This window comes from Erpetoichthys calabaricus, chromosome 12, assembly GCF_900747795.2.
Source record: "Erpetoichthys calabaricus chromosome 12, fErpCal1.3, whole genome shotgun sequence".
NCBI classification, from domain to species: Eukaryota; Metazoa; Chordata; class Cladistia; order Polypteriformes; family Polypteridae; genus Erpetoichthys; species Erpetoichthys calabaricus.
In genome coordinates, this window is record NC_041405.2 from 84,118,279 (window position 1) to 84,190,367 (window position 72,089).

At 37.9% G+C, this 72,089-nt stretch overlaps 1 protein-coding gene and 1 long non-coding RNA gene across 3 annotated transcripts in view; one reads left to right on the forward strand and one right to left on the reverse strand.

Annotated features, from left to right (window-relative positions):
* Nucleotides 1–10,646, forward strand: part of hprt1 (hypoxanthine phosphoribosyltransferase 1) — a 41,865-nt gene extending 31,219 nt beyond the window's left edge. Inside the window, exons 6-9 of the mRNA XM_028815773.2 lie at nucleotides 1,897–1,979; nucleotides 3,859–3,905; nucleotides 9,174–9,250; nucleotides 9,838–10,646. Coding sequence (XP_028671606.1) covers nucleotides 1,897–1,979; nucleotides 3,859–3,905; nucleotides 9,174–9,250; nucleotides 9,838–9,900 — 270 coding nt within the window. The 3' untranslated portion in view covers nucleotides 9,901–10,646. The remainder of the gene's footprint in view (nucleotides 1–1,896; nucleotides 1,980–3,858; nucleotides 3,906–9,173; nucleotides 9,251–9,837) is intronic.
* Nucleotides 10,647–28,598: 17,952 nt separating this feature from the next.
* Nucleotides 28,599–54,307, reverse strand: LOC114662364 (uncharacterized). 2 transcript variants are annotated; one of them, XR_003717984.2, is made up of 4 exons: nucleotides 54,120–54,307; nucleotides 43,902–44,014; nucleotides 36,283–36,329; nucleotides 28,599–34,343 (listed from the first exon to the last, which is right to left on the reverse strand). It is a non-coding gene; the product is annotated as an uncharacterized LOC114662364 (long non-coding RNA). The 2 variants fall into 2 exon arrangements; XR_003717985.2 differs by having other exon boundaries at nucleotides 53,402–54,307.
* Between the last annotated feature and the right edge of the window lie 17,782 nt (nucleotides 54,308–72,089).

Below are 72,089 nucleotides of genomic sequence, written 5' to 3' on the forward strand. Positions count from 1 at the left end.
TGTTTTTATTTATTTATTTATTTATTTATTAAATCTACTACGGCAGCTTTGTTTGTGATGATACATCAACAAGAAGTTTTTTGTTTTAATTTTTTTCTGACTTTTCGCAATGAAAAAAAATAGCTTTTTTTTTTTTTAAATCATTTTAACTTGGCTGAAGAGCTAAACAATTTTAGAGAGACTGTCTGATGCCATCTACAGGAGGGATGTGCTTCAAGCCACAGCTGCAGGCAAATTCAGGAAAGGGAGCACCACAGCCATGTACTGGGTCAGACTGGTTCAAATAATTGACCACTATTTGTAAGGGATTCAAAATCCTTCAGTGAAATGAACAATGGATATGGCACCTACTTGAAATGGGTGTTTTGGAAAGGTTGCACAAGATGTTGTGGTGATCAGCCCTATGATCATGAATTGGATTAATCAGAAAATGTTCTGTTTACAACTTGTTACATTACTGCTCAAGTCTATGCATAAAATACTGAATATTAGCATTATCCCAATATGAACTGCTCATGTGACACTTGCAGACACATTTGCTGTGGATTTAAAGATGCTATGAGTCCGAAATCTGATGCTAAAGTTATAATCGGTGCCCAGCTACTCTGTGGATGCAAGGCTGAGACGTCAACAATTGGCATAGGTGCGATCTAACCAAAAGCTGAAACAGGAGCATGCTGCCAGTGACAGACATTTGGCCATCTCTTGCTTTCTCTTGGAAAGAAATTGGCAAGGACTACAAATGCATGCTGTACATCTTTAGAATGACTTAGACCTCAAGTTTGACTTGCAGTAAAGTAAGATTTTACATATTGTATAATAATTCTGAACATATTCACACATTTGTCATGTGCTGATCCAGGAAAAATAAACTCAAAATTTGTTCACAATTGAAATAATCTTTCTTAGCATACAAAATTTACAAGAGAAGTGTTTTTTCATGGCATAAGTAGAACAGCAAGGTCACTACTATATTAAGATATTTATTTAAAACATTTAAAGCATGTAGAAAGATGTTCACACTAATGAAGGTAAATAAATCACTGATATGGAAATAGGTAACTGCTTTATGCTGTTTAAGTGTCACTTTCTGGCTTCCTTTAGATTTACTGTGTATTTGTGTATCCAGAGATGGCTTGCCATTCTATTCAGAACTGGATGCTGGATTGGCTGCATATCTCCACAACCCATCCATCCATCCATTTTCCAACCCGCTGAATCCAAACACAGGATCACGGGGGTCTGCTGGAGCCAATCCCAGCCAACACAGGGTGCAAGGCAGGAACCAATCCCGGGCAGGGTGCCAACCCACCACAGGACACACACAAACACACCCACACACCAAGCACACACTAGGGCCAATTTAGAATCGCCAATCCACCTAACCTGCATGTCTTTGGACTGTGGGAGGAAACCGGAGCGCCCGGAGGAAACCCACGCAGACACGGGGAGAACATGCAAACTCCATGCAGGGAGGACCCGGGAAGCGAACCCAGGTCTCCTAACTGCAAGGCAGCAGCGCTACCACTGCGCCACCGTGCCGCCATTATCTCCACAACCCTGAACATGAAACATGTTAATGCAGTTTTCAAAATAATTGATAAAAAGAATATTCATTGTTATCAAGATCAATCTTAATTTTGGTTGATTTTTTTTTTTTTTTTTCCCCAGAAGATTATAGAAAAATTTATTTATTGACATTTATGTGTTGCAGCATTAGAAATGTGAATATATTAATTTAAACATCCAATAAGACACACCATGTGAGCAATATAAACTGTTGATTGTTGTCTGAATTTGCAAGTACCAAGTATAACAGAATTTCATAATTTTAAAACCAATGTCTATTGTTTTGATTATTTTTGTAATTTTTTTCCCTTGTTTCAATTTATTTAGGACATCATTGACACAGGAAAAACAATGAAGACATTGCTTGAACTTTTAAAGCAGTACAATCCCAAAATGGTGAAAGTTGCAAGGTAGCCTTTTTTTTCCTGCAAAATAGTACTGTGTACTATTATGAATTCCATATATTTTTGATATGTTGTTTTATCAAATCTGACAAAACTTTAAATACCACCTTAAATGCTGTTTTTAGTTGAATAGTGCTTCACATCCTTGTCTGTAGTCCCACCATTGTCAGAACTGTGTTGCTTCGATTTGGCTGCAAAAGTCCAGATATTACTAAGCAGTACTTTCTCTTGCAGTGCTTTAGAGATACTGTATATTTAACATACTTTATATACTAAAATAGAAAGTAAATTAGTATAATAAAGCACCCTTTGAAATAAGCTATGTAGACTAGATATAGACCTGTGGCATTGGATTTTAAAATATCCAGAGATGATGTATTATTGTGTCTAATGCAGAAATAAACTAAACAAACTTGATATTTTTAGAATAGGGTATACTCCCCATAATTAACAGTATAATTGCCAGTGTTGAATATTAAAGAAAACATTGGTTTGAAAACAATATTTTGTATGCAAATAAGTTGTGGCATGGATTGGTGTTCGTACATGTGATTGAATGCCCATAAGGTATAATAGATAATAGTATTAATGATGCATTTTATTTATTTAGTGCGTTTCCCATGCTCAAGGTGCTTCACAGTCTCTGAAAGAACAACGGGGTATATGTAACATTGGATATGTAATGGGCTAGAAATTGGTGTTTTAGAGAAAGAGACATTTCTCTGTGTTGCTTTTAGAAAAAAAAAATACACATGTCAATAATAAATGGAAAAGCCAATAAATGAAGAGACGATAGGCACCTTTTTTGTTTGAGACGTGCCTTTTCATTTATCCCTATTTCCTGAGTGATTCTATTACAGGTTATTTTTGGTAGCCATCTACAGGACATACAGTAGATATTTACTTGTCTCACAGGAGTCGCCTGCTTTGAAAAATCAGACTGCTTTAATTGGTATCATCAACATACTGTACTGTATTGTCATAATAGAACTGCCTGCTTTCTTAGAAAATGTTTGTAATTATTTCCTTTGAAAATTAACGAGTTCTGGGGACATTGACCCCGGATCTGCATATAGTGGTCTATGTACATCTTGATATTTAGTAACAATATCATTGGTTAACAAGAGGAAATTTGTATGTGCCGCCGTTTTAACCAATCGTCATGCTGACATTCAAACAGTTACATTCCTCTGGGTAAATGAGAATGAAAAAGAATGAAGTATGGTCAGAGACTCTGGACTGCTGCCTGCTTCTTTTATGGTTTTGGCACCATATTGCTGTGGCTACACCCTGTAGCAACAGTGGCTTGAACCTGCTCCATGTTCCCCTAGGCGTGAGGCCGGTAACAGATGCAAATATTTTCTGTATCGAACACTAAAACAGATAAATGCAGGATATACAAAGCATTAAATAGACTATAAACCAGAGTAAAATATTAAATTCAATACAGTACTAGGAAAAAAAGGCCTGAACAAATAATTTATGATAGAACATATTACACAAAATTACCCTGAGCATCTGGACAGAGAGGTAAACTGCAAGAAGGGGCAGAATGTTAGGTTAAGTTAAATGTCTTCCTGAACAGATGAGTTTTAAGTTGATTTTTAAAACAATGAATTGAATCCGCTGATCTGATTAATTTCCAAAGTCTGGGTACTGTATGGCTGAAGGCCCTGTCACCAGTCCAGTGCAGGTTAGTGTGACACACAGGATTACCAGAATCTGAAGACCTTAGTTAAGACAAATCTCTTGAATAAACCCTCTTTTCTGAATTGGTGGTGGTAACCTCTAGGATGCCCACTTGTTTTTTTTTTTTAAATAAAAGTGAAGTTCTTCATGTACACATTTGGATGGATGCTTTTTTTTTTTCCCTTTGTCTCTGCAGCTTGCTTGTAAAGCGAACACCTAGGAGTGTTGGTTACAGACCTGATTGTGAGTTTTTTTTTTTATGTTGCTGTAATGTAATTTCTCTTGATATTTAAAATGCATTAAGTAGAAATATATTCAATATTTTTTTTTTTTTAGAATTGCTATCACGTTTTTGCTAAGTGAAATTTATTATCTAGCTCTTAAGTGATTCATTGGACAGAAATAAAAAACATGAGGCACCACACAAGGACAATAATAGATGTACAAGTCTTGTTCTTGAGAAATATTTAGGATGCCTATGTGTTATCTTTAAAATAAATTAGCCTGCTGTCCATTTTGACCTTGGTTTCTGTGTCACCAAAGAGGATTAGGGAAAGCTGCACATTGTAACTGAGGCTACTAAAGTGTGGTGCCTTAGACTGCTCCATACCAGGCTAAAGATGAAGCTTAGCAGAGTGTTATGGATTAAGAGTTCCTGAAATTCCCTTTTAAATGAGAAACAAAACCTCAGAGCAAGGTTCCTTTTTTTTTCTTCCAATGTGGCTGAATTCTTATTTAAATTTATATTGCATGTTTATTACAAAGTGGTAAACCACTATATACAGTGGGGCAAAAAAGTATTTAGTCAGCCACCAATTGTGCAAGTTCTCCCACTTAAAAAGATGAGAGAGGCCTGTAATTTTCATCATAGGTATACCTCAACTATGAGAGACAAAATGAGAAATAAAATCCAGAAAATCACAATGTCTGATTTTTAAAGAATTTATTTGCAAATTATGGTGGAAAATAAGTATTTGGTCACCTACAAACAAGCAAGATTTCTGGCTCACACAGACCTGTAACTTCTTCTGTAAGAGGCTCCTCTGTCCTCCACTCATTACCTGTATTAATGGCACCTGTTTGAACTCGTTATCAATATAAAAGACACCTGTCCACAACCTCAAACAGTCACACTTCAAACTCCACTATGGCCAAGACCAAAGAGCTGTCAAAGGACACCAGAAACAAAATTGTAGACCTGCACCAGGCTGGGAAGACTGAATCTGCAATAGGTAAGCAGCTTGGTGTGAAGAAATCAACTGTGGGAGCAATTATTAGAAAATGGAAGACATACAAGACCACTGATAATCTCCCTCGATCTGGGGCTACACGCAAAATCTCACCCCATGGGGTCAAAATGATCACAAGAACGGTGAGCAAAAATCCCAGAACCACACGGGGGGACCTAGTGAATGACCTGCAGAGAGCTGGGACCAAAGTAACAAAGGCTGCCATCAGTAACACACTACGCCGCCAGGGACTCAAATCCTGCAGTGCCAATCGTGTCCCCCTGCTTAAGCCAGTACATGTGCAGGCCCGTCTGAAGTTTGCTAAAGAGTATTTGGATGATCCAGAAGAGGATTGGGAGAGTGTCATATGAAAAAAACTACTCATCGTGTTTGGAGGAGAAAGAATGCTGAGTTGCATCCAAAGAACACCATACCTACTGTAAAGCATGGGGGTGGAAACATCATGCTTTGGGGCTGTTTTTCTGCAAAGGGAGCAGGACGAATGATCCGTGTAAAGGAAAGAATGAATGGGGCCATGTATCGTCAGATTTTGAGTGAAAACCTCCTTCCATCAGCAAGGGCATTGAAGATGAAACGTGGCTGGGTCTTTCAGCATGACAATGATCCCAAACACACCGCCCGGGTAACGAAGGAGTGGCTTCGTAAGAAGCATTTCATGGTCATGGAGTGGCCTAGCCAGTCTCCAGATCTCAACCCCATAGAAAATCTTTGTGAAGACTTACAGAAAACGTTTGACCTCTGTCATTGCCAACAAAGGGTATATAACAAAGTATTGAGATGAACTTTTGTTATTGACCAAATACTTTTTTTCCACCATAATTTGCAAATACATTCTTCAAAAATCAGACAATGTGATTTTCTGGATTTTTTTTTCTCATTTTGTCTCTCATAGTTGAGGTATACCTATGATGAAAATTACAGGCTTCTCTCATCTTTATAAGTGGGAGAACTTGCACAATTGGTGGCTGACTAAATACTTTTTTGCCCCACTGTAACCTAAACTATCTTTTGGAAATGAGTTACAATTAAGTAATTTCATGTTACTGTCTTTTGTCAGAGATTTTTATATACAAGTTACTGGTGCCGTGTAATCCATGTGTCAAGTCATCCAGTAGTATGCTCGCAACATCCTGAACGTGTGTTCTTACTGAATTGTACACCTGCCTCCTGTTGTTGCATTTATATTCATACCGTCTGCTATTTTGCATAGTCTGAAACTGCATGATTGAACTTACCTTCTGTGTGTTGAAGCATCTTGGATTCCACAAGTTTAAGGCATTCTCTTCCTGATAATGTGTTCACTTTTTCATGTAACTTTTAACCTTTAGTTGTACACATCTCTCAGTGAACTTTGCACTGTTGATATCACATGATGCACAATGTTAGCCAATGAAAAAGATGTTACTGGACTGACCAATGAATGACTAGTGTAGCTGATCATCGCTCGGTGTTACTGCATCCAAGACACTGCCACTACACTGTATTTTGAAAAGAAAACTGAAAGGACCACATGGAAGTCACTGTTTGGCTTTTATTGAGAAGGAGGTCTGAATAGGATGATACAGAAAAATAAACACATCATCACCCTCCCATCTTTTTTTATTCCTGCACTCTCCAGCCAGGCTTAGAAGAAGAAGTTATATAAAATTAAATTTTACAAATATAGTGCTTAAAATGTCTGTTACTATGAATAAGTCAAGTGAGCTGAAGATGAAATGATCACTAAAAAGCATAAAGTTAAAGGTGACACATCTCTTTACATTTTTATTTCCATCATTCAGCGGTAAAATAAAAATACCAAAAATTTAAAAGTGTCTTACACAAAAGTTTGGGCACCCAAAATGGTCAGTACTTAGTAAGACCCCCTTTGGCAAGTGTCACAGCTTATAAACACTTTTTGTAGCCAGCTAAGAGTTTTTCATTTGTTATCTTGGGGTATTTTCACCCATTCATCCTTGCAAGGATCTCTTTTGAGATCTATCCAAATTTTCAATGATGTTTAGGTAAGCAGACTGTGAGGACCATGGCAAGACCATCAGCTTGCAGCTCTTGAGGTATTCCATTGCAGATTTTGAGGTGTGCTGTGGATCATATACTTGTTGTAGGACCCATACTCTTTTTCTTTTTTTTTTTTTTTTTTTTATAACTTCAACTTTGTTACAGATAGTGTGATGTTTGCTTTCAGAATTTCATCCATCCATTTTCCAACCCGCTGAATCCGAACACAGGGTCACAGGGGTCTGCTGGAGCCAATCCCAGCCAACACAGGGCACAAGGCAGGGAACCAATCCCGGGCAGGGTGCCAACCCACCGCAGGACACACACAAACACACCCACACACCAAGCACACACTAGGGCCAATTTAGAATCGCCAATCCACCTAACCTGCATGTCTTTGGACTGTGGGAGGAAACCAGAGCGCCCGGAGGAAACCCACGCAGACACGGGGAGAACATGCAAACTCCACGCAGGGAGGACCCAGGAAGTGAACCCGGGCCCCCAGATCTCCCAACTGCGAGGCAGCAGCGCTACCCACTGCGCCACCGTGCCGCCCCCAGAATTTGCTTATATTCATTTGAATCCATTCTTCCTTCTACCAATGACGTGTTTCCTGTGCCCCTGGCTGCAATGTAAGCCCAAAGCTGATCGATCCACCCACATGTGTTTAATAGTTGGAGAGGTGTTCTTTTCCTGGAATTCAGCACCCTTTTTTCTCTAAACATACCTTTGCACATTGTGGCCAAAAAGTTCTGTTTTGACTTCATCAGTCCACAGGACTTGTTTCCAAAATGCATCAGGTTTGTTTAGGTGTTCTTTTGCCAACTTCAAGCACTGAATTTTGTGGCTGAGATGCAGGAAAGGTTTTCTTCTGCCGACTGTATCATGAAAGTCATATTTGTTCAGGTGTCACTGCATAGTAGACCAGTGCACCACCACCCCAAAGTCTGCTAACTCTTCCTGAAAGTCTTTTGCAGTCAAACCAGGAGTTTTCATTTGCCATTCTAGCAATCCAATGAGCAGTTCTTTCAGAATGTTTTCTTGGTCTTTCAGACCTCAAATTGACCTCCACCGTTTTTGTTAACTGCCATTTCTTATTAACATTACGAACTAAGGAAACCGCTACTTGAAAACTTTGCTATCTTCTTGTAGCCTTCTCCTACTTTGTAACCATCAATTATTTTATTTTTCAGAGTGCTAGGCAGCTGCTTAGAGGAGCCCATGGCTACTGACTGTTGGGACAAGGGTTGAGGAATCTGAGAACTTATACTGCGTTGCAATCTGCATCACCTGGGGTTTTCTAACGATGACTGTGAACAAGCCATAGCCCTGACGAGCTAATGAAGGTCTGAGGCTTTGGTAAAAGTTATCTGAGACCTCAAATGTTTTGGGGTGGCCCAAACATTTGCATGGTGCTCCTTTCCTTTTTCCTTCTACAAAACAAAAACACACTAAGATTGCATAAAATGTTGAAATGTGTCATCTTTAACTTTTAAGCCTTTTGACAATAAGTTAAATCTTCTCATGTAACTATTCACAGTAACAGACATTTTAAACAAGAGTGGGCAAACGTTTGCATGCCACTATAAAACATATTTACATCAAATGTAATCTATGTATATATTATCGAAGAAGCCAACCTAAATAGTATAATAAAGAACAATTAAAACACATCCTCAGCATCCCGTCATATATATCCCTGCTGCACTCACAGGTCATAGTAAAGAAAAAGAGGGAACAAATTACATGTCATAAAGAATAATAATTATAATAAATAAAGGCAGGTTTTCAGTTGAAATGTATGGTCGCCTTATGAGTGTGTTCTGCTCAGACTTACTTAGGTGGCATGTCTCCTGCATCCAAACACCCTTTCTGTTCCACAGTTGCTTTTAAACCTACATTTAACTTTTTATGGTTAAAAAAATTCTAGATTTACTTAATGTTTTTGGAGTATATGTTAAAGCAGGGCAATCTTTCACAGGGCCATCTGATCTGTCTTGTTTTTTTTAATAAGTTCAAGTCAAATTTAGGGCAGGATTATTGGGCTCTTGATTCCGCTTAAGTAAGGTATATTTAAAAATGTGTGTATCACTGATAACTCTGTTTCTGGCAGCCTAATAAAAATTACTTCAAAGTTGGTCATTACTCAAAAGGTAACACCTTATTTTCTGTTGGTATGCAGTAATGATGTGGATTAAAGTTTTAAATAAATGTCCCTTTTAAATGGTTTCAAAATATGCCAACTGGTTTCTTTTCATTTCAGTTGTAGGATTTGAAATACCAGATAAATTTGTTGTAGGATACGCTTTGGATTACAATGAGTATTTCCGAGATCTCAATGTGAGTAGTGTGTTTGTTTTTTTTTCTCCCCCCATCTCCATATATGCACATCTTAAAATGTTTTTGGAAGAAGTAAACTTGAATGGCCTCCGTGATATTCACAGGTGAAAATAAACTATTGAGAGGTCATGATAAATTCAAATTTTGCTTTGGAAGCACGTTGGTCATCTAATATCTTAGAAAGAATATATTGTGTGTCAAGACATTAAGCATTTATTTTTAATAACTGGCAATATTTGAAAAAATTCCTGAAACCAAACAACCATGCTTTGTTTTGGGACATTGTACTTTCAACAAACCCTGATGATGGTCCTCAAATAATTACACTGTGAGGATAATTATTATTGGAAAAAAAAAAACTTCTGTAGCTAAATGTAATCTTAACTTTCCAAATGCATGTTTAATTAGTCACTAAACTGGAAGCATGTTTACATCTCTATACTGTATTTATAGTATAATTTTATGGGTTATAAATATTCATTTGTTAAACACTTTGATGTGGATAAGTGGTATCACCTTCTGTTTAAAATCCGTGCATGGGTGAAAAAATGTAATTTTTATGTATTTTTTTTTTTTGTCTTTTGCAGCATATCTGTGTAATTAGTGAAAAAGGAAAGGACAAATACAAAGTGTCAAAATCTGAAGATTGACCAAAATCAGTCTGCAATTAATTTAAACTTTTATATATGTGACCCACTTAAACTGTTAGTTTTCAATTATGTTTTCGCATGGGATAGACACCCAAACACTGCTGCATTTATATATGCAGTACATTCAGCTTTTAAAAAGATATCATGCATATTGGAATGCATGCTTGTGGCACATTTCAGGGAGTGGGAGGGTGAAAATGGAGGCTTAAAGTTGTCATTTTTTAAATCTAGTAAAGAGTTTTAGAGGTTTGAAAATATCATTCCTTCTGTCCTGAAATTGCTAGTAGTATGAATTGGACATTGTATGATATATATAGTGATTGTAAAATATTTACCTGTATAAATTGCCTTGTTGGGCTGTTTTTTTCAGCCTAGCTAAAGCCAAATATACACACAATTACAAAGATTGGAAGGAAACAATACTGATGGTCTAGTTTAAAAAAAGATTACTGCAACATATAGCCACTGTGTGGTACTAATGTTATGGGCAATTGGAATATGCAGTGAAATGGCTATCTCTGTGGTGTTAACAGTCGAGGCATAGTGAGAAAAATACAGCTGGTCTTTACCATCTCCATTTATTAGGGCCTTAATTTGTTTTAAATTGCTTATATATGTATTTATTTTTTATGACATTAGTTGTTTAAAAAAGTCACTGGGGGTCCAGGACTTTTGTTTTTGAGAATGTTCTTCTGGGCTAAACTATTTAAAAATACAATAAAATATTTTATTTGTAAGAAAATTAATTCCTTTTCTCGCACATTCCTTGAAATGAGGGAATGAGTCTGTGTGTGTGTGTGTGTGTGTGTGTGTGTGTGTGTCTGTGTGTTATGTGATTTGCTTAAAATACCTAAACAGTGAAGCTCACGCTTCTTAATCATCGCTACTGGTCCATCTAACACACCTTCACATGAGACAGAAAGTGTTACAAGTCTCTAGAAATGGCCAGTGATGAACTTCCTTGTAACATGAGAAGTGAAACCATTAAAATGGGCTCAGTCTGTCTTTAAACGGACTCTTTTATGCTTCCAAGAAGAGTGTTTGTCTGTAGATTAGACTTCACACCAAGGGAGAGCTAAGCAAGCACAGACTTCTTTAATCTGAGAATGAAGAACTATATTTGTTGAGAATGTTTGGGCCTGAGAGAGTGCAATTCTGAGGTCTGTTGAATGACTTTTGAGTACTTTCCTTAAAATGCGAAATAAATGGAGAGAAAGTAGCACACATAAGAAAATACTGTTTAAAGCAAAATGTTCCTAATTTTGTTAAATTTTATCATGGCACCAGTATATTATTGACTTATTTATTTGATTTCATGGATGTTTGGGTTTTTTTTTGTCAAAATGGTTCCTTGTTCAGTTTTAAAATTCTGTTGTCTTAGTATGTCGCCCGTTACTTTAGCACAAGGCCTTAGCCAATAAACAGGTGAGGCAGTGTGTGATTTCTTTCTAGGTAATGTCTGAAGTGACTCTCCATCTGTTTAATTGTTTGGAGTTCAGCCAGCTCATATGGACTTGCTGTGTCTGTGTGGATATAATAAGTTGTATATACACAGATGGACAACCTAAAATCAGAAGCTGATAAACTTGGAATTAAAAGGAAAAGTTCATAGTTTGCTCTTAACATTATGTAATCAACATACAGTATATGGTAATATACTAATGAATGTTTTCATACTTTTATAAAGAGAATGTTTTCATGATAGTATGAAAATTATCAGAGAATTATAATAGTTAAAACTGCTGCTATCCAAACAGAGTAGAAAGTTTGGTTTCTAGTTCATGATGTAAATTAGTTTTTATTCTTATTTTGTGGAATAGGATGTACTGAGCTTTATTGTTTAGCCTTTAACATCTTGGCAGCACATGTGGACTTAAACTTTAATTTATGTAAAAAGCTCAGAATTATATAGTTGCAGTGTAAATTTTTTTATTTTTTTTTGTGCTACATTTTTGAAGGCAACTTTACAATTTGTTTTTTGCTTTCTTAATGATTAAATGCTGATTAAAGAGTGCCCATTTGATGTGAGTAGCTCAAAGTGGTGGGTTTGATTTTTTTAAATAAAATATTATGACTAGCTGTGTAAGCCCATGCTGTAAAAACCCAGCAGTCTTAGAAACTACTGAAATCGTCAGAAAAAAAATTGAAATGTAGAGACGTCTGGTAACTGAAAGGAACTACTCTGGGCATCTCTCTCTGAGGAGGATTTGTTTTGGAGACGCGCTCACCTCACATGTGTATTAGCAGCAGGAGGAAAAGTAAAAGGGATATCGTTTTGCCGATATGCTCGCCTCTCTTGCTTATCGCCCTTACCTCGACTCCACCACTCACTTCTGGGTTGGACAGACACATTCCCACACGTAGACTTTTATATATAAGATAAGCACTTATATTTACCCAGAGAGGAGTAATTTGTAAAATACATTTGAAAGGTTGTAATGTTTTACTTTCACAGATTTTCTTTCTGGTGCGCCCTTGACATCTCTTCATGCCAGGACACATAGTAGGATCTACCTAAGAGATTGGACTCAAATCACCTGAGGGTAGTCCCAGTGATGCCAAGGTCAGAAGAGGGTAACAAGGAGCATCTGGTGGCTGACCATGTCAAAGGCAGAGGACAGATTTAGCAGGATGAGCACAAATGACATATTGGTAACTCTGGCTTGCTGTATCATGGCGAAAACGGCGAGTAAAGTTGTCTTGATATAGTGGCCTTTTTTTTGAATCCTGGCTGATGAGGATCAAGCAGTCTGTTCTCTAGAAGAAAGGAAGAGATTTGGTTAGAGACCGAATGTTACAATGTTTTGGAATAGAACAGGGAGGAGAGACAGTTTGTCTGTAATTACCTACTTTAAGATGGGTCGAAAGTTGACGTTAGGAGAGAAGTTATAAGGACCTGTGGGCCAAGTTTGAGACCACTTCTGAAAAAGGTGTCCATTAGATATATTCTATTTTTGAACCATCGGCTAAACAAATTGATGGGAATAAGCAGTGTATTTTAACATTATGTTGAATTCAGAGATGCAAATAAACAAACATGGTATGGAGAATTAAAGGAATTATCCAAATACAAAACCAAAAGTTAAGAAGAGGTATGTCTCAGCTAAGTAAACTAACCAGTGTGTACATGCTTGTTAGAAGATGTGAAATGGAAGCTTTTGGGGACTTTGTTATTTAACTTGTACCTTACTATTGGCCTAAAATAACTTCAGGCTGACAGAAGTGCAAGTCGGCCAAAGGAAAAAGACAGTTCTCTGATTATTATTATTTATTTTTTTATTAATGTCACTTACTTAAAAAAAGGAAAATGGTGGTGGTGGGGGGGGGGGGGTTTTGGGGGGGGGACCTTAAGAACTCACAGATCCATACAAATTCAAATTCCAAAAACTTCTTAGTGTACAAGGGGGTATTTGAAAACACTGCTGCAGGGATTGTAACTACAGAACTATGAAATATGACCACCCAACTGCAGCATTTGGATCTCTACATTTGCATTTAACTTCTGTATGTTGAGTGCCATTTTTTGAGTGTACATTTATGAATAACTTTACCTGTATATTTTGCAGAAGCCATACTCCAGGGCTTGCTTTTCAATATTAAGATGTAGCTCTCGGGCAGAGCTTTTAGCTGTAGAGTCCCCAGACTTTGGCAGGACCTACCAGTCAATCCAGGAATGTCTTGACCTCCACACAAAGAGCCCTGATCTGCTGTTGGTGACAGTGATAGTTTATGTCCCTTCTACTGTGACTGCTTGTTGTTAAGTCTTCTCCATTTTCTTTTCATAAGTGCTGTGGAGGCCTATGGTGCTGTCGTTGTCGGTCTTTTGATTAGACGGTCAGTTCTTCATATTCTATTAGAATTGTAACCGCCACTTACTGCATGAGGTTACGGTCTCCTTATTCTAGTTATAGTGAATTGAAGATGCTCTACATAATGATGAAATAGCATCTCTTAGAATTTAACCATGATTAGTGGATTTACACAAATTATAAAAATTGTACAGCTTTTTTTTTTAAACTTGTTAATGCATTTTGTTAACAATATTAACTACCATTACGTGAAAATGCACGTCTACAGCTATTGCACCGCTCCAAGCATTTAAGCCCTTTCTAATTTTTCAGATGTCGCCGGCTGTTCCACTTTATATTTTATAACACAACCACACACTCAAAAAGATTTGTCAGTACATAATTAAAATCCACCATTTGCAAAAGTATTCAGCCGCCATGCATTAATACTTGGGGTCATCCATTTGTCTCAGTAACCTATTGGGGGTGCTTGGAACGTAATAAGAATGGAAATAAAAGTGGAATGAATGGGTATGGAAAGCAAAGTAATGAATTCAATATTGGTGGAGCGTAAATCTTCCTTTTGAGCATCTTGTTTGTTTTCCACAGCTGGTGTTTTTATTTTTAACGTCAATATTGGCACAAGCCATGTCTTGTATTCTGCGTGGTCCCGAAACTCAGTCATCTGGAATTGTCGTTAAACGCCGTCTCTCTGCGTGGTGCTACTTCACCATAACACCAAGGATTACGAATATCAAAAATAAAAATGTACTGTTCTGTATCCAGTTTCCTCTGTTCCAGTGACATCAGGTGATTAAAGGGTTCAATGTGCTTATTTAAACTTGAGTGCTTTCCCAGGCCATGGAAAGCAGACGATCATTCAGAAGTAAACCCGAGGCTACAGCTGAGGATGGCGGTTGTGTTTTTGGCGCAGTGGTCAGTGCTGGATGCTGTCTGTGGGGGTCTGCTTGTTCTCTCCATGTCTCTCGGTTTTCTTCCCACGTAGTAATTGCTCTGGCATGAATGAGTGTGACCTGCTATGGAGGGGCACCTCTGCCGCAGCTGGTCTCCACCTCACACCCAGTGCTATTGGGGTAGGCATCAGGACACTGCTGTTAACAAGTAGATCCGTGTTTTTTTTGATGTCTCACCAAAGCTCAGGTTTTATGAAGTTAAAAGAATTAACCTGCTATTCTGAAATTGGGAAAGAACATGAAGTATGCTATTTATTAAAACCTTGCTAGCAAGCCTCAAGTTTAAAGTTGGTTTTAAATTGCTAATTTCTTTTAATAACATCGCCATCGTTTGCATACACATCTTGCAGGACAATGCTGGCTTTGCCGTTTTTCTTTCTTCGTTACAGCACATTTAGTGTTCCTTGGATGCCAGTTCCTTGGCGTGGTTCAGCCACTCAGGTCCTCAACAATGAGGATCTTACCAGCTGGATCACCCTGGGGTAATCCCACCACATTCATGACTCCATGAGCTACCATGCATTCGACACAAAGTCAAACCAGCGGTATGCTCTTGCAGGACAATGCTGGCTTTGCCGTTTTTCTTTCTTTGTTACAGCACATTTAGTGTTCCTTGGATGCCAGTTCCTTGGCGTGGTTCAGCCACTCAGGTCCTCAACAATGAGGATCTTACCAGCTGGATCACCCTGGGGGAATCCCACCACATTCATGACTCCATGAGCTACCACGCATTCGACACAAAGTCAAACCAGCGGTATGCAAGGATTCTCCAAAGAGACAGTACCGAAGTACTCCAGTCTTTGTCTCAAGTAACTGGATAGCGGCCATGTCTCGCAACCATATAGCAAGACAGGAAGCACCAGGACTCTAAAAGACTTGGACCGTCGTCCTTTTGCATAGATATCGGGAGCGCCACACACCCCTTTCCAGTGACCTCATGACCCCCCAAGCTCTCAAAATCAGTCTACTGACTTAATAGGAAGAGTCACCAGAGACATGAATGTCACTGCCAAGGTAAGGACACCTCTCGACAAGGTCGACGCTCTCTCCACAGACAGACACACTGCTGACGGCTGTGCCCAAGAGGTCATTACAGACCTGGATTTTGTTTTTAATCCAGCTACTGACCTTTTGCAAAGTCAAGGAACATGGATCCACTTTCAGCACAGTTACCAGACCCATGGGGACGGAGACAATCGTCATAGCCAGCCTTGTCAGTGCCAGTGGTTGCGTTGAGTCATCCATGACCAGAGGAGTGTCACCTTGTGGGCATCCATCAACCACCAAGCAAAGTCGTGAATAAAATGTCTCCCTCACCAAGACATCACTCACACCGAGACAACAGACAAGGCACCCATCCACTGGTTACATTGCTTTGCGCATTCGCCCTGCTCCCTCGGTAGATATCGATGCCATTTTTGCTCTGTGCTACTCATGCACACGCAGGGATTGGACATCGACTCAACATGTCTTACCATCCCTCCTAACAAAGAGAGTCTACCCATAACGTAAGGGAGAGATTTGTCGACGTTTACAGCGGATTCTCGCCCTCTACCTCTGGATGTCACTGCGCTCAGGGCTCTGTGCTGGCAAACGTCGATATCTGCCCTAAGAGTTGATGTGTCCAATTATTTCTGCTTTCTTAAAATCGGGAGGACTGCGTATGACAAGTGCTGCACTTTCTATTCCATTCACCCCTCGATTTAATGGCACAAGTTCTCAATGGAAGCTGCCAGCCTTTGTTATTAGCATGCTTGGGTAATAACAATCGTCTCGCTGTCCGATTCCCTCCGGACTACCCTGCTTTCTGCATTTGAGCACACCATGCATTTAGGGCAGCTTCAAATAATGAAAGATGGTGAGCTCCAGCTTGTAGAAAGATTAGCACTATGTGCAGCTGATTTAAAAACAAGTTTGTTTTATTTTTAGAACAATAATAGGGTCGATCGGCAGGTCGCCAACTGCAATTCTGTTACAAAATAGGAAAGATCCAGAGAATGTTCCAGAACAACAAACCACCAGCAAGATGTATGCTGATCTGACCAAATCCATACGTTCATGGCAGTCAAGCCTTTGGGTTTAGGTAGATTTTATTATCCCAGAGAGAAATCAACAATAGGCTCCTTTTTAGGGTTCGCCTTATTTTTCATAGACTTTTTACCATCTAATTCTTAAATAACAACCAGTACACACAGCACAACCACTGGGTGAAAAATGAAAATGGGGGAATGTGACCGAGAGAGCTAACTTATCAAACCCATGGAGCTCCTTCAGCGCCACACACTTTACTCAGGACCGGATGTCATTTTGAAACTCACAACATCATAATGGTCTTCCTAAGCTGGTGGCCAGCACTTCAAGACCCCAGCTGTCACTGTCTGTCTCAGCAGTGCTGGACGCTAGACAGGAACCTACATTGGGTTGAATGCCAGTTCAGCATGTGCCTTACTGGAACTCCCTCATACAGGGCCATTATGGGAGGAGGACCCACACAGACAACAGTGAGAAGTTCACAGCCCAACGTTGACACCTGAGGCTGAAAGAAGTATGCCATCATGTCACCCAGTCCATCTTCTGTTGCTTCTAAATAAGTTGGTCAACAACCAAGGGAACAAAGGCAAGTGTCGTCTTCAGTTTTTGGATTTCCTCAATGTTGGTCCTTAAACGGTGTGCCATTTTGGATGTGTCCACAGCTTTGGAGGGCTTGTATTAGGATGTGTGAACTGTAAATTGTGTGTTTGATGAGGTGTGAGCCTTGAATTAACAATGTCTACGCTAATCCATCTTCCATATAAATATATACAGCATTTACCAGGGGGAGTCGAGCTAAAGTTAGGAAATGGGATTTATCAGAAAATAGAATGAACCGTAACAAAACTGATCATGTCATTTCTCAATGGTGTCTCCACCCTTCTCAATGCACCCACCCTACTTCAAAATTGTCTTGTCCTCATAACCACTTGTGCACCGCTTTCTTCATGTCATCATCTGTCTTGAATCGACGACCATCCAGATGTTTCTTTAGTGGTCCAAAAAGGTGGAAATCACACGGTGTCAAATCTGGCGAATAAGGAGGATGTGGCAATACCTCAAACCTCGGTTTCTCCAGACAACACTTGGTGTTCTTAGCAGTGTGTGGACGGGCAGGTGGGCATTGTCTTGCAGCATAAGGACTCCTTGAGACGGCAGTCCCTGCCGCTTGGATCGAAGAGCAGGCTTCACATTGGTCTCCAAAAAGTCACAATAACTTGCACTAGTGACTGCAGTACCCCTCAACAATAACTTGGGTGCACCAGTGGTTGCAAGGACAAAACAAAACCTTTTATTCTGCTGGACTCCCGGCACTTCCAGGCAGGTGGCGCAAGTGCATTGAGAAGGATGGAGACAACATTGAGAAATGACATTATCAGTTTTGTTTGTTCCATTTTCTAACTTTAGCTTGACTCCCCCTCGTAAAATTCGCAGGGCTGTGTCTGTCTTTCTGTCGTACGATTAGGGCGGAATGGTGGCCCTGAGGCTAAAGGGCTGCACTGGCATCTCGAAGGTTGCCGGTTCGAATCCCCGTCACTGCCAAAAGAGATCCTACTCTGCAAGACCCTTAACCTTCAATAGCTGACCCTGCGCTCTGACCCCAAGGGGTATGCGAAAACATACAATTTCTTGTATTAGGAATTTGTTAAAGGCAAAATAAAGAACAAAAAAAAACCCCACTGGGGCTAGAGCCTTAATCTTGGTTTTAATTGAAAGCTTATGATGTGATACACGCTGGTGAAGGTACCATGGAAAACTGCAGAGATAAATGGATGTGGCAGAAAGAACAGCAGCGACATCTCCCGAGTGTGAGACAATTTGCTGAAGCCGATTACGTGATAGGAAGAAGAATGACAGCCTCGGCCACGGACTGCAGTGTTATCAGGGTTTGGCTTTCTTATGAGAAACTGATTGAGAAGGTGAAATGTCAGAAAGAAGGAGAAGTAAAAAAAGAAGAATAGCAGCAACATCTGCAAATTGCAGAATCCGATTTACAAGACAGGAAGAAGAATGACACTCCCGGCCACTGCAATGTTATCGGGGTTTGCATCTTCCTTGTCGCAATTTGATCGAGAAGGTGACATGACTGCTGACACAGTTAGGCAATTCGCAGAAGCCAGTTATGTAAAAGAAGGAAGAAGAATGAGAGCCTCGGCCTGTCAAGGTTTGTGTCTTTTGTTACGGCAAACTGATTGAGGCGAGTACACGATAACAATAACAGCTCCAGGAACCGCTGCCCATCAAGCATATGTGGCACTGCAACTGGCTGGCACTCGTGCCCTACTGGGCCTGGAACCTCAGCCTTTGTGTGGACCAGAGATCTGAGTAAATAAAATGTAGAAAAAGAGAAAAGTTATCAAAATGAACAATACAAGCAGGCCGTTGTGGTGGACCAGAGCCATACGAGGGTTTAGACGCCACTAGTGACCCCTCATTGTTGACTGAGAAGGAAAGGATGAGTCCCAGCTGGGCCCAAAGCAGCCTGGAGGATCAGCCCACCACGTCGAGAATGGCCTTCTTGTTCAACAGCAGTCCCTAAAGCGTTTGGACTTCTTTATTATTTGGCAATCCGTGTACAACTCCCAACAGTTCGACATCACATTTCAAAAGGCGGCAACTAGATTTGTATCACAGCTTAACGTGTCGACTAAGAAGTAAACTGCAATGGTCATACAGGACACCGGACATGCCGGAATTGCCACCTTGCTTCTGCCTTCACCTGAGATGGTTGTGAATGTGTGCTCTTACTTATGGACTTTTCAGAATAGTTTTTGCCAATTTCAGTTTAATTTTGCTTGCGTACATGCATACACAAAACAAAATTAAGTACCTTCTACATTTCTCTCACACTTTGAAGTTCCATTTGAATTTTTCATGTTTAACGTTCTCCCATCTCATCAACTGTGAAGACCGAGCCTTAACACCTCACAATTTTTAGATTTCATTGGTCATTGTCTGCTGTCAGTCATGTTTTTTTTTTAGTATTCGCAGCCAATAGCGAAGCCTCGTCGTGTTTCAACGACTAACCGTGTGGCTGTCAGTCACTGATGTGCCACACACAGCGAGTCAAAGCTTCAGCCAAACTTTAAGGAGAAGGCGCTCCAAATGTACGACGCATTCTCCTGTTAGACCCAGCCGAGTGATTAGGAAAGTGGAGGAGTTACCAAGTGGCTTCAGTCAGTCCATCAAATTAAAAATGACCCTTAGGGCACCTGACTGTTTGTGCTTTACTTCACTTTCCACCTTGGCCCTCACCAGCAGAACTAAAGGCTGGTAGGTGTAGCTCTTTGAAGACGTGCCTCAGACAGTCTGAGGTGTATTTCCTCCTCTTTGGTTTTCTTGTCCAATAATCCCTCAGCAATTACCTGTTGACGGTTTGCTTTTCTGTCGAGTACCCCTCTCTCTGTTGTCCGCCCATTCTTGATCTAATCATACTGGTAAGCTTCTGTCTGGGATTCTGGTGCAAGGCCAAAGTAGTTACTGAGTAGGGGAGGAGCCATAGGGAGGTGGGCGGAGCCTACCCCACAGCTGATGTCCATAACCAACGTCTGCTGTTGTAAGCAATAAATACCCAGCAGTTTTGGCCGCTGGTTGTTCCACTTGCATGTAAAAAATAGGAGTTTGCTTTTTGTTTTCAAATGGAAACTTGTTCAATAATTCATGGACGGCTGCCAGCCGGTAATTTGTTAAGAGAATGGCAGGATAAATTGGAGGAGAAAGTGTGTGTCATCAGGGTGCTGTGGAGGAGTGATTGCTGCAGGCGGGGTGGGGGTGACGAGAGGGGCAAAAACAGAAAATGGCCACACGTGTGGGTCGGACTTCTCCAGCGTGAAGACGCTTTGTAAGCTTCAGAGCCCCGTCTAGCCTGAAATGAAGGTACATTTGCCATAAAATATCATTTTAAGAACTCATGGCAGCAAAGTTTTTGGTTTGTATCTTGTTAGAACTATCAGGCGTCTGCTTTTAATTCATTATCCAAACTGTCTCTTGTTATCTGCCTTATTCTGACCAGGGCTTTCCCTTCAAATACCCGAGTTTATAAAACCGGACAGAGCTTTCCTCAGACTTCCTGTGTCGACAGTCGCCATCCACAGTTACCCATCCGTCACTGAACCGCGAATGAGGCCTGCATGGGGTGCCAGTCCACCATTGGGCACACTTACCCACACCTGCCAGTTAGCTGAACATCGCTGGATCCTGGGAGGACGGGGAACGCTCTGCACTCACACAACTCACCCAAGGACTTGAGCGAAAGACTCTGAGGCAGCAGCAGTGGACATTGAGAAAGACGACTGATATGTGAGCACTCGGGCTAGAATGCTGAATTACTGCCGGCTGGGAGTCGATTAAACACAAATGAACTTCTTAATCTCGTAAATGTATGGAATTAATCGCCATTAACCACATTAAAACATATTTATAAAATGAATACAAAAATCATCAGAAATTGAATGTACGATCAACACAAAGTTATGTAAAAAACAATTAATGGCATAACTTAAAATTAAACAACGACCTGAACTTTCAACAAAAGACTACTTGAGCAAGAACAGCCCGACTCTGAATGCCATCCTAAAAGGCAAGTTGAAAAGAAGGCAAAAAGAAAATGAAGCCAATGCATTAATTCTCAAATTGGCATAGCATATGAGACACAGACGTGTCAAAGTAAAAATTAAATTATTGAAATGGCTGTTGACTTGGGATGCACTGCTGAAGACGGACTTAACTGAAAGAATACGCATCTCTTAAATGGGTACACACTAAAACTTGTGTTAAAACTCTGCAAAATATTGTCCTCCATTGTTCATCACCATCAAACGACTTGAGAATTATACTCTACACAAGTGCACCATGGAAATAACGGTGTAGAGCCCGTGGGTCCTGACCTGAGAGACACGCAGCTCGGGTGGTCAAGACCTGTCTGAGGAGGAGGAGGACTACCTGAAGAAGATGACATAATCACCAGTTTGCAGACACAGCACTAGAGACGACTTTAGCAGCCAGGTGACATGTCGGGGGTCCACCTGCCTGGGTGTGTATTTGCCAACAACTCTCGCAGCGCAGAGGGTCAGTGGAGTGAGACAGAGAGAGGACCGATTGTATGAGCTGCAAAGTGCTCACTAAGTGCTGTGTCTGCGAATGTCAGGCTCTGAGATGCCCCCTTTAACGCCGTGCGACGTGTGCACTTGAGGACTCTGCAGCCTACTGACTACACTTGAGTGTGTACTTTAAGTAAATCTGGAACATTCCACCAGGTGGCAGTGCAAGAAATCATCACAGTGAGAACACGATGTCCATTTTCGCTGTGTTGTGAGTTGAGGGAACAAAGCTGTTTGGATTCAGATACTATTCCAAAGGCACAAATAAATGAATAAAATGGCAACAGCGATACAGAAGATGGTATGTGAGACTTTAATGTATCGCGTCATTCCGATGTGGAATATGCAACACTTGTATTGCCAATGCGAGAAATGAATGAGGAAAAGCACCATTTAGATGTCAGCATTTAGGTTTGAAGATTTGTTTCATTGCATCGAACCATTCATCAAACATTGAAGCACGCAGACTTGTTCTGTTGGAGCTGCATTGCGACTTGCAGTCACGTTGGTAGTAAGCAATGATGCTGATGTGACGTACCAAAACCTGAACACACACGCCACCCATATTTTTACTGCACCTTGTACACTCTTTGCCTTAATTTCTGACGTGTTCAGAAGACGCATCAGAAGAACGGCGGGAGAGCCTGGCAGCCATGATGTGTGCGGGTAAGCGTTCTGAGCATGGAGTATAAACCAGACCTAAGAGAGTTAAAGCTTTTGTTCTTGGTAAAATCCTGGTGTGCCTGGGGAATTTTTGGGATATAAAAAGTGTGCCACCATAGAAAAAATGGTTGGAAAACCCTGGTCTACCTGGCATGCTAAAAAAACCTGCCATCTCGACAGCACACATTACCTGGATGGTTATGTCGAGTTCTTTGCATAAATTACCGAAGATACTGCAAACTGGCATGAGTCGAGATACTTTATGATAGATTATGATAGCATAATGAGTCGAGATAATCATTACATTTCTATTTCGTAGAGTTTTGTCACTAGGGCAGCCAGCTCTGTAGGCTCCCTGGCGAGTTAAATACAGGGGTACTAGAGACTTAGCTTGGTTTTAGTGCCACTCAAAGATAAATTATTTAGCGCTTATGTGACATGACATTGAATCAATCTTTTCACAGAAACATGAAATGGAAAGAAAAAGGGAGAGAAAGAAAGGGAGTACATCTTTACCTTTGCAACTGTTCTCTAGCTTCGCACCAGGACTGCGGTAAACCCCCCTTTCCTCGCACCCCCCCATCTGTGTCAATATGTATAAATGAAGAAGTGCTATGCATCGACATGTGGCGTACCGTTGTGAACAGCATAATACAAAATTTTAAACCTTTAAATGAAAATTTATGAAATGTTTAAAGGTAGTACATAAATGCAGTACTGGATGTGAGGTTAGGGTTATTTGTACTGTGACAGCCGGTCGTGGAGGAACACCAGTACACATTTGAGGAGTTTGAAAGTGAGGAGCTTTTATCAATTTCTTCCCTTTTAGCCACGGCACACGCAATCCGACTCGTTTGACTCTTCTACACCACCCAGTGTTACGGCCCCCCATGCACGCCGCTCTTTGTCTCTCGTTCCCCTCTACTCAGCTCCCACACACCGTGCTGCTCCTTCTCATCCCCACATGGGCCGCCGCTGCACACTGTGCTCCCCTTCTCTCCGTCGACAGCACTAACCCAACAAGCGCACCTTCCAGCCTTTCCTCCAGGACCATCTCCTCCCACTGAGGTGTTTCATGATGTTGTGCACCTCCTACAAGCTTGGTGCTCAGTAGCTGTCCAGCCCCATGGCCCTTTGAGTCCCCAGCCAGACCATTACAGTATGAAAATGCCACCCTGACCAAAGCACTACCTGAGGCGTTTGCCTCATTGCCGGTCCTGGATGTGGCAATATTTTTTTCAACGTGGTAAAAACAGGCCACATTAATCAAAGAAATGAACGGGTTAACTTTCCCAGGCCAAGTTTTAACCAAACAAACTAGATAAACTAAAACGTCTGTGTATGTTCCGAACCCGCGTTTTCAAGCGTCGTTGGCAGCCAGAACATCAAGCAGGTGAGAACAAACGCGTCCATTGCAGGCCTCACAGTGTAGACAGCTGCCACGTGACTCAACACTTTGGGGATCAGACAGCAAACCAGCAGAACGGGGGGGAAAAGCAACCCAGGCAGTGCCCAGGTCAGGATCTGAACCCTTGCGATGTGATGGACTGGCACCCCGTTAGGTGTGGCTGGGTTAGACGGTGGCTCCAGTGACCTTCATCTGGATTAGGTGGTCCAATGAAGGACACAGACAGTCAACACCCCCTTTAATGGAATGAGTCACTTCTGGCATCTAAAGAAATATTTATCTTGTTTTACTAACACAGTCCCCTAAACTCTACGTACAGAATAAGTAATAAACATGCACTGTGTAATTTAGAATATGAAGGATAATTCTGCAGAACAACATTTTGCACAAAAGCACACCTTAGCATTGTTGGCCTTGATTCTTGTTTATGTTTAAATTGAAGCCACATTTTTGGTTGCATTAGAAGGAATATTATAAATAATAAGCAATAAAAATATTCTAAGACACATTTACATGAATGGCTACCACTTTACTTTAGGTAATGAAAAAATGCACCTCTTAGTCGTGAAGTGTTATGAAACAAAGGCGCCTTTTGGACTTACTAACACAAAGCACCGCTCCAGGGATTGCTGCTCTGTCTTAATGTGTGTTTGTGTAGTTTGGATTACTGGGTGTCACATTTCTATGGATTTTCCATTCTGTGTACTAGTATGGACAGTCTTGGTGGGTACAGCCCCAGGAGGCGGGGCCGCCCTGATGTCACCACTCCTCAGCCCTCCCTCTGGCTATTCAAATCTGATGAGAAGGCTCAGGAGTTGGGGATCATTTATGTCATTGTGGAGTCTTGTAAATATTATTTTGTACTTGAATTGCCTTTTTGTAATTATACTCCTGCTGGATCATTCCTCTGGACAGTGTATTGGGACTTGTTTTGCTGCTGAATTGCCATTTAGTCAAGTCCTTTAGTCTTTTTTTGCTGTGTTGTGTATTTTTCAATTTTGTTTGTAAAAAAATCTTGATAAATCAAAGATCCTCAACTACAACTTCATTTTTCATTTACAAGCCAGGGGTTGACGATTATTCTCTCTGCTGTGGGGCTTTTTGACTAAATTGTGGACGTTTTGTTTTGCCAACTCCCTTATTTTGGGGCCTGCTCTGGCTGAAGCCACTAGGTCGTATTTAGGGCCTTGCTGAGTTAAGGTGAGCCTCTTCTGGACAGGTTAGTTAATTTCCTGGCTAGCTTCTTAGCTTAATTTTGGAGGCCTAACACCCACTCTACCTATGTGATGACCCCATTTCAAGTCAGTTACTCATCTCTGTGCAGTGTACCATATTAATAGCCTTTGATCTTAGACGGTAGTGAGACCAGCTATGTCATATGGGTTGGTGACGGTGGCACTGGTCAGAAAGCAGGAGACAGAGCTGGAGGTAGCAGAGTTAAAGATGCTAAGATTTGCACTGGGTGTGACGAGGATGGATAGGATTAGAAATGAGTACATTAGAGGGTCAGTTCAAGTTGAACGGTTGGGAGACAAAGTCAGAGAGGCGAGATTGTGTTGATTTGGACACGTGCAGAGGAGAGATGCTGAGTATATTGGGAGAAGGATGCTAAGGATAGAGCTGCCAGCGAAGAGGAAAAGAGGAAGGCCTAAGCGAAGGTTTATGGATGTGGTGAGAGAGGACATGCAGGTGATGGGTGTAAAAGAGCAAGATGCAGAGGACAGGAAGATATGGAAGAAGATGATCCACTGTGGCAACCCCTAATGGGAGCAGCCAAAAGAAGAAGATTCTGGTAAAATTATTTGTGAATATGAAGGAGTCACAGGACCTATAATGAAGTGTGTAATATTGAGGGAAATGTATCACTTAAGCTGCCTCTGATCATTCCAAAGTGAAGTTATTTTAGTAGGCCACACAACCCAGAGGTGAATACGCACTTTACTGATGATTAGTTAGCTTAACAAAAACCAAAAGAAGCCTTTAAGGTCAAATTACATAGAGATGCATAAGACGCATGCTGGCGGTGCCCGTGAATGATCTTCTGCAGGTCTTTTTTCACACTAAACTGCAAAATCTTGGATTTGATGTGAGACATTTTGTTAAGATTTCAGCTATTTTTTGCCTAAACGTTTTAAAATGGATTTTAAAAATGGGTCCATCTATTTACCAACTTGCTTAAGCAGTTTGGAGCCATCCCACTAGCACTGGGCATCAGAAGATGTTAGAGCCCACTCATATCCTCTCCCATTATCACTCATAGGAAGGCTGAGCAGACGTCTCGTTTTGTTTCTGGGACAGTCCTATTTTTTATGGATTGTATCTCTGAATTTAAGACAGTTTCACATTTTTAATCGACTGGGCCTTTAATGTACATATAAATAAGAGGGTTGACACTCCGACCAAGAACCCCAAACAACCTGGGATCTTCATTAAATCTATATCCCTCATAATAGCGAGTATTGTCACATTTCAATTTAGAGACAGCAATTATCATCTTCTCATTCCACTTCAGTTTTATTTTTAAAAGCTAACTTCGACTGACAATCTCAGAAAATGTCTTTTTATTATTCCTGTATACAGTACTAATTCAAAACTCATGGCAGCATGCACATCTGTTAAATATACAAATTTATAGCAAAACAAGCTGTGTAAAGAAGTTGGTACCACATTTAAAAGTAACTCGTACTGTCAAAATGAACATCCTCCCTAAGCGGTTCTGTCTACTCAAGAGTATGTCTGTATACGTCAAAAAATCTTTAAGAAATTGAGACTCCTTTATAACATCATTTTAACTATTGCTTGAAATGGCCGTGCTTTCAAAAGGTGACTCTACGATGATCTAAAGCAGCATGTAGGAGTGCTTTGGACAAAATCCACCTTCATAAAAGGATTAAGTGACCGCCAGCCAGTTGCTACGTCTCTGTCACTCCAAAGGATGAAAATCACAAACATTGAGTAATAAAATGCATTACATTTGTCATTCCAACAGATGACGCATTACAAACATTATCAAATGGCGTATAACAGAGACATATGCATTACATGGTGTACTGAAAACATTAATGCCGAGATATACGTCAATTACTTAGGTTTCAACCAGTTTTAGACCGGTAACACAGTGAGTTAAATAAATAGACAGAGACGCAAATTTTAAAAAGTACTGTGAAATGCGACAATAAACAAAGAGAAAGATCATTATCTATGAACATAAATATGTCCTCGAATATTTTTATTGCTTATTATTTATAATATTCCTCCAAATACCACCAAAAGTGCAGCTTGAATTTAAAACTGCCACTTCCACTTGTCAAAGCAGAGAGGGCAGGCTCTAGCATGTGCTGTGTTTTAATTGGTGCCTCGTCAGTACACCAGCCTTCAACCTTATGCAATCAAATGCCACATTTACAGCCAACACTAAAGATTTGTAGTTTATGGAGATACAGTGGCCACTTCACACAGGAATTCTGGGCAACTGTTTCTTGCACTCATAGTGCTCTGAGCATGCATATGAGCCACAGGATTCCCAAGCTATGCAAAGCACATGTGGCATTTCTGTGGACGATTCAGCAATTGAAGAACAGCACTCGCTAGTTCTATATACTGTATGCACCAAGCATTCCATACACCTAAAGATCTCTCAGCAATCATTTATCTTGTTTAAATTGGTCAGGCAAGACCAACCAGTGAGCACTGCCATCTACCTCCAGCATCATTACACCACATGACTTGGAAATACTGTACACCAATTTTGGACAAAAATCTTTACCTACTCCTGACACAGCTTTGATGCGTCAGTCACTCCAAATGCATTAACAGCAGTATCTGGTGTACACACGCAAGGCATTAACGTGCATAACGGATAGTGACGATCCATACCACCCTACTTACACACAGACCCTTTGTGCGCAACAGGAAGAATCCCAGCCCACCACCTTCTATAACTCAGTGGGTAAGTGATGTTCTATAGGATTTCAAATTGGAAAAAAAGTCATCTCTTAGAAAAACAGGGTAAGATTTCACTGATATTATTTTATACTCATGATATAAATCAATTCATCATATTTAAAAAAAGTTCTGTTTGTGTCTTCTTTTTCCTCTTTGTCTTTGTTCAGACAGTTGAATTTTGGTCAGTTCAGGTTTTTTTCTCTCCTTTAAGTTCAGTTTGAAGTAAATGGGTGTATCTGGTGGGCTCTGCATGTTCTCTCCCTGTTCACATGGTTTCTTCCCCCAGTCCAAAGACATGCAGGTGAAGTGGACTGCTGATGGTAAATTGGCCCATGTGTGTCTACCCAGTGATGGACTGGCATTCTCGCCCGAGTTTGTTCCTACCCTGCGCCTTATGCCATCTGGGACAGGATCCAAGAACCCAATCATACCCCAGTGACCCTGGCCTGGATTAAGTGGTTTAGAAAGTGACATGACAAAGACTTTTTTCCATTGAGTTTTCATGGGTGTGTGCTCCAAACAGGAGAGGGCTATCACTTCAAATGCTCCAAATGACCAAGACCTTCCTCCCTACTGTGCACCCGAGCAGAGCTCTGACCAAGTTCAGCGACTCTTTCCCAAGAGACATGCAGTTAGAACAGATCAAGCTGTGTTTTACGGTGGTAAATGCTTTGCACTCTCCCACCATAATTAATCCAGTTTTATTCATTTTGCTTGACATCTGACAGCTTTTTCATGTTTATCCATACAGAAGACTATGGAGACTTGAACAAAAAAAGCCCATTAGGGTTATAAATATCAGATTTACTCTATCAACAAAATACCCAAATATTAAAGTCAAGATTTTAAACAATGAGGACAACATATCAGAAAACAGTAAACCGCAGCACATGAACAAGAATGAAAGTTCACACCTCATATGCGAGTTTGCTTGTTCTCTCCATGCCTTCCTGGGTCCTCCATCCATATCCCAGAGACACTCTGGTCAGCCTAACTGGTGACTCTTAATTGGCCTGTGACCAGCTGCTGCCCCCTGCAGGGCTCTTCTCTGCTTTGCACACAATAATGCTGGAACTAACTCTGGTGTCTGCAGTACTGAATTGGATTAAGCAGGTTTGAGACAAAGTGTTAGCTTTAATAAGACAAGATAATGGCTCATTTTTGTGAAAAAGAAAAGTTTTATTGTTGTTGTCAGGACAAAACTGTACAGCAGGATCACAGTTTTTAATTTGATAATGATGCACCTTTTATTGCCACAAGACTTGTTTATTATTGGTGGTCCGAGACTTTAAAAACTCAAACTGAAAATAAAGCAGATGGCACATCTAAACAAAACTATGGGATTCTGCAAGGTGACTGTAAAGCAAGCGACTGAACAGTCCATGTGGGAGTCGGCCAGCAGTGCCCACTTGTGCCTGCCCATTACTGAGGGTACTATACTGGTTTTTACTTGGAAATACATAAACATACATTCAGATGTTGGGAACACTCGCCATTATTCATGCAAATATTCTTTCAATTACTGCATCAGTTGACTGTTTTACCAAGATGAAATGGCAAACAAATGAAATTATTTTTTCTTTTCATGGGTGGTAATTTTGCAAACGGTAAGGCAATGCTTAATTCAAATAATGTGATCTTTAGTCTGCAAAATCAGCCCATTACCTTTTAACACTGATTTAACTTTTGGGCAGAACATATCCACAATTCCAAACACCTGCACTTCCACTGTTGTTACATTTCGAATGATCCACCTGTCAGCAGATGGCGAGGCATTGTCCATGTCGAGTCTACATGGCTTTCTGCCAAAACATGCTGGTTAACTGGCAACTTCAAGCTGGTCCCTGCCTTGCACCAAGTGCTCCTGGGATAGGCTTTGTCCCCACTCCCGTGCCCCTGAACTGAATTAAGCAGTTTGCAATTGAGGGTTCCAACTAACCTCAGCATTTACCAGTACGTCAAGGCTAGAGCACCACTATTATAGCATGGCCTACTCTTCATCAAGACTGCTGTGAAGGTTGCTTGTATTGCTTTATTTTTTTTAATTATTATAGAAATTGTTTTCATCAAGAGTTGCTAAGGTTTTTTTCCCCCAGTTCTCTTTCTCTTCTCAGTATCCTGTTTAAATGTTGCATATAAGTGTCCCTAATGAACTTGGGGTCAGACCATGTAACGAATATGTCAGTGACAACAGTGAAGCCAGTGCTCACCCTTCATCCTATTCGGACATCATGAGGGTTCACCTGTTCTGGTCACTTGTGTTACAAGGCACCTGCACTCCTAAAGTTCAGTTCTGGGCTCAAAAATGGCCAAATTGAATCTATTGTTGTTTTGTGGAATGAAGATTATTTCATTTCACATTGGCAAGAAACAAGATTTCATAAAAAGATGTCCATTACTGTCTTCAGAACAGTGGACAAATTGGTTCCCACTAGGATAGAAAAAGAAGGGGAGGCCCAGATAGACAAGAGCAAAAGAGGAGAAGAATAGAGGATGTAGTTTGAGAAACAGCTTACAGGTCCTCCATTGACTTCTTCATTAAATAGACATCAAGCACCAGTATCATCTGCAACAGGGAGAAGGAGGCTCCAGGATGGTGGCTTTAAAGAAAGCATTTCAAAGAAAAAGCCATATCTGAAACTAACAAAAAAAAAAAAAAAAAAGGGTTAAAATGGGCAAAAGTTTGGAATCACCCAGAAATCCACCATCTGTGTTCTTTTACGCATTTTAAGCTTTTCTTCTCACTGTTGCAGATGACACTATGAGTAAATAAGGATGAGGAAAGGTGAGTTTACCATTAGGGCACTGAAGGAATGACTGCTGAAAGTGGAACTCTGCAGTCCTATGTGAATATGACCATTAGTAACATTAGCAATGCCTTGGCTTAATGTTTAAATCGGTTTAATGGTACCTTAATGAAAAGAGCATCAACTGTTTCTTTAAAAAACAGGAACATTTCTGGGTGATTACAAATTTTTGAACACTAGTTACACTATGCCTGCCTATAATGCACATACATGTGTGGTTTTGTTCTCTGGAATTTTGTGTTCAACTGTATTGGACTTCTCAACATTAGCACAAAATGTAAGAATAAACTGAACCTGAAATATTGTATGTTTTTCATTAAATATCAATTGCATACCAATTTCCCAGCACTGAATGGCATTAATATTGCATCCAGGTCCTTATTGTCAGTAATCTTCCATCGACTAATCTGCCAAATCCACCTAATACGGTCATCACTGCTTGTGAAATGTATCATTCGCCACCACAAACTTTCTGCTTTGTTTTTCACACGTTTGCATTTTCACCATCACTGAAGTTTTCAGCTCAAAATTTCATATCCAAACAGCAGTCACCATAACCAACTTGCATTTAACAATGAATATCTATCAAAACTAGGCTTGAACGAGAACCTCGATAATATACATATGTATTACCAAAAGTAGTTTTTGATGTGATAAAGTTGCAACTTGAGTCCACTGTTAACATTACTGTGATTTCCCACTTAAAAGAAGCAGCAGCAGCTGCATCACCATTTAGTTGTTGTTCAAACTGTGCTACCATGATATGTTTAAGACAGTCAAGGATTCTGGAAATAACAGCTTTTTTAATTTTGTGAATGAGGTTTAAATTATAGATGTTTGCACTGAAAAGTTATATCACATGAAAGTGAAAATGAGCATTAATGCTAGTAAGTTAGAGAAAATATCTTCTGGACAAAGTCAATTTTACACAGCTGCACTGAAATAAGTGCTCTTTTGCGGAGGCAGATGCCTTGCAAACTATTTACACTACTAGTTCTGTTCTCTTGAACGGTGTCAAACTGCAAAGCATAAGGAGATCTTTAAGACCCCAAGAGTTGCGTGTTTGACAGTTACCTTAGCTCTCTACTTTTTAAAGCTTTTTTTTGTGTTGAAGGGAAGGACAGATGATCACTCGGTAAAATGAATATCAAAAAATGGGTAACAGTTTAAGTGATATAATGGTAAAGTACAGGTGGGATAAAAATGGCAAAAGCAGTGTTGTATAGCTTTTACTTGTGATTGTTTATTAAACTAAGAATTTTTAAACAATTTAAGGTATTCAAGTTTTCTTCTTTCTTCATATAAAATGCACAATTGTTTTGTAATTTAAAATTGCCTCTATCAGACAGTATTTTAAATACTTCTCATCTCAATAAAGGATGTTGAAATTGATATCACTGTTACTTTTGATGAACAGGACTATTTTCAGATCCTTATTTTTATATTTAGACTAAATTCAATGCAACAATATGTTAATAACTGTGTTGCTACAGGAGGACTGAAAAATTGTGTTAAAACCTGTTTTACACTCTAATGTGTTGGTGCTATTCCAGAAACTGGACATGATGGTATAAATGCCTTTTATTCAATCTGAATTTTGGGTTTGCAGCTACTGTCTGCACAGTAATTGTATAAGGATATATTCTGAATGATGCCAGGGCTATATGCCATTTCAAACAATGTCTGCTGTCAGAGTATTAATATATACTCCTTAATACACACCCATTTCACATTTGCTTGTTCATTTAGGATCAGATCTACTAATATGTTTAGCCTATAAGAGCCAATCTCTCTGTAACTTCTTTAGTACTGCGGTGTATGTGTGGAAAGGATTTTAACCTTCCATTATTCAGGTGCCACAGTATCTGAATATTCAGGCACAATTCAGAAATAGGTTAATGTCAGCCTTATCAGAGCAGAAACGTAACACTGGAGAGATGACAGAGTGAGACTCCAGTATATACGTGCTGCTTCAACACTGCTGACTAATGTTCGATACTTGCATGTGCTCACACTTTCTGGCATGCTGTACAATCACCATATTCACTATGTTATGTATTTTTGGGTTCTACATGGACACGGACCACAATCTTACTTTACGCTTCCAGGCCCAATTTTCATAAAAGGATACAAACGTTATGTCATCTTTAGCTGACAGTGTAGCATTAATGGGGCAGCTCAATATGGTCTGCATCTCCAAATCACTGCAAACCATGATGTGCTGCTAAATTAACACATGAATTATACTGATTGCAAGTTTTAAGAAAGAATAAGGAAAATAAAGGTTTACAAATGCTGTGGAAAGAGATCATTTGGGTCATAATGGAATTGACCTAAGCCAGAAGTCTCAGTCTGGAGAGCTTGTGCTTTTCAAGTCCTTTTTCTGAAAGCTCTCCAGAGAGTCACATTTTGTAATACCCAATTTAAACACTTAAATATGACCCAACAGTTAGCTTAAGGAAAAAAAAAATCCTTTTCTTTTTGTTTCTACTTATCGACAGTCTCCAACTTAATCATATCTGCAAAGACAAAGGCATTATTACATGGCCTGCTGAAATACTGTAAGTTATCTGGACACGTTTATACAGTATGTGGACTAAAACCTACCTCTGTAAATTAATGCATATAGAAGGAAGTAAAACTAAAATACATGCTGACCTTCTAAGATGATATTTGAAAAGTGGCTATAATAAATGAAAATCACTCACAAATTGTTAAAACATACACAGGATGCAAGCTTCAAACATTCTGTTTATGACATTATTAATCTGTAAAGTCTGTTCATCTTGCCTTTTTGGTAACTTTGTCAGCCATACACCACACAAAATCACTGTTCAATATATTTTACAAAGGTTGATTTAAAAAATAAGATCAATCAAGTTTTCAGGATGTCCTATTAAGAGAAACAATAGTAAAAAAAGAACGTTTTATTTTTCCAAAACAAAAAATGTATTAGTGTTCACAGGGATTATTAACATTTGCAAAGCATTTCAATGCATCTCGTATTAAACATTTTGTCTTGCTTGTACAACCAGTCTTCTGTAGCTGACTTGACATTTTTTATCATTGCCAGAGGAATGAAAAAAGGTAGAGCTTCAGATTTGGGAGATACGCACTTGTTACTTAGAGCCAGGTGTGGAAAACAGTGAGAGTATGGGGTGTCTTTGAACACACAATTTCAAACAGCAGCCTTTGCTGCAGTGTGAGTGGAGCATTGTCATGAAACACAAGGGGGATGGATGATCACAAGGTCTTCTAGCTGCTTTTCAATGACCGATTATTGCAAACACCAAAGAAAATTACTGTAATGCTGACCACTTATGTGGGCATTCTAAAACATGTAGTCAGTCTAGACTGCACTCTCAAAATCAGAAAAAATTGAGCACATCTTGCCCAGCTGTGGATTGAACCTTGAATTTATTCGGTGTTGGAGTAACCTCATTCTTCCATCGTTTCAATTATTGTTTGGACTTTGGGTTAAAAATGATAAATCCAAATTTCATCCCCAGTTATGAAAGGCTTCTGAAATTTCTCCCAGAGGAAATTCATTACACATTTTCCTTGGAACACTAGACATGCTGATACTTCTGATAATTCACTTCAGGATTCCAAGCCTCCAGTGTCCACAGACCTCACTCATGTTTAAATACTCACAAAGAATGGATTCAGGCGACTCCTTACTAATTCCTTTTGTGTGGGCTGTATCACACAGTTGGATAATTCTAGCCCTGCAGTTAGCAACAAGATTGCACAGGAAAGAAGCAAACAAAATATTACACATCTCATGTACAATACATTTCAAACAATATTTTTCAGTGCTATATAGATGACTGATAAAAATTCTAAGCTACCCCATAAGAGAATGGGTTTTCAAAAGGCATTTTAAGCCTACAAGAATGGAATTTTTGATGTTGATGTCTTGGGGAAAAAAAACAGACTCAACTAACTAATCCTTTTTTCATTCTGTCCATAAAGGAAACACAGTTAGAAAAGACACTTAGGCCAACTTCTTTACATGAACACTTTAATGGAGTTTATTCATATCTGTGGGTGAGGACAAGTTACTTTTATATACTGTATGTAAACCTATGGGACCAGGCAGAGCGACAGCTATAGCCTTAACTACAATGTTAAGATAAAAGAACACCTATACATGTAGCTCAGAAGAAAACTGCTGGTGTCTTTTTTACATAGCAGGTTACTCTGCTATTATTACTAGCATTTTTAGAATGTTTTAATTTTTTTTTATAGTAGTATATTCAATATTTCTTTTGAGTACCTCACAACAAGAGGTGATCCAGAATCTGGTGCACTTCACATATAATTTACACCTCCAATGGTGAACTTTTACCATATCCTAAATAAAGCTGGTACCAGTACAAAAAGGGCATCACTGCAGCCATGAGCCAAATGAAGGGACAATGCTGAGTGGAAGAAATTCCTGTACAGTGTCGAGTAGGAGGGATTTATCCCAAATGCTCTGTTAACACCTGATAAGTTTTTTTATCCTGTTGCTGAAATGCCTACGTGATGGGAACGAAGTATTGTGTAATATAGTTTAAACAACTACATTAACAGCACAATATTTTGAGTTCAAGTGACTTTAATGTCATACCACCCATACACAGTACTACAGTGGCACAAAATAACATTCCCCAGAACCTCAGTGCAACATATACACAATCAAGCTGAACACATACAGTATAACATTAAGAACAGGGTTAAGTCCAGGACAAGTAAGAAACTGTACTATAATAAAGCTATACCACACTATACTTGATTAATTAAATCATGAATAGATTGAATGATTTGAAATAATTATAGATTAATGATAAAAACTGACACTATGACAATAGTAACGGATGTACGACTATAGTATGTCATTTGCGTCAACTACTAGAAGCAAATCAAGGGGAGGTGGACAGCACAGAATTCAGGGTTCAGGCAGCCAAGGGGTAAAAGCTGTTGCAGAAATGATTTGAATGCTATGATACCTTCTGCCAGATGGAAGCAGAACAAAGACTGTGGGAAGGGTGGGGTGATCCTGTCAATTCTGTTTAACTTGTATATTTAAATTGTATTTTTACCCTAGTATATGTAACCTAAGCTGTGAAAACTTCAGAGTATTCAGGACACGCTCTTATTTTGAAAACTTCATCCTACCTGTCAAATATGTCTGCTCCCACTTGACATTTGGTTCCTGGCTGCAAAGATACATACTTGACCAGTACAAGGCCAGTTCATCATTTCAGATGCTTTGACACCACTGAGCCATGGAAAGGTACAAGAGTTTGCTCATGTAAAATTAGCTAAGCTTAGTCCTGCATGTCTGGTTTAGGAGCAGTCTAATTGCATTTTAGGAATATAAACAGAAAATTCAAATATTTAAAGTGATGTGCACTGCCTCCTGTTCCGCATGCAAAATATGACTACTGTATTGGAAATTCTGAAAACACAAAGAAATACTGCACATACTCATAAAAAATTTTCACTGGCTTCCTTGTCTTACAATAAGGAAAAAAAGACTAGCTTCCATGTAGTAAAACAAACATAACTGTAGTACATGTTCATTTTCAATACTCTTAATAAAACACTGCATCCAAAAATATTACTGGCTTTGAGATATAGAAAAATGCAGTTTTACTTTGGCTGCTATAAATCCCTTACCTTAACTTGCTTTCAGACTTTATCCCCTAAGCTGCCTCTCCTTTTATCTGCAAGGGAAGAAAACAAATGTAATAATACTATATGAAATACAGTCAATTCCAGGAAATGCCATGGTACGGGCTTGAAACCATACTTAAAATGTCATATCATGAGAAAAGGAAGGGAGACAAACTTTTTTCTTTTACTGTGCTTGAAAGTATTAACCATTTGAACAAGTGGATATTAATATTCTAGCACTCACCTTAAAGTCTCTATGATACCTGCTTTGCATTTTAAGTTTATAAATGTCAACATTAAATTGCCAGTCCAAAGGGTTGCATGGTATGACCACATACCTGTATTTATTCCTTCTTTCTCTTTCCTTTTTTGTCTTTCATTTCACACACATATACCCCAAAAGCACAATTAACCTGCACCCACCTGTGATGGTGTTTAAAATTTTGTTCAAGTCTTTTTAAAACATTTAAAAAAAAATTCTCCTAAAACAGCTTTGAAGATTTGACAAATAAACAATTTTACAAATTCAAATTAAAAGAAGGAATACTCAATTTATTAATGTTCCTCGTTATATGAAAAATGTTTTTAGCGCTCAAAAAAAACAAACAAAAAAAAAAAAACTACCATAAAAGCTCTAATGGTAACTTTAACAGAAGTACAAAAACATCAATTCAAAATGGCATTTAGTTTGCTAGAATTAAAACCTAAGGTACTATACATCAAAAGAAAACTTGGTAACATCTCAAAGCAGAAAACATTTATTTCCATCCCCATCACTGAAGTTAGGTAAGATATCAACTTCATCCTAGCCAGAAGGATCTGGATCTTACTTTATTTGAATAAAGCTGTAAGTAAATGTACCTTTTCAGTTTAGAGTTTATTATTGACTAACAAAAGACCAGCACAGTATGTCTTCAGTACGACTAGCTTTGTCAGAGCTGTGGTGCTAGGGCTCTGATAAAGCCCTATAATGGTGTCTGAAGAGACATAGATTCCTACAATGGACAGATCTGGAGGAGTTAATGCAGCAGGGCATGATTAACTTTCAAATTATGATATAAGACATACACTTATTATAAAAACAATCAAAGCTTATTCAGACATATTAATGAGTAAAAGTAATAACCTGAAAACAGTTACAAATTTGTGCCATACAGTTGAAGACAAAATGAGTCATTAATACAGTGGAACCTCGAGATACGATCACCTCTGTATACGAGAAATTCAAAATACGAGGAAAGTATGAGCGAAAAATTCAGATCTAAATACGAGCATTGGCTCGCGTAACGAGCCACGAGCCAGGCTGTGGGTATAGCTCGCGGCTTAGCAAGGGGGCGTGGTAGCAGTTGCGAGCCGCGATCTGCGGTGTCTGCGTTTCTCACTTAAGTGCACAGGTGGGAAACTGCCCACATCCATGATTGTTCCTGTGGCTGATGGGCTGCAGCTGCCATGTCCTCCCCGCATATATAGAGAAGCGCGAGCCGGTTAAGGGGGAGAAAAAGTAAAAGAGAGAGAGAGAGAGAGAGAGAGAGAAGGCAGGCAGACAGACAGACAGACAGGCAGGCAGGCGGGCGGGCGAGTGCAGGCTCGCGTGTAGCTGAACAGGCGAGCCAAACAGCTGAAGCAGGACGGTGTAGAGAAGGTCAGCTGCATTAAGAGTGTCTCGCCTGTTGCAGAGCCCGCAGGTGAGACGCTAACAGAGAAGAAGCACCGGCGATTGTCATCTGTTTTTTAAAGACAGCATCCTTTTGACGTTTTAACCTCGTGTTAAAGGATTGTTATTCTTGTGTATTTTAAACCTCCATTTCACAACTGTTTTAAGGATTATTTATTTAAAGATTTATTGAATGCTCTACTGCACTTTGGACACCTGTTTTGATTCTTTTAATAATCAGTTATATTATTTACCAGTGTTATTTATTAAAGGTAGACTACAGTATATATAATTTATCAGTGTTATTTGTTAGGAAAATTGATTTTTATGTTAATATATTTGGGGTGCAGAACGGATTAACTGGATTTCCATTATTTTCAGTGGGGAAGTTTGTTCTAGATACAAGAAATTCGCTATACAAGCTCAGTTCTGGAATGAATTAAACTCGTATCTAGAGGTTCCACTGTATATATATGATAAAACATGATCTGCAAAAATTGTACATAAATAGCCATACATTCAGACCAAATTTTCTGGTTACATTTTTGTACTTTATACGCACAAGGAAAAAAAATATAAAATGCATTTCTATTCTGGGTATGTTCATGTTTTGTATTCAGTAAGCAGTAGCCTCCTCAGTTACCTAGAATTGCATTAAATAAGTTCGAAACTATGGTAATTAATGTAAATCAATCCATAATTCACAAAATATTCTTAAGATTGTCACTAACATTCTATCAACATTTTGAGATTACTTATTCAAAATACTGAATAACACTAAATTTAATAGAATATTTACAAACCCACCTAATCCAGTTTATCATCACAGGTGGCCAGAACTTTGCAGGATGGAGGCCAAACTTGGACAGGCGATGGTCAGTTGTGAGTGTGTGGGCTCAATGATAGACTAATTTAGAACTGACAGTTAACCTAATAAGCACAACCCTTTGGGATGTGGGAATTAATCAAAAGAAAAACCGGCAGACACACATACATATATCGAGAAATGTGCAAACTCTATTCAGACAGCAACTAGTCATTCAATTTGAATCAGGGTCACCATGAAGAAATAGTACTAACCACAGTGCCATCCTAGATTTAACACAGAAAAATAATTAATGACAAATGCAGGTAAGTGCAAATAATTTCTAATAAACATGGTAATGTTTGTTTGCCTAGACTATGCTTACATAATGAAATCCATATTTAAATACTGTGCAGTGTTAGATAATAACTGTTTTCATTTTGCCAGTTCCATTTATGTAAAATAATTTGTGAAACACAAATATGATCGGTACTTGTGTGTTTTAACCCCGCCACTCAACCCAGATAGTGCTTCTCCATTCACTCGTGATGACCCTTTTGATGTTATTATAAGCAATGTTTCAAAAGTAATTAAAAATCTAATTTTACAAATTCTTGTTTTTGCTTTGTAAACAAACAAAATGTAAAAAATAATGGAAGTTTTTCTCTTGCTCATGCCTGTTGGCAGGGTTATAACACACAACTACCAAATGATCTTATATCACAGGTTAATCAGAATAAAGTTAAAACTGTACAGTCACCTCTCCTAGATTGCTCAACTCTGTGTGCTTTTGCAGGCAGGAACAGGGACCAGCTATGTCTGTGATTACTCTATGTTGTCTCTCCTGGTGTCATTGCAAGCTATCTTAAAAATGCAATAGCATAAATCCTGTTGATGACGTAGAAACTCAGAACAGCACTGACACACATTATTCACAGTATTGAAGTTTCTCTCAACAGCTGAAAGAAAATCAGACACACCATACAAGGAGTCAGATCACCAAAATGAATGAGGTCAGTGATTACCAAATGTTAAGAGATTTACACTATAAAACTTGATTTCTATTATTTGAAAGGCCAACAAAAATCCCAGAATTTAAAACTAATACATAGCCAACAAATGAAAAAAGCATTCTGAACACTAACCCTGCTCCATACGTAAAAACTTTTTTCCCCATAACCAATAAGTAAAGAATTTCACAACAATCCAAGGTGTTCTCCACCACAACCAAGAAAGATAAATTTCAAGATTTTTACATAGATTATAAGCAAGAAATACACAAAAATGATTAAGACTCACAAGAACAAATCCACATTTAAGCTAAATGTAGGCATGTTTAGCACTATAAATGATATAAGCCACCTCAAAACAGTGCTCAGAAGTCCAACTACATTATTTAAACATTATTTATAACCCAAGTTAATATTTTTTTTGTCCCAGGGCAACACTTAGAGGGAAACTGCTCATACTTCAATCTGTTTTAATCCACAACCTACCTAATGTGATCTACTATTTAATGATGGAATGGTCACTTAATAAATAACCCTAATTCACATCAGACTGACATAGGTCTTATGTATAATTTAATTAAAGGCATATCACAAATCAGCTGATTTTGTTTTTAAAGAAAGAAATGGTAAAATCAACAGTATTTACCTAATGTGCTCTCTGACATTGAGCATAAGAATGCAGCTGCTGGCTAGAGATCTCACGCAGACCTACAAGTGAGTGGGGGGATTGTTACCTTTATATGAGAAACTCAGACATATGTTGTCATAACAAATTTGGTCAGTTGACCAGCACATGTTCTGTAGTTGGGATACTTGCCTTCTGTACATAAGCTCCAAAATTTCTACAAACTACCTTCTTTAATATGGATTTCAGCTCTGTACCATTCTGCAGGGTCAGAATTTGACTTTCACTTGCTATTGTCTCCAAGTAACAAAGAGGTGCAATTTTGCAGACATGTCATCCACAGTAATTTCTGCGCCAAATGGGAAGCCCATAAATGCCAAAACAGATTCAAACATTGTGAGGTCATTGCAAAGTCTGTCAAATTAGCCTACAATGCTTTCCATTTGCTCTAACTATCGAGTACATTTTTTAGCACTCATGATTTAACCCAGATACTCAATTTCTGTGTGCATATTATCAAAATTCTTCAAATTACTGTGTCAGAAATCAGAGGATAGACTTTGTAACTTTTCCCTTAGAAAAACTGAGCTAATCTTGCCCATAGTATTTTTGTCTTTACTTTATGGCTTGGGATTAAGCTTATTTAGTACATTTGCCAAGTCATTTAAAAATGCCAAATTTAGGAGCCATTGGTCACCTTCAAGCTCCTTGTATTTAGACCCTTAATGAAATCAGAAACTCTTATTTCAAGCAACAGTTACTGCAAAAATGTAACACTACTTGGCAGCAAAAGGTACACACATTCTACATTCCTTTTTTCTAAGCAAGCACAGAAAATCCACCTTGGAAGACTTCTATCATAGATTGTCCTTCTGATGAGATACAAAACGGAGGTCCTGACTCTCTGTGGATATAAAAGATCCCTAGGCATCTTTTGAAAACAGTAGAGTGTTTCCCATTGTCCTGCCTAAACTGCTCACCATGGCCTCATCATTCTGGCCCTTTATAATCATTCCATGTCCCTTACTGGCTCTCTCTTTCACCTCCTCACCAGCTAGTAGCTAATGTGTGTAGACTGTGCTGAAACAAAAATGGCTGCTGTCCCAACATTAAAGTGGATGCCACACATTGGTGGTGGCTCAAGTGGTTCCCCACTGTGTATGCGCTTCGAGTAGGTTAGAAAAGCGGTATATAAATATAAATTATCTTTCGCGCTCTTATATATATATATATATATATATATATATATATATATATATATATATATATATATATATATATACACACACACACACACACTGCATATATATTATATAAAATCCAATGTTTGTCTGTCTGTACGTTTGTCTGCTTTTCACAAGAGAACTACTTAACAGATTCAGATTGGGTTTTTTTCTATAACTGGCTTGAACATTCCGGTTGATTTTGCAACTTCTCTCATCACGCCAAGTATCATAGTTCGGTTGTGGAACCGATTTATTCGCACAAATCCAAGAGACAGGCTATGGACCGAGGGGATGGGGAGCCGGGCGGGGCCATCCTCGCTCACGCGCCAGCCTCCGTTCAAGTCACTCTACCTCTCTCATGTGTTGGAGCGTACCTTGCCTCCGCTTAGCTAGTGATACCTGTTTGTTCAGCAGACATTATCATCTACAGGTTGTTAAAGAGTAACGTTTGATGTTTTTGAGATAGAGAGATCACAGCTATGTGTGTTTTAGAGGGCACCTGCTTATTCACAGAGAGATATCACAGCCACGTGCTCTTCTCTCCATGTGGGGGACCCGTCAGAGCTGAACACGATCAGATAGATACAGTGGCAACATTTGACATTGGAGCATACCTACTTTCTGCTTGGCCAGAGATATATCACCAATTTTTTACATTTTTGGCAAGGAGATCACAGCTACATTCTTGCCCCTGATAGAAAAACCAAAAATATTATATATCAAGAGGCCCTCGGATACGAAAGCTATCAATATAAATTCTTCTCAATACAAATTATTACATTTAAAAAAAATTTTTTTTTCTTCTGATTTTTAAAGTGTTTCCCGTTTCACTACTATGCGGGCGGATCCACGGGTAACAGCTAATAAGTTATAATTGAGAACATTCTTTTCATTGAAACATCCATAACCTGTCCTGTTTTTAAAGTTTTTTTCACAGAAAAACACAACACATGGTTGTGGAGTTTCCTAGTTTACCAAATGAGTGGCAATATTGTTAGCAGTTCATCTCATGAACTAATGCTGAAAAAAATTGTTCTGTGTCTGCCACATACATGAATTTGTTAAACTGAAGGAAGAAAATAATTCCACCGCCGATCAATGGATCTACTATCAGTCTTTCAGATTTGTGGCTATTTGCCCACTTCTATGTGTTACTGTATTTCTGGATAACTGCTTGTCCTGATATTGTCTCTGATTTGCTTTTGAAGCCTTCAAACAATGAGTCTGGTGCTTTTACAAATACATCTTTTATAATTTCTCCATCACTATTTATTTATAATTTTGTAAGCAGATGGCTCACCCACTTTGGTTTTGTGGTAGGTCTCCAAAAAATGTCCATTTGAACTCACAAATTAGATTTAAGCTTACCACCCTTTCTCCTTTAATGAAGCTCACTTCTAGTTGAATTATTCCTTTTAAACATAAAACCAAAGTGTCATTTGATATTGCCTCATTTTGGCATTGAAATGGGTGCCTTACATATCAGACATACATATTTGCAATTAATCATGATGAAAAGGTAGGTTTTTGCTTTTAACTGAACTTGTTCCTGCACTCATTCTGATTGTCTGCAACAGTCTTTGCAAGTTTAACAGCTTATGCGTTCTTAGTTTCTGTGGGAATAACCTGTGAACAGTGCAGGCTTTCACGTTGCTATGATAATATGTGAAGTTCAAAATATACCAGTGTACCTTGTCACCAAGCATTTCAAGTCAAAATAGAGAAAAGTGTCCAGGGGAAAAAAAAAAATTATAATACAACTTGTTTGTTTTAACCTTTAAATAGTTATTAATCTTAACAAGCTCTTAGTCACCATCATTTACACTGTTGCTCTATAAACTCTAGTACTCACTTTGATGAATTCAGCCGATTTTTTGCATTATACTAGAAGTAAAATTATTTTCGTTAATTGTTGCCCTCTCACAATTACTTAGCATGTCACAATTAAATTGCTTAACTGCTGCTTTACCACAGGCACTAGGTGCATTTACATTACTGATTTAGTTTTGGATCAAGTGTTACAAATAGAATGATAAAGACAGAATCATAGTGTAAATATTTGTGTGTCAGATTAAAATATTCACCCTCATGAGAGTGTATGAATCCAGCTCAGTCTGATGTCACAGATAACAGTGTAGCAGTATCAAATACTCATGCTTTAGCATGTTATGCAATATCCTCCAGACAAGTTCCAATTTTTCCTCTTTGTGAAAATATACGCATCTATTTACATTATCAATGTTTGTTGTAACTTTTCACTTAAGAACATCCTATTTTTATATTTATAAATTTGTTCACTCACATATCTATCCAATGCATCACTCACATATGTTGCAGTCTACATACTGAATATTCCTGCTTCCACTTTAGGCTGCATTTCTTGCGTGCAGCTGGAGTCAAATACCTGAAAAGACACTGGAATGAAAAAAAAAAAAAAAAAAAGTTTGTTTAGTTCCAATGAATAACAGCTTATTTTTTTTTGTGCCCCACAGAGTAGTTAGGACCTATGTTCAAATAATGGTGGGATTACAGTTAGCTGCATATCCTAATACGTACACACATGCACATATACTCAAAAAGAAAGTCAGGTACAGCTTTTATTTGTTTATTTTTTGGGCTGCCAGAAGTCATATGGTTCTATGGGTTTGGTCAGACTTTGCATAGGTGAGGTTTGGTGCTTTATTTTTAGGCTCTCTGGAAAAGTAAAGTTCTATAGTTCTTTGCAACAGTGAGCACAAGTCTTCCTGTAGCCACTGAAAGCATGTATAACACACACCACTACAGAACTGCCCATACTTTACAAAATAATGTGTTTAACCTATCAACTTCTTCAGCAATGTGCATTTTATAAGTGTTACTAAGTTACAGAAAGGAAAAAGTCTTAATTTTTACTTTGTAAATTCATCTTGTGTAGAACGTGAATATCTTAAGGCACCATGGTATTACTAATATTTCTGATTTATTTGTGTTTTATAAATTAAATGTTTGGAGACATAATGGGCAAATGATTTTGCTTCAGTGATACAAAAAAATTACCATATAGGCATACTTAAAGTAATCTGAAACTTTTCAATACCACCCTATCTAGTGCTGGCTCCTGCCTTGCACTGAAAGCTGCTGGGACTGGCTAACACCGAATTGTATTTGGCAGGTTTGAGAATATTTTATTAAATTTCATTAACTATGGACTGAGATCCTCAAATCTTAAGAAACAATATGTCTAATTCATTTTTACAACATTTGTGTATTATATATACATAACACTCACCTCACCTCACCCGAGTGTATATTTGAAGAACGGATAGCAAAAGTCTAACCAGCTTTCATTAAATTTTACTGTTTGCTGATGGAAAAAAAAAATCTTCAATTACTGTACTTGTGTCTCATAATCCACATGTCTGTTATCCAGTCACTAACTCAAAATGTGGAAAAAAGGTGCTTTTTTAGCTAACATACTGTTAGTTGATTCCTGAATTATCAGTGCATACATAAACAACAGTATAAATCCCACAGACTGACGAGATTGCCTTTTTGACTTGAAGACCCACCTCTCCCATTTATTCCTTTGTCAACAGCCCCATCTCAATTCAAAACATCTCTCCCATGAGTCTTTGGCTTTCCCGTTTATGTATGAGCCGAGAATTCCAAGCAACTATTCTAACAGTATTTTAACAAAAAGTAATGTTTTTTGCATGTTCTGAAGTAGTGACGTGATAAAAGACATGCGGATAATGCGTGTAACGGGATATTTTGGTTCTTTTTTTTCCATTAACACTTTTCCACATTGTTTGCGGTTACAAAGAACTGGTAACCATTGAATCTGGTTATATCATAAACTCCCCTCTCTCTATTTTGCATTAAAACATGAGATTAAAAATTTCTAGCCAACTCTACAAAGCTCATGGTGTAAATAATATATAAAAAATTATTTTTGGGTGGAGTATTCCTTTAACCAAACCATTATACTTATATTAAACAGAACAAAATATTTAAAAATATACAATGGTACATAGCATGGGATATAATTTTGTGGCAGACATATAAAGCACAAAATGCAATATAAAGGATGCACTTAATCTAAATTCAAAGTAATACACCATAACAGTGGAAACTATTTCCACGGGATGCCATTTAATTCAGGGTAATCTTTTTTTGGCAATATTTTACTCTTTTTAATTTCTTTTCAGAATTCATCTATCCATTAATCGCTTGAATGGGCTATAGCCACAAACTTGAAGGGAGCAGAATCCTATTTTGGTAATAATGAGCACAAAGTAGTAAAAATGAAGGACAGGATTCCAGTCCAAACCATAGAAATCTATTAAGAAACCATACTTCCAGTGCTACTAAAATGGGATGCTATATTAAAATAATGTGTTCAAAAATAAAATTTGTACAAAGGGGATGGGTTTAAAACAATGTGTTCTTCTGTTTACAGTCAAGTAAACACATATGAGATGAAAAAGAAGTTCTGTATTTATTTGACATCATATTTATTTTTGGACTGTAGCCGGAGTACTCATTTTCACAACTTGAAACTACATCTTGACAGTGGTTCTGCCTTTCCAGTGCTCAGTTAAGTAAAAAATATACCTGCAAAACACTGAATTCAGAAGTACCTCCTTTTATTTATTTATTTTTTTAAAGTGCATCCTTAGAATTAACCAGCACTCACTTTTTTAAGCATGTCATCTCTGAACCGAGCAAGATACCATGTGTTTAAATGTTGGCAACCTCAACACCTACTGGCCTATCTGAATGTGTGGCATCCCATTTAACCCTCTGCAAAATACCACACCCCAAAACACACTTTGCTCTTGAAACTCATATTTCCTTTTAGAATGGTATGCCTCATTTTTGTAGCTGCTAGTTCTATTTAGATCACGCTTTACTCTTCAGTGCCACTGGTTAAAACATACACTGAACAGATCTTTAAAGAAGAGTGGAAGTGAAAGTTGGAAGTAAGGCATTCCCTTTTTTGTTAATTTAGTACATAATAAAAAAAAATTAAAAAACAGAGTGAGAAAATGGCATTATTATCTGTTCTATCATCATCAACAACAAACCACACTTTCCCATACAATGATATTCCCATTTTCAGAACCGAGATAGGAAATCCTGAGACTACCCTAGAGAATTACAATCTCATGATGACACAGTGATTTATGTTGTCGTTTCATATCTTTAGGAACACGGGATTAATTCCTGGGGTTGTCTCTGTGAATGTTGATCTTCTCCCAAAGACATGCATGTCAAGCTAAAGAACAACCCAAAGTTATTCTAGTATAAATGACTGTGTGGGAGTATGCCTTGAAATGAACTTAGCCTCCCATCTTTAGTTGCTTACCGCTTAGCACCGACTTTCCCCAAAATAAACTTTAGCTCTCCATTGAACTGAAATGGAAAATGCTGGATCAAAAAATGAATGACAATAGATTTATGTATACTCATTTATTCATATTGCATGATGAATGCAACCTATTTAGCATTTTTTTAACCTGGGGATGTAACCTCTTTATCCATAATGCTAAATATGTATTTTGATACCCTCATCTGCCCTATATGGTGTGTACTATAAACACTTTGGGGCCGATTGTACAGATGTGCTGTATAAAGGAGTTTCAAGCAAAGAATGTATACTTAATCAAAATATGCTCTAAAGACACTAGCAGTACAAATTCCTGGTGTGCTGCTTTTCTGTTGTCATTTACAGAGCAACATATCTTCCTGAGCCACCGATCAGTTGTCCCAGTCAGATGTAGGCCTTTCATGGTGCCTTGCAAGATATGAAAGTGGTAGGTGATGTTTGTTTGAAAACCTAACACTCAGCAATATCAGTTCACTGCAACATAAAATTACTGGATGCACTGGATTAATGGGGAAAAAGGCTGAAATAAGGTCTCTGATTTTAACAATTCACATTTATAAGCAAGTATGATCTCTTTGCCAGCAAAAATTCCAAAGATTTCAAGCTACTATACATCTTAGTCATAATATAATGCTTAACTTTAACAGATCATTAAAAAAATCAATATACAAATGTAAATATTAAAAAATATTAATTCAATATTTTTAAGAGAATTTAAGCATTCAAAAGGGCTCATTTGCATATAATTTAAACACCCAAGAAATACAATATACACTAGTCTTCTAAGCTAGCATCTTTTGAAAGAAACTAAAAATAAATCAAGCCTTTTTGGAATTTTACTGTATTTATAGAACATCCATATCCCCAGATTTCAAGATGCAGATTTTTATAACTATTCTGACAAGTTACCATGGCTGCCTGCCTGTGGCTTTTTTATTTTGGCAACAACTACAAAGTGTTAAATATTTACATCCCAAACAGAATGTTAGGCTATCCTCTCAGTGAGCTCACCTGTTAAGTGGCTAAAGTATGCATTCAAATAATCAGAGGGGCCAGTGTCAGCCTCCCATCTTAATTTGAATAGTGCCACTCACCCTTAAAGGTAAATGTGCACATAGTTCTCTCTATGTGATAAGAGGGTTCACATGAAAAAGCAGAAGTAAAGTTTGTTTTGTAAGTGTTGCAGGAGTTTTATCAGTGCTATGACACTGTAATCGGCTGCCTTCTTCCTTAATAAAAAGGAAAAAATAAACTTGCATTAGAAATTCCTATACAAAACAGAAATGAAACAGTACTCAAAAGAGGTTAAATATTAAATACATATACACTTATAAATTGACAGACAACAGCACTTTTGTACATTGGTGTGCTTTATGCAGTTTAGAAGAATAAAGCATTTTCTAAAAAAATCCTGTAATCATCTAAAATGTATTAGAAAAAAATATTTAAAATCTACAAACTGCATTAGATGTATAAAAAAAAATCTTAAACCTCATGATTATACCAGTACTATAAATAAAATACTGTGTTGGAGAAATAAATAGAAGTGGTCTAAAAGTCTCCATTTGGCAATACTGTATGAAAAAATAGCCAACCACTGCAAATATTTAGAGTTAATAATATACTGTTTTGTGACGAAAATGTTTATTCGCTTTCATAGCACCTGGGTCTTCAATTAAAACCAAGAATACTACAAGTATAGCACACTAAAACCAACATATAAATTAAAACATTCCTGGATGCTAGACCCTGCTCAGGCAGCAGTGGGCACAGAACACAAAAGAAACCGTATGGGGTGTGGAAATATTTCAATAATACCGCACAAAGGTCAATCGATATACTTCACCAAATAAAAAATATTTTATATTAAGGAGCACACTCTTCAATCCTCATACTACCATAATAAAATAATATTGTGTTGAGCCAATACCTTTCATGGCAGCTAAGTGAAATGTAGGCCCTCACCCAGGACAGGGTGCCAGTCCAATAAACGACACTCGCACATATGCTTATCTAAACTCACTCACACCAGGCTAATTAAGAGTCCCAAATTCATTTAGCATACCTGTCTCTGGGATCCTTAAGGAAGACAGCTCCATAAGGAGACTGATCAAAAATGCAAACTCCACCCTGACAGTGAACCAGTCAAAATTTGAACCTAGTCTTCTAAAGTCAGGAGGACAAACTACTAATCACTGTGCCACTGTGTTGCCCATTATGAAGGCAACATTTTGTTTATTTATTTACTCTTCATTTTTCAAATCCAATCACAATATTATTCATCTATTTTCTAACGAAAACATATGCAGTTTGTAAAAAAGACACGTAATAAAATTAATGATACTTTTATTCTTTTAGATTAAAGGAGTTCCCATTTTTTATACCCGATTTGTTTTTATTTACATTGTCGTGTGATTAGATTTTCATACATTTTTTTTGTATTGCTGGGATTATGAGATAAGTAAAGGGTGGCATGTAGTTTTTAACATCTTGTTTACGTATTATAGACAATCACTGGACACAAATGCTGCTTCTCTGCTAAAACTCAGAACTGGATGCAACCTCAAAATTTTCAGTCTTTTACTACCAACCCCATTAATCTTTTCCAACCTCTGCTGAGCACCTGTATCTGGAACCTAAATTGGCCTGGGGAACATCTTTAATAAAGCTGTTTGGACCAGTTATGTATTGTGAAAAAAGGAGTCACCAGTACACTGTATACACAGATGAATTGCAAATACTATATGCAGTTTTTGCTGGGGACAGCATTCAATGTGACTTGGAAACTACTACCTGCAACGAATAGGTATACAGGCAAATAAAAGGCAGCTGGAAGATAAGGGCACTGGTGAAAGCACAGAGCCAAGGGGGTGGGGGGTGCACACAATAAAACAAGGACATAAATGTGGCAAAGAAAAAATTGACTACAGCAATTTATACCAGATCTTTCACATAGTTAGGGCATAAGTACCGTCACATATGCTGGATGTAATCAACGCAAAAGGAATACCTCCTTTGACTTTATGTGTAATAGAAAAAACACACAACTAGGACGTCTAAGTACCATTTCTAGTGCAATAGCAATACTATAATAATAAAATTGTTTTGTTTTTTTTTTTTAAATTGGTTATGTAGTTTGTAATGATGGCTGAGATAAATGTCTAATCTTATGTTTTCATGCCGAAAACACAGTGTTTTGCACATAGAAATGGATAACTGGCATGCAGATTATGAAACATGAGTAGCGGGTGATTTTATTTTTTTCTTTTCTCCCCCATGGACGTTTCTCACTTTGTTTGATGTTGTACACAATTAGTCACTATAGGTTTCTGTTATATGAAACTTTTTTTTTCCCCCTGTTCTGCACGGAAACATAAGATTCAAAATTTTTCTAGCCATCACTATAAACTACATGGGGAAAAGTAACATGTATATATAAAAACATTTATGGGTGGATTATTCCTTTAATGTGGCAAAGTGGTTGGCTTTTCTGCCCTTTCATAGTGAAAATGCATATAAATTAGTGATGCACCGATATGGAAATTCTGGGCAATACCGATATGTTTTTGTCCATCTTTGCCAATACCGATAACCAATATATATATATTTTTTTTTATTTACTTCAGGTATGAATGTTTTAGGTATACTGAAAATATATTATCCATTATCAAAGAAACAACAGTAGCATGTGAAACAGATTAACTTTTTATTAACTTGCTGAATTTTATGCTCTTCTTTGCAGCCAGTACTTTATGTGGGGGAAAGACAGCAAGATATGGCTCATCTCTATTGAAAAAATACTCCAGGTCATGTACAAAAATCTGCTTAACATACATATTCTGACTAACTTAAGCACATCAAGACACCACGCCATTGGGTATATTAACAAAAAAATGAATGCATATTCTTTGTGCTATAATCAGACATATTACTTTAAGTAAAACTAAAATAATGGGTACAATGAGGCCAGTAACCTTGGGCTTAAGTTGGCTTCTTTAAAAGTACAAATGGTAGGTTCTTCTTAACAAAAAGAAGCATCTCTGCCTTTTCAGGAGCAAGCCTGTTTCTCTTTTCATTTACTATATAACACAGCTGAAAAAGGTGTTCACTGTCTACACTAGTACAAGGTGCCAATAGGTACTTGATCACTGCCTTGGCCAATGCTGGGAAATGGGCTGCATTGCTTTTCCAATACTGGAGAGCGCAGTTATTTCTGGAGATAGGGGGCTCGTTGAGATAGTTATTCAGCTGAAAAAAAAGTTTACAAACATTTACCTATATTATAATAAAAAAAAATAATTATTAGGTTGACCAGATTTGTGGTAAGGAAAAACAGGACAACCACCTGTACCAACCACAGCCATTAATAAAAACATGTGATGTTGAAAGCTTGATGCATAATGATTTGGGTCATATAAAGGGCATTCTTGTTGACAAACCTGAATTATATCAGTTGGCTGTATCAGTTAAAATGTACACATCTGACCGATTTCGATGTCATTTTTAATGAACAACGGCTGATAACAATACAGTTTGCGATATATTGTGCATCTCTAATATAAATAAATGCTGTTACTTCTAAATATGCAAACTTTGTACAATAAATTGTGAAACTTGATTATTCGCAAACTATCAAAGATTTAAAAGTAGTCGTCCATCCATCACTTTTCAAAACCACTTTTTCCAATTAATAGTACACAGTGCGCTGGAGCTCCTCTTTGTAGCACTCAACAGAAGACGGGATACATCCCATGATGTATTCTCAGCCCATCTCAGTGTACACTCATAGCCACTGGGAAAACTTAAGATCACCAAATAAACTTACTTACATGTCTTTTGAGATGCGAGAGGAAAACCAATCAGGTAAGCTCAAAATATGCAAACTCCAAAGTCACAGACTAGGTTAAGGTGTAATCATCGGAGTTGACCACTACATTAACCATGCCAAACATTTGTTTCTAAATATATACACTGCGGCTAATAAATTCATTAAGTGATAATAATAATAAATTTAAGGATTTATGCAACAATGAAGTGCCAAATTCACATCTTGAAGTCTCACAGATGAAGTAAATTTTCATTTTGGCAAATTTTTAAAGATTAATTAGCCACAAGTAGAAGCCGGTTACCACTGCTACTGGAACTATTTCTTTAATTCTCCCTTAGCAGCTTGTTAAGATTTAGAACCCCTAATTGCTTAATTCTTGACAAACTTAATTTGGATAGTTTAATTCCTTTTAATTAGTTGCCAATTAAGGAGCCAAACGTGAATGGACTTGTTCATTAATAAAGTATCTGTATCACATGGAATAACCAAAATACAAATAAAAAAGTGTCACAATTAAAGTATTAACAACCATATGGTTCTTCATTTATTTTAAAGGACTGCGTCTAATGAAATAACTATTATAAATAACGCGAAGAACGATCCACCCACATTATTAAGCTTCATGCTTTAACCTACGCTGAGAAATTCGCTATATAAAGTAATGACTGATTGACTAATATGTGGCTGAACTTAATAAATGTCACTGGCTGGCCCTTTTATATATATATATATATATATATATATATATATATATATATTTTTTTTTTTTTATTAAATATAAATATGCATCTTTCACTTAATCAACTCGTATCTCTGACCAGCATTACAATATACGCCACACTTTCTGTTTACTGTGAAAACTGATCAAAATCAGCGCTGTAAATAGAAAGAGATATCGTCAAATATTTCAATGTATAGTAAAGCTGAAAAAAAGAGGAAACTAAAAGCGTGTCATTAACAAAGGAAGGTGGTGCAGATTCTGCTCATTTTAAGGGAACCCTGACTTTTAGAACTATAGCCAGATAAACAGCAGTACTTTTTTCATTTAAAATATGACAAAGCCAAACCCAACTGCGTAAAATTTACTTCGGCAGTAAAAGCTAATACTTGAATCTGTGAACAAAGTGTTCCACGACTTAAAATGTATTTATCGTAGAAACGAACTGTACACTACGATAATTGCATACTCGCTGTAAAAACAAAAACAACAAACAACTACATTTTCCATACAAGCGTCTTGCACTCTGTAGAAAACTAAAGCGATGATAGCATTGGGTGTCGAGGTTTAACTAAGTTATAAAAAGTAATATTTGGCATAAAAAGGAATCCAATGAACAGCAAAAAAAATAAAAATTCACTTACTTTAATACCAGAAGTTATATTCGCGTGCCAAAAGCCAAGCTATATTTGCTATTCAAAGTCAATTTACGCTCGTCGTACAACAGCAGCCACTCTTAATTATAAGAAGTTATTTTTGGCATTTGACTTCCAGGTATTTACAGTAAAAACACCAGGAACACAAAAGGACTACACCTAGTACAAGCAAGGATACTTTGTCCCAAAAAATCGTAAAGTTAGCCACAATGTAAAAATGAGAAACTCTTACTAAAAGCGCTTCGCTTGCTCTCTGCTGACACCCAGACGAAGTACTCCCGTGGAGACAATGAGATTTGTTTTTCTTTTGCCTTTCGTGGCAGCCCCGCTTCGCTCGCTCGCTCCTGTCGCTTCGTACACACGGCTTCCAAAAAGCAACCGACACGCAGAAACACGAGAAGGGAAAAGAAAAACCTGCCGCCGTTTGCCTTCAGAGCGAAAAAAAATGACCGAAAGTCTCGAAGAATAAAAGGAAAACGCCGTTTCTCGGAGAACGCTATACACTTTGTAAACTTTCCAAAAGAGTCCCATATCGTTATTAGTGGGTTTTTGCGCGATACCTCGCTTGTGTGATTAATTCTGCGTTTCTTCGATAAACTCTATTAAACGTGTTGACAAAACTACCCAGCGTTTACATTTCTATCTTTCTTGCATTCGCTTCTGTTTCTCGGTACCCCTTTCTCTTCCAAACAGAAATCGATGTTCCTACTTAACATCGCGTCTCGTAATTTTCCCCCACATACCCTATACTATTTTGCCATTTCGACACACATTTTTATGGTCACAACCATTCCTTAATTCGATATTTCATTTCAACGCGAAAGGAGGGGGCGTTGCAAACCAGCAATTATAATGCATCAGGACGTCTCTTTCTAGCCACCCCGATCAGTGCAATCAGAAAGAAGGAAAAAATCCTGCAAAATAATTCCCCCGAAAAAAGCCCTCCTTACCTCCAGCCCAATCGAAAATGGCGCCGAAAAAAAAAAAGAAACTTCTGAAATTTGTCATTGTAGGGCCCCTGCAAGGAGTTGTGGGACGGGCGCCGCCCGGTCCCTTTTTCCGCGTGCACTGTGACGCGCCACCCGCGCGCTGCGGCCCGAGCGAAGGCGCAGAGATGGGGAATTTCGGCGCGGCTCGTTCGAGGACGTCGTCCACTACAGTGGCAGCCATTCGGTAAATCTTCACCTAACGGACCCAAAATAGCGTCGAAATGTAAAAGTCTATGTGCCAATTTAAACTACACCGTTAGGTAACGTCTTCTACGTGTTTATTTTTTTCTTAAGAAATTATTTTTATAATATTTATGTAACGTTGAACCAAAGTAAGGTTTCAAGTCTGTGCCTGTGTTGAGCAATTTATTTTAAAGGTATGATGGCCATTAACTTTATTTATACGCTTCATAATTTTCTTCTTTAACTAAGAAGCTAAGCCATGCTAACAGTTAAGTCTACTGGCGCATCTCTAGACGTATTCAGGTGCTGTTTATGAATTTGGACTGTAGGCAGCATTACAGATATGGATGGCATCACAAGTCGCACCATAGACAGCTGAGGAGACACTTTGACAAGTACATCCACCAAAGCCCTAATTGTTTCCTCATTTGAGCCCAGAACAGGTTGAATTTGTTTGAACATTCCTAGCTTTTTTCAACTTACAGTGCATCCGGAAAGTATTCACAGCGCATCACTTTTTCCACATTTTGTTATGTTACAGCCTTATTCCAAAATGGATTAAATTCATTTTTTTCCTCAGAATTCTACACACAACACTCCATAATGACAACGTGAAAAAAGTTTACTTGAGGTTTTTGCAAATTTATTAAAAATAAAAAAATTGAGAAAGCACATGTACATAAGTATTCACAGCCTTTGCCATGAAGCTCAAAATTGAGCTCAGGTGCATCCTGTTTCCCCTGATCATCCTTGAGATGTTTCTGCAGCTTAATTGGAGTCCACCTGTGGTAAATTCAGTTGATTGGACATGATTTGGAAAGGCACACACCTGTCTATATAAGGTCCCACAGTTGACAGTTCATGTCAGAGCACAAACCAAGCATGAAGTCAAAGGAATTGTCTGTAGACTTCCAAGACAGGATTGTCTCGAGGCACAAATTTGGGGAAGGTTACAGAAAATTTTTTGCTGCTTTGAAGGTCCCAATGAGCATAGTGGCCTCCATCATCCGTAAGTGGAAGAAGTTCAAAACCACCAGGACTCTTCCTAGAGCTGGCCGGCCATCTAAACTGAGCGATCGGGGAAGAAGGGCCTTAGTCAGGGAGGTGACCAAAAACCCGATGGTCACTCTTTCAGAGCTCCAGAGGTCCTCTGTGGAGAGAGGAGAACCTTCCAGAAGGACAACCATCTCTGCAGCAATCCACCAATCAGGCCTGTATGGTAGAGTGACCAGATGGAAGCCACTCCTTAGTAAAAGGCACATGGCAGCCCGCCCAGAGTTTGCCAAAAGGCACCTGAAGGACTCTCAGACCATGAGAAAGAAAATTCTCTGGTCTGATGAGACAAGATTGAATTCTTTGGTGTGAATGCCAGGTGTCACGTTTGTAGGAAACCAGGCACCGCTCATCATCAGGCCAATACCATCCCTACAGTGAAGCATGGTGGTGGCAGCATCATGCTATGGGGATTGTTTTCAGCGGCAGGACCTGGGAGACTAGTCAGGATAAAGGGAAAGATGGCTGCAGCAATGTACAGCGACATCCTGGATGAAAACCTGCTCCAGAGCGCTCTTGACCTCAGACTGGGGCGACGGTTCATCTTTCAGCAGGACAACGACCCTAAGCACACAGCCAAGATATCAAAGGAGTGGCCTCAGGACAACTCTGTGAATGTCCTTGAGTGGCCCAGACTGGAATCCAATTGAATATCTCTGGAGAGATCTTAAAATGGCTGTGCACCGATGCTTCCCATCCAACCTGATGGAGCTTGAGAGGTGCTGCACAGAGGAATGGGCTAAACTGGCCAAGGATAGGTGTGCCAAGCTTGTGGCATCATATTCAAAAAGACTTGAGGCTGTAATTGCTGCCAAAGGTGCATCGACAAAGTATTGAGCAAAGGCTGTGAATACTTATATGTGATTTCTCAGTTTTTTTATTTTTAATAAATTTGCAAAAACCTCAAGTAAACTTTTTTCATGTTGTCATTATGGGGTGTTGTGTGTAGAACTCTGAGGAAAAAAATGAATAAGGCTGTAACATAACAAAATGTGGAAAAAGTGATGCGTTGTGAATACTTTCCGGATGCACTGTAACTACATCCGGGCAAGACCACAATATTCAACATGTGGCATATAACATACATTATGCACTGATTGGTCTCTTTGCTAGGTACACCTACCTAAAAGTGAATCGATGCCCATTTGTTGTCAAAACATTTTGAATTCAAGACAACATGGACTCCAGAAGGTGTGGAAAACTAAAGTACACATGATGGACCAAGCTGATTTCAAATAACAACATACAGTACTTGATTCAAATTAAATGGAACAAGAATGATGTAGGACAGTTGCAGTGCCCATGGGGATGCTGATGGCTAATTGACCGAAACCAGATGGATTCTGTGTAGAACAGACTTTTGTACTTTATTTTTCTCTGATATCAGCAGGCTGTACCTAGGAATATTTCAGTTAATTTAATTATTAATATTTAATAGTGGATAACATAAATGACTCCATCCGTGAGAGTGCATCATCTTTAGCTGTTCCTTCCTTGAATCTTATGTTGCTTGCTGACTTGTGCTCTGCATCCCTGCAAACCTAAACTCTCTCTGCTGGTGCTCACAATGCAGATGTAGCGGGAGGCTGTACACGTCTTCATAATTGGACATGTATTTCCTCTTTAATGTTTCCATTCGAATGTCTTACATTATTACTGCATTGCATTATTTTTTCTGTTATGTTATTTACAATTGGAACTACTTTACTTACTAATTAAAACTAAAAATACAGTACAAAGCCCAAGTGATGGATTCTATTTTCACAATGTTGTCATGGTTGGCTTTACCATAGAGGTGAACTATATGGTCACTGAGGGCAGCAAGTTTTTTGAGGTACAGCATTTTGTCAACCATTATAGAAGCAGCATATATAAACACTTACATTTGAAAGTTGATGGGGTAATCCTGCTGCCACACTTCTCATTTAATGTCAGTGTTACATTGGGCTCGCAACTCAAAGGGAGAAAACACGCCCATGTACACTCTTCCATGCAACATATGGATTGCAGTTGCCTTCAAGACTCAGTGGTTTGGGTACAATGTTTTTACTTTCTTCTAGGGCAGTGAAAAAGCTAGAGCCAGCACTGGAGTTTTTTCTTGTCTTCTTCGAGAGTCTAACAATGGGAGGTTCTCAACCAGGGCATATTAAAGCACATTGAATCATTTGATGTGTGATTTAGGACTATAAAAATACATTATTGTTATTATATAATTGTTACATTTTTCTATTATCAATTTTGCTAGCTGTGAAGCACTTTAAAATACATGTGCTTTATAAATTGTTGTAAACTGAATTAAATGAGTTTGCTAAATCATTAAGAACCTAATTTATATTAAAAATATACAAAAATGTATTAATTTAGCAAATTATATGTGTGTATTCCATGGTATCGTTTGCTCTGCAAACTTGATGTGTTTTGTTTCTTATAATATTGTATATGTATGTGTGTGCAGAGCTCTGAGTTTATACATGAAAGTGTTCCATGTAAGACCCAACATAGGGTATCAGCTGTGAATAGCATGTTCAGTGGCATCACACCAATCCTCAGCTGAGAAAGCCACTGCTGTAAGCAAAATTCACTGTGATGTTTCTGGAATTAATAATTTTTTATTATTATTGCGGCCTGCCAAAAAGTGTATTTGCAGATGGGTACACTGTTGGTGATGCTCACCAAAATGTTCATGTACACTCCACACCATTATACTATTAACATCAGACTGCATTCCTCATCAAAGCAGAATGTATGTATAAATCTGTGAGTTTTCACACTATTTTTATCCTCCCACTACTATGAATCAGTATGAAGTTAAATTTTTATTTCCTTTTTTTCCCCAGCACTAGAACTTAATTGGATTTCTGGTTTCTATACCACGTTTGTGAGAAGATACAATTGAGTTGTATATTCTGGTAATATTTTTTTTTTCCGGTGCCACTGTTCTTCTCAGTTGTTAATTGTGTGACTGCAGCATGTTACATGTTAAATACTTCCTATTGACCTAGGCTAGTAATGGCATAGCAACCATTTACAAATACTCCTCAAAATGGTGGCAACCATAAAAAAACAAAACAAAATGGCTTCACTGGAGAATGCTACTTATTTTCAACATTGTTTAAAATGTATCAAGCACCAAAGTACATGTGACCATGGAATTCCTTGATCTGTAAAACATACAAAACAAGGCCAAAATAATTTTTAGAGGTCAAGGAGAATTTATAAAAAAATTAAAGCCAAGCAAAATGACACCTTTTACTGGCTAACTAAAAAGATTACAATATGTTAGTTTTTTTTTAGTTAGCCAATAAAAGGTGTCATTTTGCTTGGCTTTTCTCTACATTCATAATGGCTAACACGGTACAACACCCTAGTACTAAAAAAATTAAAAAAGAGGAGTCTATCATTATAAAATGTTTTTGACCACAGGGCCACTGTTGATTAGATGGCGTTTCAGTATTGGCATATTCTTAAAACACCTGTGATGTTACCATCAATGAAAATTCTAGCTGAGTCCCTGTTTTGGATCAAGCTGCATTCAAAGTTACATAAGTGTTTAGTCTTTGACGTTACTTACACCACACTGTGTAATTTGTAGAAATGTAAGAGAAAAATTTTTAATTTCATGTTTTCATGCAGAATGGAGAAAAAAATAATGATGTAATTAAAGCCAATAGTGACCAATGCTGTACAGTAGCAAACAATGTGAAAAACTTTCCTGGGGAAAAAAAATCTCACGTTACTTGTGTCACATAATCCACAAGTCTGTTATCTAGTAGTATGCTGAAGACATGTAAAACACATGCTTTTTTGCTAAAATAACATTAAATATATACTTCCAGAATCATCATCACATATCATAAACAGGAAACTAAAGCCTCAAGGGAATGACTTTTTGAACTGAAGACCTGGAGTCAGCATTCATGTCTTTAGTAACTGAAACTTTTTTCTGTACATTCATTCATGAAAACATGATATTAAAATTTTACATTTTCGCCACTTGTCTATTCTTACAGTATATCAAAATACAGTTGATTGTCACTGTTATATTATCACATCACTCTAATGTGTGAGACACTCAATTGACATTGTTACTTTGGTATCTTGGGCCTAGTGTTTAAATAACTCTCTGTATAAGGCAGCGGAGGGGCTTTAAGTGTTGAATTTCATCCAGTGTGTCTGTTTTTTGATTTGATTGTGTTTTACACACTGCAATGTGTTCTTTACAGTATTGTTTGTCTGATAGGGTTGTTATAACTCAGTTATTGTAATGCAGTTTACAAAAAAAATTAAACATATAAAAACAGTTGGGCATTGACTGAAACTCCCTATGAATGTCTCAGACAAATCTAAATGCTTAGCTTACCTTCTATAATTCCAGACCAACTGGCTTGTGATTATGTGCCTTATATTGTACAAAGTAAAGACGCTCTGATCTGTAATGGGATGGTGTCCCATTCAGAGGTAGTTCCTGCCTTGTGCTTGATGCTGCCAGAATAGGACTAACGCATATTTCACAATGGATAATTGATTTGATTGATTGTTTGTCTGACATACTTCTTGTCACTAGCATGTTAGTGCTAGTCTCGATTTCTGCTGCAACATTCGGATGGTAGGGTCACAATTTGGCATCAACAACATGAAAGCATGGATCCATCCTGTCTTTTTCAACAGTTCAGGCTGGTGGTGGTGGTGTAATGGTGTAGGGGGTATTTTCTTGGCACACTTTGGGCCCATTAGCAGCAATTGAGTGTTGTTTAAATGTCACAGCCTACCTGAATATTGTTGCTGATCATGTCCATCCCTTTATGATTGTAGTGTACCCATCTTCTGATGGCTACTTCCAGCAGGATAATGCACCATGTCACAGAGTTCAAATCATGTCAAACTGGTTTCTTGAACATGACAATGGGTTTGCTGTACAATCTTGAATCAAGCAGGTGCCATACCAGGATGTGATGCAGGCATTGAGGGTGGACTTCGCTGTCCAACTGTAGAAGTTCAGAAGAATAGATAGAGAAATGTCTGTGGGAACACCTTGAGAACCTGACTATATACTCAGTTGCTATACTGCTATGATTTCATGAATAAAGAACCTTAGTTATTCTCTGTTCTCAATTCATTTCATGTAATTGGAAATGAAGTGGGTATGACTTTCTGAAAAATATATAAGGGTTGCAATTTTCTGACAACTTTAAAGAAAGTCGGAGTTATTTTCTACTAAGTTTCATCAAGGTGCAGATTTGTTCTGTGGTCATTGTTATAATACTTTTTTAACACTGAGTTCAACCGTTTTTAAAATGTATAGGGGAAGCACAAGTTTTAATTAGATACATTATTTTAGTCAAGCCCTGCCCGGGGTTTGTTTCCTGCCTTGCGCCCTGTGTTGGCTGGGATTGGCTCCAGCAGACCCCGGTGACTCTGTAGTAAGGATATAGCGGGTTGGATAATGGATGGATTTTAGTCAATTTCTCACAATTCAAAAAACAAAGCAAATGTCAGACTGACACAGTCCAAGAGGAATACTGTCTATGCATTGTACCTGTGCAAAGCCATCCTACAGTGAGCTCATGAAATTATGCCTAGTGGGCAGCCAGTAGGATAACCCCCCACCATCCTAGCTTGGTAAGAAACATTTAAGTAAACTAAATATTTAGGCAAAATGTTTTTACAGAGGCTGAAAGATACAGCCCTAGTCCTTTTTTTGTATTTTGCTTGCACCACCATCACAAGACTACTACATATTTAGTGTTCCTCTTAACATAATTAAGTTTTTACATTCAAATATTTTGGGCATACAGAGCAACGTCCAATCAACCATACACTGTGTGAAATTTTGTAGCAAGTACTAAACACTAAGATACAGATTTCCCATGATTTCTAAGAATCAAGTGGAACCAAGCTGAGCTTGTTTTGTGTTTGTTTTGTCCCATTTTTTAGTATGTGAATCAAGTACCAACTAAACAATGTTTTAATGGAGACTGTGGAGTAATTGCTTTCACTGATTTTACTTTATGTGGCTGTGGAGATGACACACTTTTATTTGAAGGAATATTGTTCTGCAAACCATTTTAAACACTTTCCTTTTTTTAACTTGTATTAGTTTGGGTTTGTCCTATATTTGCTTTTTATGTAAAATGTAGCAGCATATGTATTTGACTGCATATTAAGCATTTGTTCAACCTGACTTTAAAAAAATCATTTGTAATGAAGTGTTGCATATAGGCATACATCAAATAAGCCAGAATAAACAAGAATTCTGTACAGCCTATAACAATGTCAATAACGAAAAAAATAAAGTTACAAGAAGAGTATACAAACCAAGAAAAAGAACAATTAGAACCACAAGTTGCTTTTCTCCATATCTTCTATGTAGGTAAATATGCAAAAATCCTTCTCTTAGATTTGATATTATCACTGCATGAATATTGTTTAACAGAAAAACATTTAAATCAGAGTGATTAAACCAGAGTCTCCTTCTGGATCCTGGCAACAGAGGAAATTCATCAGAGGCTGAACAAAAGATTCTAGAATAGATCATAAATCATCTTAAATTTTGTGCAGAATGAGCCTCAAGCAGATTCTGTATAACTGATGCAACTTGACAACAGAAAATGTGGCCTGTGGCCAAATAAATTACATAAGGTGGGGCACACTCTCGTTGTGTTCAGTGCTACTTCTGAAGTGCTACATTTAATAGACTTGTAAAGTATTGTATTTGACCAACACTCCATTCAAGTACTTTAACTACTATTAGGCATGGTGTAAAAATAGATTAACCAAATAAAGCATCCAATAACTCTTAAAACATTTAGGAATACCTAAACAGAACCAAAGAGGAGTAATGACAGTTGTTCCTGTTTAACTTTGCAAAGAATCTCTTATTGTAATTTGTAGCAATGTTTGCAAGAACTTCTGACATACATTTAAAATGTTTGGAATCTTTGTCACTGTTTTTTGAAGCGTAGAATAAGGCTAAATCCTGTACTATTATATGGAAAATACGCTGTTTTCATAGTGGAGAGAACAATAGAAAACATTTCATTTATACAGGTTCTTTTGGTTTATTTAAGCATTTTTATTTTGTTAGAGAAAGTTTTGGGTGAGTCTGGCTACTCAATAAGCAGTGATACTGGCCTACACTGTTCTGAGCAGCTCCTTTCAAATTCAATGCAGGTCTGAACATGTCAACCAGCTGCTGTACAAAAAAAAAAGGAAAAAAAAAAAGAAAACTGTGGTGCTCAGGGATGTACTTTTTAAACAAAACAAGCATACAGAACTGGTGAAATCGGAAGTGCAAACTGGGACTGTTGCCAAATTGATTGACTTGTGACGCCAAAACTCTGTTAGTGTGTGACCAAAAAAGCGGGTGACACGCTTGACAATATCAGCAGCTTTCAGGAGTTTCCTTATGATAAAAAAAACATAAAGAAGTACTTTTTTAAAGTTGAAAAGGCACAAAACCTCAGAGTGCGTAAAGGCACATCACATTTTTTCATTCTTTATATGCCAAATATAACATTTTCCCTTTGTTGAGTTTATGTTGGTACACTAATTGCTTGTACAAGTAGGTTTCCAGTACAATTAACATTTTTTGTGATCATTTTTTTTTAAATTCAGTTCACTCCTCAGTCTCCTCTGTTGTTTGCAGGTTTCGTTGGTCCAGTTGCAGGTAATGTATTGTTGAAGCATATATGCAACCTTATATCTTAACTAGAGACTATATCCAAAGGAATTGCAAAATTAAAAAAAATATCCAGATAATGTTTTTATTAACTCAGGAGTCACTTATGGGATACTTAAGGGCAGAAACACAAAGCAAAACAGTGCAAAAAAAATCTACTGCCCCATTGGGTCTGTCTACACTCAGTTTTAATTGAAACAAATTAATTCAAAGAAAAACAAGCCCTCATCAAAAAATAAATATTTTTAACAAAAACACATGTGCCACAATTGTTGACACCCTTGGAAATTAATGTGAAACAATGTAACTGAAGCATGTTTCCCATTTAAATTGGACATTGTTAAGTGTGATTGGAGTGTATAGGAACTTTCCAGCTGAAATCAATAAGTTCCTGATTAACAGGGATACAATTGCAAGGAGACACAGAACCAAATTTCCTTAGCCAACCATCATCATGGCAAAGAAAAGAGAACACTCAATCCAAATGAGGGAGAAGTGTGTTGCCCTTCATAACACAGGGAATGGTTATAAAAAATAGCTACTTGCCTGAAAATGCCAATTTCTACAGTTAGGACAATAATAAAAAAAAGTTGATCATCAACTGTGACAGAGTTGCCTGAAAGAGGACCCAAGTTTATTTTACCCCCACATACAGTGAGAAGGATGGTAAGAGAGGCAATAATATCTCTTAGGATCATTATTGGGGAATTGCAAGAAAACCATCTACCACTACCATCAGACAGCATCTCCATGCCAACAGAGTATTTGGATAGTATGCCAGAAAGAAGTCTTTTTTGTCAGTTATCCACAAACATAAGCACCTGGAGTTTGTAAAATGTTACTACAACTTTGATTGGAACTGTGTTCTATAGTTTGATGAAACAAAAATTGAACTTTTTGGCAATAAACATGCAAAGTGGGTTTGGTGTGAAAAGAAGGATGGCTATAATGAAAAGAACCCAGCTGTTAAATATGGTGGAGGATCTGTGATGTTGTGGGGCTGTTTTTTCTCCAAAGGCCTTGGAAACATTGTTAGGGTACATGGCATCATGGATTCTATGAAATATCAGGAGATTTTAAATCAAAACCTGGCTGCTTCCACCAGGTAACTAAAAATGGATCGTTATTGGATCTTCTAGCAGGATAATGATCCGAAACACATGTACAAATCAACCCTGCAATGGTTAACTGACCAAAAAATCAAAGTTCAGCCATGGCCATCTCACTCCCCTGACCTGAACCCTATTGAAAACCTGTGGAGTGAGCTGAAGAGGAGAGTACACAGGAGAGGGCCTTGGACCGTGGATGATCTGGAGAGATTAAGTAAAGAAGAATGGTCTCACATGCCATGCTCTGTATTCTCCAACCTTATAAAAGGTTATAAGAGAAGACTCTGTGCTGTTATATTGGCAAAGAGAAGTTGTACAAAGTATTAAATGTAGGGGTGCCAACAATTGTGGCACGTAGGTTTTATAAAAAATATTTATTTCTTGATGAGCGCTTTGTTTGTCTTTGAATGAACTTGTTTCAATTAAAAGTCAGATGATTCTCATTTTTTTCAGTGGAAGATGACAGTTCATCTGCAAACAGTGATTTTATCTAACCCCTTTTTATAATTTTTACTATGGGTGCCAATAATAGTGGAGGGCACTGTATATATAGTATATTGTATATATGTTTATTTTTTTCAGAAAGTGATTTTTCAAACTACTGTCCAAAAGATTGTTGACCTCTAGATAATTCTCAGTTCTATGTCATGGGATTATATAGCTCTGTCAGGCTGCAAGCATTTGAAGTGACAGTATACAGTCACTTGTATACTTTTGAATTGAATTGTTTCCATTTCTATACTAGGACATTTACTGAGCCTGAGCTTATCTACATGATTTAATGCATTGTGCTTTTTACATGTGATTGGCTATTTAGATAATTGCAAGGATAAGCAGGTGATTTGTAAATTTCTTTTTTTCCCATTTCTAACAGCAAGAGAAGGTGCTACTAGCAACATTACCAATCTGAGGTTAGCACCTTGAGAATCTGACTACATCCTCAGTGGTTATACTACTATGGAGTCATGAATAATGCACCTCACTTGTCCTCTGTCCTCAGTTCATTTTATATAATTGGTAATTAAGTGAGTATAACTTACTGAAAAATATATAAGTGATGCAGTTTTCTTTAAACATTAAAAAAGTGAGAGTTACTTTCTGCTTAGTTTTAACAAGGTGCAGATTTGTTCTATGCTCATTGTTGTAAGACTTTTTTAACACTGAGTTCAACCATTTTCAAAATTTAGAAGAGAAAATTAAGTTTTAATTATTCAGTTTTTTTCACAACTCTAAATCAAAGCAAATGTTAGTCTGACACAGTCCAAGAGCCCCTTTGAAAAATGTTGCAAAACCAACCTACACTGAGCTGCCAAAATTTTGTCTAGTGGGCAGCCGGTGGATCGACCCCCATCCTACCTTGGTAATGAAGATATCAGTAATACTGAATATTTAGGTAAAACACATTTTTGAAAGGCTGAAAGACTTCAGTCTTAGTCCTTTTTTCTGTACTGTATTTTGTTTGTACCAGTATCATGAGACTACCACATGTTTAGTGTCACTCTCACATAATTAAGGATGTTGGATGAGCCTGAGCTCTGTCTTACATGTTATAGTAAATAGAATAAGTACTTAGCTAAGGTACTTTGTTATGTGTAATTACATGTTAAAAACACAAACTTTCCACTTTGATATTATTAATTAATTTGTATAGATAAGGCATAAAAATCTTATGTATAATTTAAGTTGTCAATGTAATAAAATGTTAAAAAAGAAAACAGAAGGAATACTTTCTGAAGACACTGCACACATATGACACGTAAACTATAGTCCAACATAGGTCTGGCCTACTTTCAAAAGCCTTGACTAGGCTCCCTTGCAATGGACAGTATTGGACGATTGTCACAAGCGTGGAATAGCCTTGTAATTTGTGACCACAGAAGAGGCAGCACAGGCTAAAATAAAATAACCAAAATAAAAACACAGTGTAAAACAGATCATTACGGAGGGACTTATTTATGGGTGTGACAGGGCAACACCTAGGAATTGCAACACATCCACAGCATCTGGGCTTTAAAATTTCCTAAAAGCTTATTCAAAATATGAATAGAGATCAAAGGATTTAAGCAATATATTGACTGTAACAGCATGTTACTGAAACTGGATCCTCCTGAAATGGCAGTAGCTCTCCTGGTTGTGCTTATTTTAAAGAGTTGAATATTTGATGAACGATATCTATTTTATAAAATAACTATAAAAGGTTTAGCCTTTAACTGCAGTGCCCCAAAACTGTCATGTAATTTGCCCTGCTAGTGTAAGAGAAACCTCATCTGTCTTGAAATTTCATCCCAGGTTTAACTGTCCCTTTTTAAATGTAGCAGACCAGTAATAGAGGTGCAGACTAGGTAATTTATATTTCAGTTATGCCTGTTATTTATTTATTCAAAACAGAGGTCTGACAATTTACAATTATTACAAACTTTTATTTGACATTTTCTGTTATATTTCTCTTTTTGATATATGGCTGTGGCTCTTTGTGCTGTTGTTTCTTTGCCAAGGTACTGTGTCTGTCCAAGGAATGAGACAACAGAGTAACCGAGAACTCTGGGTTGAAATGATTACTAATGCAGTGCCAGACCATCTTAATTTACCGCAGTTTGTATAGTGAATGTCGTCGTGTCCATTTGAAATTGTACAATGCCAAAAAGGTTTAGGGTGTTCATTTGGTTTGGATTAGCAAATCTGTGACCCAGCAGAGCTTTATTTTCTGCAGGAATATTGCTAACTGCATTTTTTGTTATCCTCTTTGACACTGTTACCTTGCCATATCTCATATCTTATGTTAATAGGAATTTATATTAGCATGATTGATTTTAGACTTGATTGTTTGTTTACTTTGACAAGGGCATTTTAATATGTGAAAATGTAGAGTTCTTACCGTCATCATTTTATATTTGTTTATAATCTGCTTAAATGCTCCGAGTCTATATTTGGTGTAACATGCCATACAAAACTAGACAGAATAGGCTAGTTTCACAATTCCATATTTTTGTCTTCCAGGAGGTGAGGTCAAATAATAAATACTCTTCCAGTTATACAAAACAATGGAAGGATCATGAAAGAAGAGCTATGGAGTCTCCCTCTGCATTCAAATTCTAAATAAAAACGTCCTTTCTTGAGTTTCAGCAGCTTTGCCACTGATGAAACATAAAGACAAAAATGGATCCAATGCCATCAAAACAGATATAGGACCAAAATGTCTCATGTAGCAGCATACATGTTTGTTTCTAGCCTTTTAGATCTGAAGTCTACATAGAGTCTTTGCACTGCCTTAAGATTAATGCTGTGTCAAGCCTTTTTAGGTGGAGCAACTTTGGTGTCCTACTGACATGAGAATCAGCGTTTGAAAGGGCAAATGCTCATCTTGTCATTGATGTGTGAGAATTATACTGATTGAAAACAGAACACCCAGGCCTCCTCTCAATGGACTGATATGCAATGATACCTGCTCCTGGTTAGTATACACAACTTAATGCAACTGCAATGTTATTAATTTTTTTCTGACTAAGAATATGAACTATAAGTTTAAAACCACATTTAACTCTATATGTTTTCATGTTTCATTGTAGGAGCTCAATAACTCCTTCAAGCTTACAGTGACTATGTCCGTTTGTAGCCAGCATTTTATTAACTATAATACTGTAAAATTTCACATTTCACAAGTTGAGAGTTAATATTGATCTGTAGCATCTTGCTCTCATGACCACCTCACCATCATTTGACACTGAACTACATTTACCTGTTGAAAAAACCTTTTGAAGTAATTTGAAGATAAATGGTCTCAAGGAAAACCTATAGATCAAATATCATCAATTTTTAAGACAACAGCTAATGTACTTTTATTCCATATTACAAATGTACTGATGTGTGTCAAAACTGTGTTACTCAACATTAAATGTAAAAAAACTGGTTAGCAGCAGCTATTAGCATAATGGTATAAGAAAGTTAGCACATTTATCTTGGTTATTATGAAGGGATTCCTCCATAAAAAACGTATAGGTACTTTATGTCCTTTTTTTGCAAAGTGCTTTTCAAGAATATTTCTTTCATCGATAAAATAGGTTTTTGGAAGTGAAAAGAGAGATGTGGTATTGACAAGACATATTACTGGCTAACAAGAAGTAGGGTTATTTGTTGATTAGTCTCTTCAGTATTTTTTGAAAAGGGCCTATTGAGCTGAATTTAACATATTACACTTCAATTGAAGCTGGCTTTTTCACATTATTAAACTAAACTAAGGGGCCGCATTGAATTTCTGTAGAATATTATGATCAAAACAGAATTTCCAATGAAAATAACAAAGATAAAGATCTTTATGTGATGCTGATGTTCATAGACTTTTTGGCTGTGCTAAACCTTGCACATAACAGACTTCCATTCATCACAAAAGCTAAGAGCTGCCTTCCTTGAGACCAGCAGTATGTGGCAAAATTTCACACAACATGGTAATACTTTAGAGATAATCCCTTCATTTGTCAAACACATTTGCATACCCCTGATAATGTGCACAGCATAAACCAGAGGTGTGATTTATAAGGCAATTCCAGAATAATAAATAGAGAAGAGGGCATAAAAACCCTCTGTTATGTCCAAATATAAATACTGATCAAAAGCAACCTTAAAATTGGCTTCTAAAAGAATAATAGCCTGAACCTACAGTGAAATTAATTTCTCTTACATAATTTTATAGTGCATGTGCCACAGTTGTTAATGCTGTTCTTCAACAGATACGGGGATGCATGTTTGATTCTTGGGACAATCACTGCTTGTGTAGAGTTGGTCTATTTTTGTATTGTTCATGAGGATTTTTTGTGCAGTTTGGGTTACTTGGTGACTTGGAACTGGCCCAGCATTAAGGGGTGTGTGTCTGTATGTGTGTGTACCTAACAGTGCACCCACTGGGAGTTCATGCCTTTTTTACACCTAATATAAAACTCAGTTCTTTCATAATCGTATATTGTTAAAAATGAAAAATGGATTTCTTTTTCACAGTGTAATGTATTCCGCATAATTTGTAAATACTACACTATATATGTTTCAAACTGACCACCCACACATGCCTATACCAGCATAATTCAGCACAAGATAGGAATCAAGAGTTGGATGGAACTTCAGTCCATGTTTCAAACTGTTAAACCTAAATTCAGCCATGTTGAGGAAGTAGGTATCTTCTTAAACTGTATATGTTTCTAAAAGCTGCTGTGAAACAAATATCAGAGTGCTGCAGTCAATGGGTCCCTTTAATATCCTAATAACATTATTTTTTCCTGTATTTCTTTATTGGAATATGTGCCAGGCTTTTCATTGTGTTTTCACAAGATGACTTTATCCATTAGCTCTCTTTCCTTAAAATGTTTTCTGCATTTTGGAGTGGTCATTTATTTGAGGCTCCTTAGTTTCTGCCTATTGTCCATTGAATGACATTTACAAAATTTAGAGGCAGATTTTGTTATTCCAGATCTAGTAATAGTTGAATTAGTTTTCTAAGCAATGATAAAACACTTGATGCTGTGAAACGAATATAGTCAGCCATTTCTTGGAGGACCGCCATTTTAGTAAATGACTTGCTGGTAAATGCAGACAGAGGCCATTTATCTGTTCTCATCCTCTTAGATCTGAGTGCCGCATTTGACACCATTGATCATAATATTCTTAAGAATCGCCTTAGTCAATGGGTGGGCTTCTCGGGCAGCGTCTTAAATTGGTTTGAATCCTACCTGGCAGGGCGAAAATTCTTTGTTAGTTGTGGTAATTATAATTCAAAGACACATGATATCCTATATGGTGTTCCACACGGCTCTATCCTGGGTCTGCTGCTCTTCTCAATCTACATGCTTCCATTAGGTCATATTATCTCGGGACATAACGTGAGCTACCACAGCTATGCTGATGACACACAGCTGTATTTATCAATAGCACCCGATGACCCCGAATCTCTTGATTCGCTAACACAATGTCTAACCTGTATCTCAGAATGGATGAATAGTAACTTTCTCAAATTAAATAAAGAGAAAACCGAAATCTTAGTGATTGGCAATAATGGATACAATGAGGCTATTAGAAATAAACTGGATGCATTAGGATTAAAAGTCAAAACGGAGGTAAAAAGCTTAGGGGTAACCATTGACTGTAATCTGAATTTTAAATCACATATTAATCAGATCACTAGGACAGCATTTTTTCACTTAAGAAACATAGCAAAAGTTAGACCTCTTATATCATTGAAAGATGCTCAGAAATTAGTTCACGCATTTGTTTTCAGTCGGCTAGATTACTGTAACGCACTCCTCTCAGGACTACCCAAAAAAGACATAAATCGTTTGCAACTAATGCAGAATGCAGCTGCTAGAATCCTTACCAGGAAAAGAAAATCCGAACACATTTCTCCAGTTTTGATGTCACTACACTGGTTGCCTGTGTCATTCAGAATTGACTTTAAAATTCTGCTTGTGGTTTATAAAGCCTTAAATAATCTCGCTCCATCTTATATATCGGAATGTCTGACACCTTATATTCCAAATCGTAACCTCAGATCCTCAACTGAGTGTCTCCTTAGAATTCCAAGAGCAAAACTTAAAAGAAGTGGTTAGGCGGCCTTCTGCTGTTATGCACCTAAAATCTGGAATAGCCTGCCAGTAGGAATTCGCCAGGCTAATACAGTGGAGCACTTTAAAAAACTGCTGAAAACACATTATTTTAACATGGCCTTCTCATAACTTCACTGTAATTTAATCCTGATACTCTGTATATCCAATTCATTATAATAACTATTCATTCAAAATCTGTACTAACCCCTACTCTCTCTTCTGTTTCCTTTTCCGGTGTCCCAAAGCTCCATGATGTTCCAACAATGATGGATGGATTAAAAGCCAGAAGTCTGTATGACCATCAGCATCAAGTGACTCCGTGAGAACCCTAACTACAAAGAGGACTATTTTCATTTATGTTAGGTAGAATGCCCAGGGGGGACTGGGCGGTCTCGTGGCCTGGAACCCCTACAGATTTCCATCCATCCATTTTCCAACCCGCTGAATCCGAACACAGGGTCACGGGGGTCTGCTGGAGCCAATCCCAGCCAACACAGGGCACAAGGCAGGAAACAATCCTGGGCAGGGTGCCAACCCACCGCAGCCCTACAGATTTTATTTTTTTAATTTATTTATTTTTTTCTCCAGCCATCTGGAGTTTTTTTTTGTTTTTTCTGTCCACCCTGGCCATCGGACCTTACTCCTTTTCTATGTTAACTAATGTTATCTTATTTTAATTTTGTATTTTGTCTTTTATTTTTCTTTTCTTCATTATGTAAAGCACTTTGAGCTACTTTTTGTATGAAAATGTGCTATATAAATAAATGTTGTTGTTGTTGTATTTTGAATATCTGAATGCAAGTTTACCTATCAAGTCTACCACATCTCCTATCAGAAATTACTATACCAGACCTCAGAGCAATTTTTTTCTCCACTTTGAGTACAAGTAAGTTAACAATATTGGTTATGATTTCTTAGCCAAATAGACATAGTGAGAGATGGATGTCATTTTAAAATGTATGCCCTGTTGTAGACTAGTACTCTGCCCAGAGCCAATTCATGCCTTGCAGGTGATGCTGCTGGAATAGATTACTGCTATGGTGCAACTGGATTAAGCAGGTTCAATGCTGAATGGAGCTAACCCTGAAGCTTTTAAGTCTAGCTTGCTAGGTCGTAGCCCAAACTGTTGTAATTTGACTGTACTTCCACTTTTTGTCTGAGATGTGAAAACATCTTTTTCTACACCCAGCAATGTCTACAGTTATAGTTCCTTTAATTTTTCTTTGGTAATCTCAGTCCATTACAAAAAACAAATGAAATTCTGTACCTCTCACTCACATCAATCTCAGGTGATATTGGGAAGTCTGGATGAAGATTCAGAAAG